Source organism: Hyaena hyaena, unplaced genomic scaffold (genome assembly GCF_003009895.1).
Source record: "Hyaena hyaena isolate Hyena2069 unplaced genomic scaffold, ASM300989v1 scaffold_180, whole genome shotgun sequence".
Taxonomy (NCBI): Eukaryota; Metazoa; Chordata; class Mammalia; order Carnivora; family Hyaenidae; genus Hyaena; species Hyaena hyaena.
This window is the reverse complement of record NW_024080811.1, coordinates 1,084,463-1,145,410: the sequence shown is the minus strand read 5'-3', so window position 1 is coordinate 1,145,410 and position 60,948 is coordinate 1,084,463. Positions and strand designations below refer to the sequence as shown.

Genomic DNA, 60,948 nt, shown 5'->3' with positions numbered 1-60,948 from the left:
TGACATATCCAACCACAGAAGGACATGGTCCTTTTTTTTTAATGTTAGAGGGAACAGTCAATTCACTGTTATGTAAAGCAGTGCAACTAAATTTGAGGTGTTTGGCGTGTCTTATTCCTCCTTCCACAGAGGAAAGGAGTCTGGAGTGATTCCTCATCCCTGTCAGAGAATGGGATCCCAGGAATCCTCTCTGGATCCCCCCTGGACTGGCCACCTTCTTCCGTTTTACGAATGCAGTATGTTTTCTGTGACAGTGCTGCCACCACCACTGATGACAAAGCTTTGTGAACTGGACATTACAAGTGCTGGGGACATCTCTTCTGGGTCCTCCACCTCTGGTCGGATGTCACCATCTACAGGCCCTTGAAGGCCTGTCTCCTGGGCAGTCAGTTCTGAATCTGTTTCCCCGCACTGTAGCGGGAGTATTGCCTGGTGTCTGGTCAGGGTCTCGTTGCTTTTCTGGGCCTCCAGGGAGTTCTGGTGCATGGAATTCCTGTGACCCATGGCACTCTTCTGAGGCTCATCAAAGCTCAGTGAGAAGGTGACGGTGCCACTGCCGAAGATGACCTTCGGCTTGCATCTGGGCTGTGGCTGCGGCTGTGGCTGCGGCTGTAGGGACGAGGGCTGCTGTGGCTGTGGCTGCTGCTCTTGTTGGGTCAGGGCCAGTGGCTGCTGCTGCTTTTGCCTCTCGGGCTGTGGGAAGGGGTCTTCACTGTTACGCTTGCTGCTGATGGAGGAGGAGGGTGTGGATCCTGTGGAGCCCCCAAGGCTGTTGGACCGCTTGCGGGAGACATTGCTGCGGCGCAGTGTGGCCCGAGCTGCCACTTTGAAAGCATGAGCAGCAGTGCTGCAGCGCACCTCCTCGATGGTGTTCCGTGATGGCTTGAAGAGGATGATGTAGACCTTGTTAAAGAAGATGCAGGCCAGCAAGCCAAAGCTGGCTGCCAGGATAGCGATCACTTCCACGGCAGAGACAAACTTGCCGTAGGTGCTGGCATAGGCTGGAATGAAGGATATCCAGACGATGAAGAAGATGAGCATGCTGAAGGTGATGAACTTGGCTTCATTGAAGTTCTCTGGCAGCTTCCGGGACTTGAAGGCAAAGAAGAAGCAGATGGCAGCCAGTAGGCAGGTGTAGCCTATTAAGAAGCCCAGTGCCATTAGTGAGCCCTCATGGCATGTGATAAAGATGATCTCATCCTCTAGCTCATGGTTGCGGTAGCTTGAGGGTGGTGCAGTGTAGAGCCAGATCACACAGATGACAATCTGCATGAAGGTGCAGAGGAAGACCAGCAGGAACTGCAGGTTGAGCCCCCACCACTTGCGGTGGAAGCTCGTGGGGATCTTGGCCTCAAACACCAGTAGGACACGGTTGGTTTTCACTAGGATGCATGATATGCAGAGCACGAAGCTGATGCCAAAGGCTGGCTGGCGCAGGCGGCACGTCCAGTCCTGGGGCTCGCCAATGAAGAACAGGGAGCTGGAGAAGCAGCAGAGCAAGGAGAAGAGGAGGAGGTAGGAGAGTTCTCGATTGGTGGCCTTGACAATGGGTGTGTTACGGAACTTGATGAAGACACCCAGCACAAAGGCTGTCAGGAAGATGCCCAGCACAGCAAAGAGGGTGAGCGCAATCCCGAAGGGCTCCGTCCAGGACAGAAACTCAATCTCCTTGGCAATGCAGGAAGTGTGGTTTTCATTGGACCAGAAGTCATCAGGGCACTTGTCACAGGCACTTGCATCTGTAAAACGTTTCAGGGAAGAGTTAGTTACTGTGTGGCGTAGACTAAAATTTGTGAGTGTAAATGTGTTGGTAAGGATACACAGATTATTGGATGTGGTCACTTTAAATTTTCTTTGTTGGTGAAATGATTGAACCCTGACTTATGTTTAATAATATACTTTTATTTAATTTTATGTCTTTTTAATAGTTCTGTTAATTTTTTTTCCTCTGTACATGGTTGGGGGTGGTGCTACGTTTCCTTTAGCACTACTTGCTGATGGTTTTTAGCAGAAAATGATCAATCTTGCTGGATAGGTGGCTAGCTGCCTACATGTAAGGGGTCTAGCATAGTTTATCAACTTTTCACAATATTCACACTCCGACTGACTCATTTTGGAAAAATGGATGGACTTTGTGGACATGTCAGAGCAGACTTCCTCTTACATCAAGGCAGAATATCCCACACAAATGACCTGTGCCTTCCTCGCTCCACATCCATGGCTTTCCAGTGAGGGAGGCTGCAGACTCATTCAGTCAGTGGACATTTATTAAGTCTCTGCTATGTCCCAAATACCATGTAGTTTTGAGGAGTGAAAGGAGCTTGGGCTTTCAGTCAGAGATATGGATGGGAATCCTGGCTCTTCTGTTTACTAGCTGTGTGACTTTGGTCAGGCTCCTTATCCTCTCTGAGCCTCAGTTTCAATCATCTGTGTAAAGGAAGCAATAATTTCATTATCATGGTAAGGATTAAATAATATAATAACAACAATAATAACAATTATAGTTAATATTTATAGAGTGTCTCCAAAATGCCAGTTAAGGTTTTTATTTAGCATTTATCTAGGCTTAACATGTGCTATAACAATATTAACTCATTTGACTCCCCAAACTCTATAAAATAGGTTTCTTATTATTCCCACTTTATAGATGAAGAAACTGAGGTAGAGGAAAAGCATAAGTAAGACAGCAAATAAATGCCAGGTACCCAGCAGGCAATATATCATGGCCTATTAGCTGCAGTGTGGAATAGACAGAACTTTGTCTATTCAGGCCTACTGAGCCACGAAAAGGAATACAATAGTGGAGAGTGGTGTCAAAATAAAACGAAATATGTGTAAGCTTTTATGGTATTACAGGGCATCCAATATTTCTTTCTGTCCCCCTCAGTGCCCAGCCCAGCATGACCCTCAGACATACCTTATTAAATGAGAAATTGTGTTAAGTACTTTCTCATCCTACCCCTTCCAGGGACTTCACTGACCCCGCTTCTCCAAAGTGGACCGAGCACTGCATGAGGGCATGTTCCTTTACCTGTTTCATCACTGTACTCCCCATCGGGACATTCCACACACTCAAAGCAGCAGGTGGGCTCCCCCTCAATGATTCCTTTCCTGGTCCCTGCCAGGCAGTCTCGACTGCAGTTGGAGAAAGGTACCTAGGGAACCGAGAGCACAAAAGTGAAGGGCTGCAGCTGTGGGATCAGTCTTACAGCTCCTTTGACACAAGCACTGGGGAGGGGTTTATGCACAAGGACCAGTACAATAGACTTCAGACCCATTCCAGACAGAAGAAGCACCAGAAATCCTTGTTCCTATTATCAGTGAAAGGGAGGCGAGGGGGAAAAAAGAAAGGGAGAGGTGTCCTTGGGCATGTGCCTGCAATGTGTGCACACACCCCCATTCATGGGATTCGGGGAAGGTTCATTGTTGCAACTCTACACAGTGACCAGAATCCTCCCTAAATAACCCCCCATTCCATTCCCTCCAAGTCCCAGAATGGGACACCTGTTGACTTTCCATGGAAACAAGATTTTAAGACAAGCTATAAGATATAGGGACACAGAAATACATACAGAGGAATAATCACAAGGGGAGATGGTGAGATGAGGGGAAATTTGTTTGGAAAATGAGACTCTGAACTTTGCAGTGAATTGCAGTTCCTGCAATTTTATTTTAGGCTTTATAGGGTAACTTCTAAGATCCTTGAACCATTCATCAAGGTAGGCAGAACAGGCAGAGAGGAGCCTAAAGTAAATGGATCAGAAAAATATGTCAAGCAATTACTATCCAAAAGAAATCTTCAATACTGATATTAATTTCAGATAACATAGATTTATTTATTTCCTTAGTGGACTTAAGGTACATGGAATCTGATTAATCACAATCCTTGGTCCCCCCCCCCCCATTATTTCTTCATATTTCAATCACTTTTAGCCAGTCATTTTTAATGACTACCACCCAAAACAAAAGCTAGGACTAGAACAGTAACCTGCACCTAACTGAATGCTTTCCTCTAACCCCTTGCTGCCTCCCCCACCATACAGTCATACCTGAGATGACCACCATTCTCTGTTTATCACAGGCAAATAACATTAAATGTTTTTTCTTTTAAACAAAAAACATTAAGCTTTCAAGGGACAGATGAATTTAATCTTATGTGAACTCTACCAGAGATTAGGAGAAAAAAAAAAAAGGAACATCTTCTAACTCACTCTTATATAAAAGCAAGTATAACCCTGATTCCAAAACCAGACGAGAACAGTATGAAAAAGAAAAAAATTACAGGCCCATCTTACTTACTACTTTAAGTTGCCTTCAGAAGCAGACCTGAGTTGTGGATTTGTGTACGAGTAATTTATAAGTAAAGTTCTCCCAAGAAACCAAGAAGAGAATGGAGTAAGTCAGACACAGAAGGGAAGAAGACAGTGAGGGTATGATCTTGAGCAAAGTCCCTCAGAGGGTAGCTTCTGCCTGATCCCATAGGGGAACTCTGGACTGTAGGTTATTCCTCAGAGCTTTTCTGACCTGAGGAAAAGGGAGCCAGGGTTTTCATACTTCCATACCACTCATCATTAAGGATCCTTTTAGGGAAATGTAAATTCATAGACTCTCTGCCTTTCTGAGCCCTGTAGGCAAAGTGGGTTCCATTAGCCTGCTGAAAAAGAGTGGTGAGTTCTGTTGGAAGTAAAAATTTACAGAAGTCCTGGAGGTATATGCAAAGTGAAAGGAATCTGAAAGGACCTGAAAAGAGTACACCTATTTTTTTTATCACTTGAAAATAGATGAAAAAAACTAAAACAATTAACAAACTCAAAGGACATAAGAAAGAATATATAGCATGATCATGTTGGGCTTATGCTAAGCAAGATCTATAAATATCATCCACTGTATTAATAAATTAATGGAGAAAATCATATGATTATCAGTAGAGGAAGAAAAAGCATTTGATGAGATTCAACACAAAATCATGATTAAAAACTTAACTCGAGGGTGTTATGCTGAGCGAATTAAATCAGGCAGAGAAAGACAGATACCATATGTTTTCAGTTATAAGTGGATCAGGACAAACTTAACAGAGGACCATGGGGGAGGAGAAGGGGGAAAATAGTTGGGGAGAGGGAAGGAGGCAAACTATGAGAGACTCTTGAATACTGAGAACAAACTGAGCGTCTGATGGGGGTGGGGGAGTGGGGAAGGGGGGTGATGGGCATGGAAGAGGGCACTTGTTGAGATGAGCACTGGGTGTTATATGGAAACCAACTTGACAATAAACTATGAAAGAAAAAAAACTTAACTGAAAAGGGGAGTTAGAAAGAAATATCTTTAACTTAAAAAGGGTAATATAAAAAATTTTTAGGTAAACATCATTCTACATGAGAAAAAAATTTTTTTTAATGTTTTATTTATTTCTAGGAGAGAGAGAGACAGTGTGAGCAGGGGAGGGTCAGAGAGAGAGGGAGTCACAGACTGAAACAGGCTCCAGGCTCTGAGCTGGCAGTCAGCACAGAGCCTGATGCGGGGCCCGAACCCACGAACCGCGAGATCATGACCTAAGCGAAAGTCGGACGCTTAACTGACTAAGCCACCCAGGCGCCCCATCTACATGAGAAAATATTAAAAGCATTTCTTTTAAAACAAGAATTTCCACTATAACCGCTATTATTAAACATTGCAGAATTCATAACTAGTGGGATAAGACAAGAAAAATAAGGGCATAAATATTGGAAAGAACTCAATAAAACTTGTTATTTGCAGATGATATGATTGTCTGCATGGAAAACTTAAAAGAATCAGCAGCCAAACTATTACAAATAATTGGGGAGCAGCCTCAGACTAAAATGTCACAAACTTTTCTTATCCAAGTTTCATTAGTTTTTCTTAAAAAGGCATTTCAGCTTTTGTTTGCTTTGGTTGATTGCCAGATCCTTAAATAGTTGTTTTTGACAGCTTTGTCCAACTTATTGCTTTCTCATTTCAGAAGTTCTTCTTCAGGACAAATACCACATGTTTGCACGTAGAGGAGGATTAGGAGGAACTTGACGGAGGAACAAGGGGGAGAAGAAGGGGGGAAATGGTGGGGGAAAGGGAGAGAGGCAAACCATGAGAGACTCTTGAATGCTGACAAAAACTGAGGACTGATGGATGTGGGGGGGAGGAGGGATGGGCATGGAGGAGGGCACTTTGGGGATGAGCACTGAGTGTTATGTGGAAACTAATTTGACAATAAACTGTTTGTAAAAAAAAAATTAAAATTAAAAAAAAAAAGAAGCTCTTCTTTTGTCTCATTCCATATGATCATGTCAATTAACATAGAAAGGCTCATACTATTTCCGAAATGTCTCTTTAAAATTTTTTTAAATTTTTATTTATTTTTTTTTGAGAGACAGAGAGAGAGAGAGAGAGAGTGAGCAAGTGGGGGAGGTGCAGAGAGAGAGGGAGACACAGAATCTGAAGCAGGCTCCAGGCCCTGAGCTCTCAGCACAGAGCCTGATGTGGGGCTCAAGCTCACGGACCTCGAGATCATGACCTGAGCTTAAGTCAGACACTTAACCAACTGAGCCACCCAGGAACCCCTCAAAATGACTCTTTAATAAGACTCTTCCCTTCTCTCCCCACCTACCTGCTTGACTTGGAGACATCTTACAAAGCTAACCACATGGAAAGCAATAATTTTTTTAATGTATCAGAAAAATAACTAATCTGACAAGGAGTTTTTAGAAAACTTGAACAGAAGATTATTGGCATTATCTTCTAATGAAAGAGGGATATAAATGACAATATTGGACCTGATGATTGTTAAGATTCTTGGGAGCCTGGGAAGGAAAAGAAAGGAAAAGAGCTAGTGAAGGACATTAGTACATTCAACTATAGTAACTCAGTACCCTCAAAGATTTTATCTTTCCTGAGTTATCAGCCCATCTGATCTTCTAAGAAACTGTCCTTTTGATTTATAGGTCAGCCCTGAGCTATTTGGATAACAAGGAACTACCTCTGTGAGAATTGTCCAGTCCCTGCCTTGAGTGATGTTTCTGTTTGCTTAAATAGTTTGCTGTTTGGAGAAAGTTTTAGCCAAGGAAACTGTTAGCCACTTAGCCAAGGAATCAGACTTGTAAAGAATAAGAATTTTTTGAGGATTCTCCTCTGTATACTAAACACTCATGGATTTCACTGGGAACCTTGGCATTGCAGAGTTAGTGAGTTGAAGGAAGTGGACTTATCATTTTGCAAGTCCAGTAGTGAAGCCTAAGGCCCTTCCAAAGTCTAGCACAGTTTCCTGCCTGTGGTAGAGGAATCTGTGGTTCTGATGGACAGCACATACCTCCCTGGAGAATCCACTCCACAGGATTTTCTCCTCATTGATGAAGAGCCTTTCTCCTTTCTTGGCGTAGACGTTGTAATATCCAACTTCCTTAAACACTATGGAGCCATCCTCTGGGGAGAGGTGCCAGTTGATGATGGAATAGTTCCCCACCAGGTCACCACATTCATCGAAAGTCACCTGCTCCCCCATATTGTTGGTAAAGTTTAGGTGCCGTAGGTGCTTCAGGACCTAAAGAGGAACAGAGATTTTGAGTACAAGCCACAGGGCTACCACATATGGTTACGTATGTTGTGTACTGCACATGGACAGTAAACTATCTTGTTCTAACAAAGTGGAAGGAACATAACCTTAAGAAGAGGCCCCTTTTTCTAATTTACACTAAGGTACTTACATGTGTTAGCAGCAGCCCTGGTAAGCCATGGACTTTACTTGATACTCAAATTTTAACTTGGGTGAAAACACTTTCTTGAAGTCAGGAAAGTAAAATGGTCACATGTCACCATGGTCCCTGACCAAATCAAGTCTTCTGCAGGTACATCATCAACTGGTGGTGCCCTAGGAAGGGCAGGATTTGTAAGCCAGAGCCATTCCTGGTGTCTTCTGAGATGGGTTTTGGGGAAGGAGTGGAGGCATGAAGTGCTCCTAAGATCTGCACCATCTTTCTTTATGCTACTGCCTCTGTGGAAGTGTCTTGCTGCCAAAATTCAGAGCGGGTGGGTGGAAGGAAGAAAGAAATGAGGCTATGGGTCAAACCCTCACCATCACTGTTCTAAAAGTCATGGCCAACCGCTTAATCTTTTCAGGGTTTTATATGTCACATAGCTCTCATATAAAAAAGTAATGATAATAATTATTAACCTTTATTAGTCATATTACTACATTTTAGGCACAAATGATAAATGCTTTATATATATTATCTAATCTTATCCTTACAACAAATAGTACTATTGCCCCCATTTTGCTGATGGGGAAAGTGAGGCATTAACAGAAGTATCTTGTTTAGGGTCACACAGTTAGCAAGTGGTGTAAAGCCTGCACTCTTAATGGCTATGCTCTATTATAGTATCGTTAGGCTCCTGACTTTGCTTCCTGTGTACCCCTGACATGGGTCAGGAGGAGGCAGTGAACACTCAGCCCCTTCATGTGGGATGTGCCAGAGGTCACTGAGGCACCAAGAGAGAATAAGACATGGTCCTGCCTGTGAATGTAGGGGTACTCGCTTCTACTGCACCTCACAAGTCACCCTCCTCCAGCTCGGAGTGTGTTTCCTCACTTTTGTAATGAGAGGGCTGGTCCAGAGAGGCTGCAGGGTCTCTGCGAACTCTGGTATGGACTTCTTTCTGTTCTATGGTTTCATGGTTCCTGAAGTACATCTGGAGGCACCTATCCCTTTTATCATTATTTTTATCATTATCCCTAAAAAAAACAATATCTAATCTGACACTGGAGAAAAGTTTGGGTTGAGTCTATCTAATGGATGGCTTTACTGAGGCTTAGACCTAATATCCATATTAACGTGCATGACAAACTGAGCTGGGCACCTTTAATATTCCACTCCGTTCCAGAGATGACACTGCTTTTTAAAACTATATATATGTATTTGACTTCATTTTCAAATAAACATTTATTGTAAGGAAAATTAAATAGGGAAAATGAGTCACCTGAATTTGCTTACGAACAGCTCTGGGACAGGTTTGGGGACAGAGTCAATGGCAGACCACGTATGCACAGAAACATACCACCTTGGGTGCCTCACCTAACCTTCTGTATGTGATTTACTGCTTTAGTGTCTTCACTGCTACCCTGGCAGACTCTGGCTGCCCTGACTTTTGCCCAGACCTATGGGGGAAGATGGGATTTCCTTCCCTTCCTGCTATCTGTTCTTCTGTTCTGCAGTCAGAACTGCTGAGCTATCCTCCAAAAAGATGGAGAATGCATCCTACTAAGAATTCATGCCACCTGTGTTCTCCTGAGCCTTCTTTGATGGTCATCTATTTTATTTTTTTTTCCTTAATTTTTACTGAGCTTTTAAAACTGTCTGCAGAGTGGTGTCCCAGGTATGTTCCTTTTTTATTCCTCCAGCTCTCCTTCCTTTTCCTCCATGCTCTTGGAATGACATGGCCTCCTCCTATACAGAGTGATGCACTTCCTTTTGTTTGTACCCCAACACATCCCTGTCCTGACACAGCTTTCCTTCCCTGAGAAGAACATACAGTCCATCTGCTCTGTAAAGCTGTGCCTCTCTTGCAGGACTTAGAACCTCATCCTTCCACCCACTCTGGAACATTTCTGACATGGTCAGTCTACCCTTCTCCATTCCATAGTCATGCTTTTCCCATATCCTGCTGGGGATCTATCATGGCTCAGATGAAATATGCTTTAAACTTCTCTAGATAGCTTCCAGAACCTTCCATACTTTGGTTCCATGTACCTACCATTATTTGTCAGTGCAAATGTTTAATCCTAGTCATAAAGTTTCTACTGTCCTTGCTGACTCTGTCTTTGCTCTGATGTGGGTAAAAGGAGATGAGAAGAGTGGAGAGGTAGGGAATTACCTTGTATTTACACTTCCTATGTGCTGGGCATTGTACAAATGGTTTACATGCAATTTCTCATTTAATCCTCACAACCACTCTACTATTATATTCATTTTATAGATGAAGAAACTGAGGCATAGAAGTCAAGAAACTTGCCAATCATAAACTAGAAAGTTCTTCAACTGTGATTTAAACATGAGCTTTTCCTACTGCACTATCCTGCCTCCAATATAAATGATTTAGAGTGTCCATGGCAAATATTTGTCAGTAGCATTTCCTCATTTTATATTTTGAAAAAGCATCATTCTTACTTGAAGAATAATTTTAAAAGCATATATAGCAGTAAGGCTAGAGTATTTAGCAAAAATTTACTTTGTTCTTATTGAGGTTTAATTCCTTGGCTCTCAACATACCAAGCAACAAGCTTCCTCTCTCCTTTTCTCTGTCTTTAAGTTCTCTGCAGTGAATATCTTTAGGCATCGGTGGATGAATAGGGAAGGGAACAGGGATAGTCATTTTATACTTAAATGGTTATCTTCTACATTGGTCAGACTGGACAGAAAAGTGACTCAAATACCACTACTGGCTCTAGTCTCTTTATGTTGTTATTGGCATGGGATGGAGATTTCTACCATAATCCTAACATGAAAGAAGAAGCCAATCAAAAATCATTGTTTTAAAATTTTCCACTTAAAAAGTTATTGTAAACACAAGGTGAGATTTGTATGCTGTTAGAATCAGTCAACAAGTAAATATTTATAGACTATTTACTATGTGTTCTGAACTAGGCTACAGTAGTATAAGACATAATAATATAGTCCTCATGGAGCTAACTTGTGGGGTATCAGCTCTAAATACAGCTAAATTCAGAAGAGATTGAAATTAAAAAGGGCTGAAAAGGTCAATGCAGGCTTGAGGCATGGTAGAAATTTGGATTGACAAAGGATAGAAGGAAGGAAGGTGTTAAAAACAGTGGGAACAGCATGGACAAAGATCAAGTTTGGAATAAGCATGAAGTGTTCTAGGGGCAGAAAAGAAACTAGTGTCTCAAAATTTGTGTACGTGCTAGAGAACAAGGGGAAATAAAGAGGTAAAGAGGAGCCAAGGCAAAGAGGCCAGATTTCATATTAAAAGGCACAGGATCAGATAATAACAGGTTGATGAGAATGTAGAGAAATCTCCATACACTGATGGTGGAGATGCAAAATGGTGCAGAGACTTTGGAAAATAGTCTGACACTTTCTCAAAAAGTTAAACATAAGAGTTACAGTAGGGGCGCCTGGGTGGCTTAGTCGGTTAAGCGTCCGACTTTCGCTTAGGTCATGATCTCGCGTTTCGTGGGTTCGAGACCCGCGTCGGGCTCTGTGCTGACTGCCAGCTCAGAGCTTGGAACCTGTTTCAGAGTCTGTCACTCCCTCTCTCTCTGACCCTCACCTGCTCCCGCTGTCTCTCTCTTTCCTAGAAATAAATAAAAAACAATAAAAAAATTTAAAAAAAAGAGTTACAGTAAAAAGAGTGGCAATTCCACTCTTATCCCAAGAAAAATGAAAACATATATCCACACAAAAACTTGAACACGAATGCTCACAGTAGTATTATTTGTAATAATCAAAAAGTGGAAACAAGTTAAGTATCTATCAACTGAATCAATGGATAAATATAACATGTTATACCCATATAACATAAAGCCATAAAAAGGAATGAAGTACTGATGTGTGGTACAACATGGATGAACCTTGAAAACATACCAAGTGTAAGAAATCAGTCACATAGACCACATATTTTATGATTCCATTTATACGAACTGTTCAGCAATATCCAAATATATAGAGACAGAAAGTAGACTGATGGTATTTAGGAATAGGTGGATGAGAGAGTAGGGTGTGATAGCTAAAGGGTATGAAGTTTCTTTTTGAGGTGGTGGAAAAGTTCTAAATTGGTTGTGGTTATGGTTACACAACTCTGTGAATATACTAAAAAAGCACTGTAATCAGTGAACTATATGATATTTGAATTATGTATCAGTAAAGCTGTTACAAAAACAGGAGGTATGGAAAGGGATTTCAAATGTTCAAATATGAATTCACTGGTGGAGCTGATATTTAACCTTGATAGCAAGGTAACCTTGAGGACACTTGGCATCAATAGTTTACTAATGAGACATAGCAATTCTAGCCTCAAATGGGACAGGGAGATAAGGACAGGCACAAGGTAAAAGCAGTGTAAACATCTTATCCAGAAAGGAAGCACCCAGGATCTTTGTGGCTAGAAATTTTATACCCAAGATATATTAGACAAATCTTCTCTAAAGTTAAAGACACTATCTTATTCCTTTATGTATCCCTAGGGATTTGTAGAGGGCCTGAATTTGAATGGATACTCAAACTATGTCTTTTGAATGTTTGGTTAATAGTCTAGGCATTAAACTAACACTGTTGAATTTGTCAAGTGATGCCCATGATAAGGTTTTCACCAGTCTGAGGGTAAATAAAAAATAAAGTCAATATGGTTTCTATAGCAGTTAAATGAGCAAGTAGTTAGAAAATCAGTAAAGATGTAAAACACTTGAACAATATTTGATCAAAAGACTTGACCTAACTGATATTTATAGAACACTCAACCCAATAGCAGTAGAATACAAATTCTTTTCAAAGGCACAGAGAATATTTACCCAGATAAACTGGTATTCTGGATCATAAAACCAAGTTTCTATAAATTTGAACATATTCAAACAAAGTATGTTTTTTGACTCCCGAAAATTTAAATTAGAAATCAGTAACAGAAAGATATTTGGAAAATCTCCAGATACTTGGAAACCAAATAACATACTTCTAAATAATGTATGGGTTAAAGAAGACATGAAAAGGAAAGTTAGAATGTATTTTGAATTAAATGAAAATGAAAACATAGCATACAAAAATTGGGGGGATGCAGCTAAAACAACATTTAGAGGGAGATTTTTAACAGTAAAATTACTATATTATAAAAGAAGAAAGGTCTCACATTAATGACCCCACTTTCCAACTTAAGAAACTAGAAAAAGAAGAGCAAATTAAATTCAAATAAATCAGGAAAAAGGCAATAATAAAACTCAGAGCAAAAAAAAAAAAATCAATGGAATAGTAAACAGAAACATAGAAAATCACTAAACTGAAAGCTGGTTCTTCAGGAAGATCAATAAAATTGATGGCTCTCTTCACAGACTGATCAGAAAAAAATGGTGAAGATGCATATTTCCAAGTTAAGAATAAGAGAAGTGACATCACTAGGGATCTTGCAGACATTATCAGGATTATCTGAGAATATTATAAATAATTTAATAAGCAAAATTAGAAGCAAATCTATGCCAATAAATTCAACAACTTAGACATGGTCTTTGTAAGACACAATCAAAGCTGTCTTCAAAACTGCCTTCAAAGGAATAGATCTATAAGTATTAGAGGAATTGAATTTGCAGTTCAGAATTTCCCACAAAGAAAATTGACCCAATTCACTGATAAATTCTGCCATATATTTAAGGAAGAAAGTAATACCAATTCCACACAAATTCTTTCAGAGCATTGAAAAGGAGGCAATACTTCCTAATTTATTCTTCAAAGGCAGTATTACTCAGATACCAAAACCAGACAAAGATATTACTAGAAAATAAAACTATTGACCAATCTTTCATGAACATAGAAGCAAAATTTCTTAACCAAAATTTAGATGTCTACAAAAATGAAAATATGCTGTGATCAAGTAGAGTTTATCATAGGAATGCAAGGTTGGTTGAACACTCAACTACTTAACGTATGATCATCTTGATAAATACAGAAAAAGTAGTTGGTAACATCCAATCTCCATTCTTGATAAAAACTCTCTAGGGGCACCTGGGTGGTTCAGTTGGTTAAGTGGCTGACCTCAGCTCAAGTCATGATCTTACAGTTTTTGAGTTCGAGCCCTGCACTGGGCTCTGTGCTGACAGCTCAGAGCTTGGAGCTTGCTTCCAATTCTGTGTCTCCTTCTCTCTCTGCACCTCCCCTTCTCACACTCTGTTTCTCAAAAGTAAATAAACATTTTTTTAAAAATCTTTAAAAAAAAATAGAAATACTCTATGATCCAGCAATAGCATTACTAGGAATTTATCTAAGGTTACAGAAATGCTGATTCATAGGGGCACATGTACCCCAATGTTTATAGCAGTGCTATCAACAATAGCCCAATTATGGCAAGAGCCCAAATGTCCATCACCTGATGAATGGATAAAGAAGATGTGGTTTATATATACAATGGAATACTACTTGGCAATGAAAAAGAATGAAATTTGCCATTTGCAATAATGTGGATGGAACTGGAGGGTGTTATGCTAAGTATAATTAGTCAGGCAGAAAAAGACAGATATCATATGTTTTTACTCATATGTGGAATTTTAGAAACTTAACAGAAGACCACGGGGGAAAGGAAGGGGAAAAAATAGTTTCAAACAGAGAGGGAGGCAAACCATAAGAGACTCTTAAATACAGAGAACAAACTGAGGGTTGCTGGGGGAGGGAGCAGGGAGAGGGGGAAATGGGTGATGGGCATTGAGGAGGGCACTTGTTGGGATAAGCACTGTGTGTTCTGTGTAAGTGATGAATCATAGGAATCTACCTCCGAAACCGAGAGTACACTATATGTTAGCTAACTTGACAAGTTATATTTAAAAAATAAGAATAAAATTTAATGGTTTCTGTATCTTCATATCTCAATAATCCTGTTTATACTCTTAAAATCTTCATTGAAGTGGTATTTTTCCTCTGTCATTTACCTCTTTAACAAAGAGGTAAGGTTCAGCACAAAGTATGAAGTCAGAATTATTGTGGGCTTTTTTTTTTGCGTGGGCATTTTCTACTGACTTTTTTCAGACCACTTTGCTTTTATCTGTGCCTATGTCTCTCCTGTTTTGTTATCCTCTTAACATTTGTCTATTTAACTCTGTTATTTACCATCGTCTCATTCTTGTTATTTGTTCATTTAAAAAGTATTTATTAAGCACCTAATATAGGCCAAACAGGCACTTTTTTAGTGACAAGACATACAATTATATTCAATATGGGCAGAGATGTTTGATATACTCTAATTTGGTTAGTTGTGCCCACTCTTACTTATCTGCACATTGTATTTTGTCTTTGTGTCTATATATGGATCAGAGTTTCATATTATCAGTCGGTTTCATGAATCAGTTGTTTTCCTCTGGTGATCCCCCAGTTTAAAGTTATGGACCAGTGTCTTTACTGTGAAACCACGGACTGAGCAGCCTCTTAGGAGTTAGGAAGCATGTGCCTAAAGGGTCAATTTAGCACCTAGTTCTTTTAACAGTAAACTTGGTTACTGCCTGGGGGCATATGTGGGCTTTCTTACTGGGGCTAGGTACATGATTTTGGGCAAATTATTTTGGCTTCTCTGCATCTTATTTTCCTTACCTACAAAAGAATAATACTCAAGACTAGTGTTTGCTGAACACTTATGTATAGTCAGTATCCTAAGCACTGTATACATATTAACTAATGTCGTCCTTATAATGAACTTATATGTCTCCATTTTTCAGGTGAGGAAAGTGAGGCACAGGCACATTAAGTGACTGCCCAGGTCATACAGTTGTTAGGTAGCAATTGGGATTTAGATCTAGTTAATTGGGCTCTAGAGTCCAAACTGTCAACCATTACATTATATATTATCTATTCAGGTATAGGAGTCCAATTGGGTAGCCTACTACATTGTCTATTGCAAGTTATAAAGGTTAACTAGTGTGAAATTTAGGTTGAGAAGATGGGCTTATTTTTAAAGTGGGGTCATGGAGATATGTATAATGCTTGTGGCAACACAGGCAGCCTTAACTGGAAAAGTGGTCCATACTAAACAACATCCAGATCTCCATGCATAGCCTGTACTTTCCCACTCCAGGGACTTTTCATTGTTTTATATTTTTAATCAACTTTATTGCAGTATAGTTCACATAGGATAACATATGTCTATTTTATGAGCATAGTTCTGAGTTTTGGCAAATGCATATACCTGTGTAACCACCACTACTATCACCCCAAAAAGTTTCCAGATGTCCCTTCCAAGTTAATCTTCACTCCCACTTGTAGCCCTAGGGAACTGTGGGTCTCTTTTCTTTCTGTCATTAGAGAAAGGGTATCATATAAATGTAATACAGTATTTACTCTTTTTTTTAGTCTGGATTTTTTTCACTCAGTATGATGTTTTTAGGATTTACCTATGTTACCTTTGCATTTGACATTTTCTCCAAGGAACAGACACTTTCCAAAAAATCTGTTCATCCTTCAAAGCCCATCCCAGCTGATATATTTTGTTTTCTTCCTTACTTCAAATTCTAACCTTTAAAGTACTGTAGCGTTTCATCCTTACAGCAGATGTATAAATCAAATCATGAGTATTGAGTTTTCTAGTCAAAATTTCTACCTTGTCTGTTAATAATCGTTTGTTTTCTAAGTCATATCTCTAAACCATCTCTTCAGATATCTTAGTGCTTCTTTTGGCATGTTGACTTTCAGTTTTGCACTTGAGCACTTAATTTTCTATATAATACCTTGTATATCAGTGAAGGTGGAGATGGAAACCATTACACCCTTAAAAGCAATGACAGAGAATCTTTAAATTGATAATCATTGATCCACAAAAAAGCAACATACATTATAAAATAATTTAGATACTTTCCCAGAGACAACACTCTTCTTTTGCAGATTTAAAAGAGGGACTAGTAGTTCCACTAAAAAAGAAAATATAAAATTTATTTGAGATTAATAATCCAGCATAATATGCTTCTAAATTATTTTATTTGGAGAGAAATATGAGGAAAATAAGAATAAATAAAGGGAAGAGATAGCAAAAGAGCTAAAGGAAAGACTGAAACATAGAAGATAATATAAAGACAGAGAAACTGACAGGTTCTTAAAGAAAAGTAAACACTAAGAAAGACACACGAAGAGAGAGACTCTTACTTTACAACGTGCACATACAGAGATGGTCACATATTATCTTTTATGTGGTAATATTTCCATCTTGTGGCCTTTTAGGGTATTCCCTCTAAAGAATTTTAAAGTCAAACTGTTGCTCATTATAAGCATAAATGGGAATCGCCTCTTGGCACATACTCTAATGGTTAATTGAGATAAACCAAAGACTAGAAATTAAAAACTCTACACTATTGTTTAGGATTTCTAGGTCTTACACATGGCATCACTTAGCACAGAGGGAACAAGGGATGGGGTGTACAAAGCACTCTGTTCACACAGAGGTGAATGAGGGATGGTTTACACAGATAAGGAGTCTTACTGTTTCTTGCCCACTTCCCACACTAAGAGTTTTAGGAAGATCCAGACTGATCCTTATCTCCCCTCCATTTCTTCTGGTGTTCACCCCAATTTACCCCCCACCCCATCTCTAAATCCCAACAGTACTAGCAGTTTCTGGAAAGATCAATTCCATTTGACTTCTGTTATCACCATGGTGTTGTTATCATGCATACTTATTTTTTGACTACTGAGTAGTTGGTGTAAGGTGGGGAAAAGTAGGAAGCATGCCTTGTGCACAGTCATCCTGAGAGAAGGAAGAAGGTGGGTCCATATTTACTTACGTGATTTTCCATACAAATTTGACTGTTGGGCGTATGACGCAGGCTTATCTAATCAAAACCTAGAATTCCTAAACCAGAGTGATTGATATAATGGTGGATTGTTGGATTGAACAGTTCTCTGCAAAGGGCTCTAGGTAGTGTTGTCAGGCCAAATCAACTAGATTACTAATCTTTATTTCATTTATTCTACACATACTCAAGTGTCAGGCATTCTGGACACAGTGCTCAACAGTCCAGTGGAGGAGTCAGAGTGAAGAGAGAGCTGAGGAGCAGTGGAGAAGGACTTGGGGTCTCCGTGGAGGTCAGGAGGGAATTGTGTGCTGTGTGCTTATAAGTGATCTATTAGTGTTACTTTTAAGGCATATGAATTGATTGATAAATTTTAGTAGGAAAAAAGATCAACAAAAGAAAGAACTTGTGATTGACCTAATTTAACCAGAAGTCTATTTAATAAAAATTTATTTCAGTCAAATGAAGAGTTGTGGAAGCTTAAGCTGAGTATATAAATGGCAAAAATGAGGAAGAAAGAGTGGTTGTAAAGTGTGTATGTGGGAGTATGACTTGAGAAGACTTCTAGGAGAAAGTGAGTTTTGAAAAAAAGTTAAAATTTTGTGGTGGACAGTGTTACAGGAGACAAAAATGGATGGCCCTTTAGGTGTGGGATATAATCTAAACAAAAATGCTGTGCCAGAAATTCATAAGTGCTTTGTGGGGAGGTGCCAGTCAGGTTGTCTTACAAGAGAATCAAGAGAAGGTAGTGGAAATCTAGGGTGAGATACTTAGATTAGATTGTATAGATTGCAGGGGTGATAGGTTTCCATATATGTCTTAATAATGAGAGTGAATAGGGGTACCTGGGTGGCTGTTAAGTGTCTGACTTCAGCTCAGGTCATGATCTCATGGTTTGTGGGTTTGAGCTCTGGGTCAGGCTCTGTGCTGACAGCTTGGAGCCTGGAGCCTGCTTCAGATTCTGTGTCTCCGTCTCTCTCTGTCTCTCTCTCTCTGTCTCTCTGTCTCTCTCTCTTTCTCTCTCTGTCTCTCAAAATATGAATAAACATTTTAAAAATGGAAAAAAATGAGAGTGAATAATTGCTGGTCTATCTCCTGATACAAAAGACATGGCCAACATCTTAAATTCCAGATTTCCCACCCAACTGCCTGGGTTCCTGAGGCTTAAAGGAGACTTTTACAGAAAGCACACAGGACATTTTGGCCAATGACCATATGTTATTCCTCCCTAGAGCTGTGACATATTTTTCTGTCTCCTCTCCTGGATGAATTGTGCCAGACCATGTATGAGCCAGGAAGGCACATCTTAACTTGTAAGTAGGGTCAACTGAGGTGTCTGTGTGGTGGATATTTTTTTATTTTGCCTGTTTTGCTTCTCTTTTTCCCTCCTTTTGGTAACATCCTGATTTCCCTTTGGGGGTCCACCACACTTTACTCTCAGTTTATATAGTTTGAAAGGACTCCACTCCTAGCTTCAGTGATGGATATGTGATCTTGGACTGGTCAGTCAGTGTGGTTTCTGGGACTTTTACAGGAGATCCTGGGAAATAAGAGCCTAGCAGTAAAGATTTTATGAGCCTGAAGCTATCTAACCCCAAGGAATAAGGAACAGAGATAGAGATGAAAGCATTTACTTGTATCTGGAGTACTTCTGAGATTTTCAGTATTATGAGCTACTAATAATATGAGTTTCTTCTTTTTAAGCCAATTTGGTTTGGGTTTTCTACTGTATGAAACTAAAAGTCCCAGTCTTGACTGTAGCCTCATTCTTAGAGCTTTTTTTTTCATATATGCCCAAGCTTTGGTCTTGACCATCTAGATCTTACTTCCTTGTTTGGAGAGGAGCCATTGAAGAAGGCTACCCACTGGAAGCCTCTTTTCCCTTCAATCCCACCTTGGTCTTATAGGCCTTTCAAGAGCTGGAGTCTTCCTTTCCATGGGGACATGGAAGAGAAGGGAAGACAACAGTATTTACTAAAACATTGTCCCTTTATTCCTCCATCTTAAAACTCCACTCCTTACCATAATGGCTTTGAAGTCTTTTCGGTCTTTGACTGTCATTAAAGCACCTCTTTGCTAGGGTGCAGGAAGGAGGGTGATGCAGTGCAAGGAAGGCAACTTTAAGTACCTCATACAGATGAGAAATTTTAGCCAACAATGATGTCTGAGTGCAGTTTTTCCCACACGAGAAGGGCTGAAAAGCACTTGCAGATCCTGGCTCACTCTGCCAGCCTCAACATCACTCCTTAACCTATGATAGTCTCTAAAATGACTGACATAGGTTGTACATTCTTTGTTTCTTTATACCTTTTCCCAAGGGTCTGTGGTAGTTGGGTTCTACCTACACAGCTGTTGTAGTTATCATTTTTAACCTGACTGCTTAATTAGAAGCATATTGAAATGCTACTATAATAATCACCATCTGTTTAGAGCTTGAAAATTTATAAATTGCTTTCACATATATCATCACATTTCATCTTTAAAAGAAACTTGGGCAGAAAGTAGGCTAAATATTAGGGCTATTTTACAGATGAAAAGACTGACGTAGAACAGTGGCTTGCCAGGGATGATGCAGCTAGTTTACAGGAGAGCTGAAGCTGGAGACTGGGTCATTCATTCAATTCATGTTCAGGAATGTCTCCTCTCCCCTCCCACTAATAATCATCCACTCTCTGATAGGTCAGTCTGGAACTGAGGAAAAAATAAAAGGAGTATAAAACAAGGTTTGGTTGAAAAATCAAGGTAACTTTCAAGATATGAACAATTATGTAAGATCTAAGTCAGGCCAGACTTTTATCTGCAGAAACTATATGAAATGAAAAAAATTATGATGTCTCTTCTATGTGTAATTCAAAAATACAAAACAAGACTAAAGTTTAAAATGAGTGTAGGAATTCCACCTAAGTTCTAATTATTTTCTATGATAACTATTTCAGTGTTTATTTTTGAAATATCCAATATCAAATCTTTTTAAAGAGAGTTTTTTATTCCTGTGCTCTTGATTCGCTTGTGTCCTAAGCTTAGTTGGCATGTTGGGTGGTCCAGCACATTATATTATGAATAATATTTTGGTAAAAGAGTGGCTAAATGCAGTAACACTAGCATATGGAATATAATAGGTACTAAACTAATACTTGTTATAAGGAGACAATATCTGTAATTTAGGCATTGTAAAAATACTCCATGTACTCCACTTAATACATAGTATTAAATCTGTTCCAGGATATTTAAAAGCTTTTGGGGCCATACTCTAAGTATTCTGAAACCCTGGACTAAAGAACAGTTGAGTCAAGGCTTTAAACAGATAATCAAATTAAATTACTATCAACTTTGCAGAAGTTAGTTACTCAGAATGTTTGAAACGGCGATTTGAATCCAAAGGTACATATAGCAACATCATTTAGATACTGCCTTTTTGAGGAGACCACTTTATCTGTCTTGCCTGCATCAGCCCAACTCTGCTATGTAGTGACCTGTTATCTAAGTGAAGGATGTACCTGCCAAGCCTCAACCTTCTTGATATCTGCACAGGAACCATTGGTGAAGAGCCCTCTTCCAGGTAAGCATGTATATATATCTTGCAGGGCATGAGCAATGGAATAGACCGCTAAGTAGACATTGTAGGATATCCGTAAATGTGTATAATCCATGTAAGGGGTCTCCACACTGCTGATGTTCTCATCCCCTGTACAGAGAGGTCGGAAGGCAGTGGAGCTATTGCTTATTCGGCCACCACCTTCTTCATGACCTCTCAGGAAAGTGTCCACAGATAAAGGTCCTTTAGCACCTTCTTGGAGGTGGCAGTTAAAGGTTTCTTCCCAAAACTCCTTGGCAAAACCGTTGTGGACAGACTTTCTGGGATGGACTTTCTGCAGGAATTCCCGGAAACCTGGGATCTGTCCAGCCTTCAGAGCGAATCCAATGGTGCCTCCAACCACATGGAAATACTCGGGCATGGCGATCAAGGAAGAGCTGGCCCAGGCCTCGCTGGCCAGCCAGATCCTTCCTGTGATATTACGCCGAACAATCTCCTTGATGAGGGGTTCAAGGTCTGGGCCACTGGAGAAAACAACAATGACTTTGGCTGTGGAATTCTGGATCACCTCTACCACTTGCTGGATCTCTTCCTCATCAGAATACTGGGAGATGAGTTCACTGAAGTCGATGCAGATGTCCCTCTCCTCAGCTTCCTCTCGAAACTTCTCAATCCCTGGCCGGCCATAGTCATCATCAGCTGCAATTGTACCCACCCAGTTCCAGCGGAAATACTCAATAATGTCTGCCATGGCAGTGGCCTGGTGTTCATCGTTGGGGATGGTACGGAGGAAGGACTTGAACTGATTTTTGTTGCTGAGGAGTCTGCTGGAGGAGGCATAGCTGACCTGGAAAGAACATAGGATGAATGAGTGAGTGAGGCGCCAGATGAACCTCAAGGCTGTGTGGGGTTGGCTTTTTTAGCATTCATTAATTTATCAAACATACTTTTTATTGCAGATGGGATGAAAAGGTGAAGACAACCAGAATCTGTTCCTCTCCAGTCTGAACACTCAAGCATCTGTCAGTCTTTGGGTGGGCATTCTAATTCCCAGTGGGTGACCCTTCATAATCCTACTTTCAGAAATGGGTCTGAACATAAAGCCAACCCAACAATAGTAGAATCTACTTATCCTTTCAAGGAGAGTCTGTATATACTGTTCCATAGTTGTTCCTAAGTTCTTTTGTGATGCCTCATTGTTTATCATATATCCATGTACACATCTTCTTCCTGTTATGTCCAGGTTCTGATCTAAACATTTTAGCTTCCTCTTTACTATGATGAACACTGTATCAATGACTCACTTCTGGAAGGAATGCAATTCCCTATGGGTGATAAACCTAACGCTCTTCAGAGGAGCCCCAACGGGTTCCTCTTTCCTATTCTGCATAGTTTCTCTCCTCCCGTCTCTCCTCCCCTCTTGTTCAAGAAGGAGTGTTTAATATCTCTTTTCTCTAGTTTTCTAGAGAGATTTTAAAGGAAACAAAGTTAAAAAATTGGGGGAATGTCTTTTTAATATTTCTAACCCATTGAAACAATTAGTTTTCTATGTTCAGTATTTTTAAATGAATTTTCCAAATAGTTCCTACATCAAAAACAGGAAAGACATTGGTGCATGAAACACCACCACCAACTTTGCTATAGAGCATGATTTTTCTGACAAGATCTTTGGTTTGGGAAGTTATAATATGAAATTAATAGTTTTTTTCTTTTATCAGAATAAGCCCCTTCTTGCTCTGTGATGAGAGCTCATGAGGTATAGGTAGTTAGATTAAATAATTTATTGAGATATTATTGTTCACAGTAACATCTTGCAGATCCAAACAACAGGCTTCTGAATCAGATTTTTGCAAATGAAAAACCTACTCAGGCATTTTGTAAATTCATCCATTACTCTTTAATTCTTCTTTTGAAAAATGGGCTGAAAGGGTTTTAAAAGTGTTAAAATTACAAATATACCTACTACTATGAGTACGTTTCTCTTAAAGAATGCATGTATAATATTTGCCTCGTTTTAAAAAAGAAACTAGGAAAGTAGGGGTAAATACTACTTCATTACCTGTTCTCCCCACCAAAAAAAAAAAAAAAAAAAAAAAAAAAAGCCTTAAAAATACACAAAACTTTTTTTTATTGTAAGAGGGGAGAATTTCATGAATGAGTCAGAAAACTTCTGTCCAGAGCTATTCCAGCTGGTCTGCTTGCTCCATCCACTTGGTGGCATGAACAGCAGAAGAAATACCCTAGGCCTCTGCCACCCCCCCGACCCCCACCCCCACAGAGCAGCGGCTCCCAGTTCTGCTGCACATTAGGGTCACCTTGGGAGATTTCAAAAACTCCTGATGCACAGGCTACATCTCATATCACTTAAACCAGGATCTCCAGGGTGTAAGAACCCGGTACCAGCATTTATAAAGCTCCCCATGTGGTTATAACATGTATTCATGGCAGAGAACTACTGCTGTAGATATGCTTACATTGCTTTGACTGAGAAGTATAGTCCTCATGACACTTTAATAATTCAAATTTAGCTTAACCTTGTCTTTCATCCAAACCACAATGAATTAAAACCTTTACCTCTGCATTCTTCATTTACTTCGTGGCAATTATATTTTGTGCTTTTTGGCCACAACAACTTACTTTAACTGTGTATTTAAAAAAAAATACTGTACAATATGCCAAATTTATAAGATGCATATTTGCATCTTACCCAACACATTTACCGACGGGGGCATTATTAGATCATTTTGCACAAAAGTTACAAAGCCAGGGCTTCCCCATGGGAAACACCTTTAATTCCCTGAAGTAAGGATTCGGGAAATGGTAAGTCTTTTTCAGTTGCCACATGAATATAAAAGGATAATGTCTATCACCAAAGAAATGGGGACCTCCCAACATAAAAATGTGAATTTATTAAAGGTACTTTTACAAATTTTAAATATTAGACATTGAAAAAAATTAATTTAAAGCGTGATCTATAATTTAAAAATTATAGATATAATACATATAAAGGATGTATTACAATTGAGTTGATTCTCTCATCCACGGACATTTAGGTTGTTTCCAACTTTTCACTATTATAAAATGATGTCATAGATCTATAAATATTAACATGAAAAAAGGTTGCTCCATAGGGGAAAAATATATAACTTTGGACAAATGTTTATTAAAGCACTTGTTTCAGTGAATTGTTAGCGTTTGAAAATACAGACATCTCCTCATTTATGGTGAGTTCCTGCAGGGTGGACACTAACTATTTCTTCATATATTCTCTATACATACTTGTTGAATGAAATAGAATATTTTCCCTTTCTAGAATATGCAGGACAATGATTAAGTTCTTGTTCTGTGAGAAAATATACTCTGGCTTTCCCCTGAGCTAAACTTTCAACCAGAAGGTAGAGAGGTAGAGTTTTAAAGGAATAGGATTAAGGACAGATTTGGAGTTTGGAAGGTGGGTTTTACATCAGATGGCCTCATTCCTTTTAGTAAAGGCAGAAGAATGGTCATTTACTAAAGGAATGGAATGGAAAATAAATAGCTGACAAAAAAGACAAAGTTTTATACAAGGTATGTTTAAAAGAATTTTGGAAGAGTTGTGAAGGCTTAGTTGGTATTGTTGATGCTGGGGTCTTAGAAATCCCAAATGGTCATGATACAGTGCCCCGACTAATTAGAAGGTCTTTTGTGCCGATGTAAAGCCAGAGAAAGGAAAATAGCAAGCTGTATGGACACTGGGCATGGCAGTCACTTGAGACCTGACCCCTGCTTACATTGTCCCATCTAAGAAGGCCTGTGTACCTGGGGAATGTAGAAGAGGCCCAGCAGGTTTGCTACCGCCGTGGAGATGCCCGAGCCAGTTGCTCCCACCACAGCGATAGTAGAGGGGATATGCTCCGAGCAGTTGCAGAACTCATCGAGGTTCAGAGAATCAATTTTATTTTGTGCCACAAAACTCAGAGTGGCCTCCAAGGCTTTAGAAACTGTGTTGCAAGTGTCAAATATCCTGTATCCCAGTGTCATGTTGGGAAGAAGGACTGGGCTGCTGTTTATTTCCTCGATGGCAAATATCATTGCTTGTAACCAGCGAAATCCACGGAAGTTATACCTGGAAGAAGAAATGGAAGAAAATAGGAGGCTTTCTGGCCAACCACCTGAGAGTAGGTACTGGGCAAAGCTGGGTTTGAATCATGGCTCTGTTACTCGTTTGTTTTCATGATGTGTTCTTTGAGACTCAGAGTCCTCTCTGCAAAATGGGAACAATGCCTGCCTCATATGATAGCTATGAACATGAGATAGTTATGTAAAATTCTCAGCTTGGTGCCTTACACAGAGTGAGCAATGATAGCAAAGATTGTTATTAGTAATAGAGTGAATAATTTGTATCGCTTCATTCAGCAAAGAGTTTGAAGTTGCTGATCTGAAGTATTAAAATAATACAGGTATTTTTTTAAAAAGGACTAGGGAAAATATAAATAAGATTAGGATTTTAATATGTAGGAGCCTAAAAATAACCTCAGATTTGCAGAGTCACAAATTTAGATTATGACATTACTGGAGGTCAAAGGGGAAAGGGAGATGATAGAGCTCATCTTTGTAAACAAACAAATATATGTAGGAAGGCTGTTTACAAACAGTGATTATTTTTGGGTGGTGGAGCAATGGCTTTTAAAATCACAGGCTTTTGGTTTATTTATACATTCTGTTTTAAAAAATGAGTATGCATTGCTTTTCAAAGAACTTTATTCTAAATAAAAATCAAGCAAATTAAACAAAGAGAGGTAGGGTCAGTTACATAGTTTTCACTCTCTCAAGATTTGTGTCAGAGTGAAGGCTACAGATAAGTGTGCTAAATCAGTATATCAATGTCCAAGGAGGAAATATAACAGCCCCACAGGTTCTCTCTTATATGGTAGGTTATACTACTTGAACTCAATGACAGAAGTTAAGAAATACTTGCTGTACTGCGTTGTGTGTTTAGGTTCTTAACTTTTATTTTTATTGTTTATTTTTTTAAATGTTTATTTATTTTTGAGAGAGAGAGAATGCATGCAGAGAGGGGCAAAGAGAGGCAGAGAGATAGGGAGACAGAGGATCCAAAGTGGGCTTACAGCAGAGAGCCCAATGTGGGGCTCGAATTCATGAACTGTGAGATCAAGACCTGAGCCAAAGTCAGACACTTAACAAACTGAGTGAGTCACCCAGGCGCCCCAAGGCTCCTAACTTATTTTTTCCCCAAGTTTTCTAACTTTTAATGTGACATTTTCTCTTAGTCATTTTCTTTATGTTTCTATCATATTTTATTCATTTTAAATCTTCAGTTAAAAGTTAAGAGAGATTATAGAATTTTTCTTTACATAAAACATTTATATTGCCAAACTGATTTTACTATCTGTCTTTAATATAATTTAAAAAATTTAATATTTCAGGGCTTTTTGCTTGATCTTAGGTATATACATGGCATACATATATACATCTGTCCAGCAGGGTACGACAAAGAGGATATTTGTCCAAATGGGTTATGTGAAGAATATAATCAGCACTGTTGAAATTCTGTAGTTTTTCTGTATTTATGAGAAAAATGTGAAAATGTTATCTAATTTTAAAGCTCTCATTAGAACATGAACAGAAATCCATTTTGTTGGAGCAATTCTAGTTTTCATTTTCATTTTCCAGCAATCAGGAAGACCAGGAGAAAGTGCTGGATCCCTTCTGAATGTTGCAAGTCTTAGAGAGAAAGTGTTATTTTCTCTTAGAAGTTGGGTAAAGACTTGGGGATATCAGCAGTCATGGTCTCTGATATCCATGTGAAGGGAGGTGATATACAGTCCTTTCTACTCTGCAGAAGTCAGATTTTTGTTTGAAGGAATTGTGCCTAATTCTAGGTGCCGTATTCTACTAGTCATGATACATTCGGGAGCATGAGATTGAGGGTAGTGAGAATGGTGAGGAGTCTGGAAATCATGTTGTGAAGTAATTGTTCATAAAACTGAGTTTCAGGCCTGGAAAAGAAGTGATTCAATGGGACAAGTTAGCTGTCTTCAAATGGCTGAAGAGAGAGTTCAGTGAGAGACTTAGATTCCATGGTTTCTCCCATCAGTGTTAGGTATATTCTGTGTTAAGCAAGAGGATTTCAGCCTTCTATAAGAAGGACTTCCAAAATACCGTAGACTGCGTTTTGAAGATGCCTGCATTTTGAAGTGCCTGGTCATACCAGTCACTGAGGTTTCTTTCAACTTTAACCCCCCCACCCCTCCAAAATGAAAATAAGGCAGCTAACACCCAAATACTACTGACCATTGGGGCACTTAAGGTAAATGGGAGATTTTACTACTCACGCTTGCAAGACCTATAATAAATTTCCTTCTAGGTACTTAGTCTTCCATTAAGCAACACTGCCACCAGATATGAACAATGACAACTCAGTTATCGAGTAACTGGGCACATACTCCCAACAGGCCATGGATTTTTCTATTCAGTATTTATGACATTTTACTTTTTGAAAAATTTCTTTTAAAAAGGGTTCATGGAATAATTTCAGCATGACTACTGGTCACCATTTTTTGAAAAAAGAAAACCAAGTTTGAAAAAAATTCCTTTGGGTTTGATACAGCTTTTCTCCAGCCACCAGAAGAGAAGAGACTCTCCGACTTGGCTCCTTTCCTTACCTGATACATTCCACAGACTCTGGCCTTGACTTTAGATCTTGATCTTTGGCTGCTACTCCAAAATGAATAGGAAAGAGCCCCCCGAGGATAATGTCCCCTTTCTTCTGGGCTCGTTGGTCAGGCCCATAGGCAGAAGTGCACCAGGTAATTGCCAAGAGGATCAAGCAGCAGCTATAAAATGCCATAGTTCTGCTTTCTCTCCAGGGGGAGAAATAAGAGTGCTTGTGGTTCGGGGGCCCCTGGAGCTTTTCCCCCTTGGTGCAGTTCACTCCCTGTAGTGGGGGCACATGTCTACAGAGTGATTAATAACAGAATGGAAGCTGTGGTGTTTGAATATCCATTTCTGCCTTTGCCATTGCAGACTGGTAAGGTGGGTGGTCCTTGAGTCTTTAGAAGCCACATCATGTAAAGACTGTCTGTGATGCTTTCTAAAAGAAAAGAGAGACAAAATGAATTCAGCTAAGCCTAAATGCCATCTTGTTATGATGACCGCAACTGAGGTAGCTTAGAATTTCCATTTAGAGAGGCTGAGGGGTAGCAGCAGGGGAAGGCATGATTTAGAGTCTTAAACTTTAAAAAAAATTTTTTTTAACATTTATTTATTTTTGAGACAGGGGCAGAGAGAGAGGGATACACAGAATCCAAAGCAGGCTCCAGGCTCTGAGCTGTCAGCATAGAGCCCGACATGGGGCTTGAACTCAAGGACCCCAAGATCATGACCTGAGCCAAAGTCGACCGCGTTACTGGCTGAGCCACTGAGGCACCCCTAGTCTTAGACTATATTTTTATAGTACTTCATGTAAGATACGGAAAACTTCAGTTGCCCATATTGGAGAAGGACTATGTTTAGTTGGGATGCCACATTTTAAACAGGTCATTGATAAGCTAAGGACCCCACTGATGTTATTGCTGGATTTTAATCTGTTCATTCTTCTGCATGAATAATGCATAGCATTTTCCTAGTAGAAGCAGTTCCTTGCATTATTATAATATAAATGACACTTTATTCAGCACCTATTTTCTCATATAAAATATAGAATGAGTCATATTCAAGTTTAAATCTGGCTTTAAATCAAACAAAAATGTCAGAAAAGGCCATTTATTCTTTATGCTTTTTTTTATTATGGTGGCAAGTCCTGTAGATTCTTCTTCCTAAACCTCTGGAATCCATCTACTCCTTTCCATTTCCAAGGCCATCTTAAGCCTGCCAGCATTTCATATCTGGATTTCTGCAACTATTCCCTAAGAGGCATTCCTGCCTCCAGTTTTATCCCTTTGCAGTCCACCTTTGCAAATCTTTGGATGCCATGGAACACATGGTTTGGAGCACAGGCTCTGAAGTTAAAACTGGCTTTGAATCATAGTTTCACCATTTTCTAACATATGGCTTTGGTAAAGTCATTTTCTGTGATCTCAATAAAATAATGCATGTAGAGCCATTAACATAGTGTAACTAGTGAACTCATAGAAAATGCTAGCTGTAATGAATACCTTTCCAGCCTCACTCTTGGTAGTCTTCTCTTTGAACTCTATACTCCAGCTGTACTAAAATTCTTTCAGTTCTTCAAGTACACCAGACCCTTTGTAAAATCCCCAGACCTCACACATGCTGTTCCTCCTCATTGGTCCCTTTGGCCTAAACTTTGCCTAGAAAACATCTAATCTTTTAGCTTTCAGGTGCTTATAACCGTGGGTGTAGCTTGGCAAACTGTGGGGTCTTTGTGTGAATGGAGAAAAAAACAACTCCTGTAGGTTAGCACAGCCTTGTACTAAGGCATCCAGCTTGGGAGTGGAGCACAGGCTGGATTTCCACTCATACTAACCCTTCTTTTGTACAGTGAGCAACTTACAGTACTCTTTAAGGAGGTCTTCTCTGGACCCTCAGACTGGGCAGGTCTAACCTGTTGCAATCTTTTACATCTTGGATCTTGGAGTTCTCCTCTTGGGAGATTTTTCACACTTTTCTGTAATTACATGCATAAATGTCTGATTCCAGAGCCCAAACCCGTAATCATTGTCATATGCTATCTCTTACCCTTTAGCTCCTCCTCCATCAGCTATTGTAGCCGAGGGTACTGGGCACCATATGGAAGGAGCACCCCAGAAGACACTCATCATTCATGGAATTGTCTCCAACAATGCATGAACACCCATGACCATCCTAGTTTTCTGACTTTAGTCCTGCATTTAGATTTTGGGCTTCATTTCTTGGACCTTGGTCAAGTATTCATAAGAACATGTGCTAAGGACTGAGAATGCAAAGATAACCAATATGTGCAGTTCCCTGGCCTCAGAAAACCCCAGTCCAGGGGGCAAGTACACTAGTGTAGAGGATCAGAATTTACCTCAACATTCGGAAGTGAAAAAGAATATTCAATGACTAAATTCAGCTGTGCTTCTCAGCACTTAGCCCAGTGTCTTGAAATAGGAAATGCTAAGTAAATGTCTGTTGAGTCAATGCATAAAAAAGAAAGCACTTTGGAAGAAGACAGAAACTAGCATTTATTGAACCTGGCATTGTATCAGGTCCTTTAAAACATCCAATGTATTTTAAATCACAACTGTAAACAAGGCAGTACCAACTCCACTTTCTAGATAGGGGCATAGATTCCCCATATGTTCAGCTTACTCAAGTGAGAAATTCTGGCACTCAAATTAAGAATGCCTCAAGAACTCAGAATTTTAAGGAGTCCCAAGCAGTGTACTGAATTAGGAGAGAGAACATTATGAGTGGTTAAGGTAGGTCACTAAGACCTGTTAAATTTTTCCTGTGAAAGATTAACTACTTGGAGAAGTTTATTAACTTCATTAGTCCATTCAAAAGAAAATTCATGGCAAGAAGTAATAGATCAAGGGGAGATTTCAGGTCAATTTGCAGCAGTAAACTCTACCAGTCGAATGCAGTCTCCAAATCACCCAATTACTAGGGTCTAATTTACTTTAAAGCTGAATCATGCTAGATCCTCATTCTCTCTTTCCTCCAATATCCAATCACTTTGCCTGTTGATTCTACCATCTCTCTCCACACTGCCATCCCCTTTTCATTGCTGTTGCCACTGCCTTAGCCAGACTCCCCTTGCCGCCACCACCCCAATTTCCTTATTGCAAAAGCTTTCTTTTCCTTCTACCTCACTCCTTCTGTCATTGATAGTGACAATCAGAGCAGTACCAAGTGCGATCATAGCATGTTGGATTAACAATTGGAGTTCATCAATGTGACTTCAGCGTGCAGTAATTAGGATACAAAAGTTCTTGAATAATCACTAACACTTCAGTTTCAGGATCTGCGGTAGAGACATCTAATTGTATCGCTTGTATCTGTACTCCTTTTATGACACGCTAAAATAGTTTTTAGATGGACAAATGGTTATCTAAAATAAAAACCACTTTCCCCAACTTCCTTTATAACTGTGTTGTCATATGACTAAGTTTTGGCCAATGGGATGTAAGCTGATATGCTCTGTGGTAGCCTCCAAGAAACTGCCTAAGAAAGAGTTAGTGCCTGTCCTTTGTCCCTTCATCCCTCTCCCTTCATTCTGATGCATGGAGGTATATGTGACAGCTGCAGCGCATCTTAAACCATGACCCATATCTTAGGAAATGACGGTGCCATGAACTGACAATTTCATGGAGCAGAACCTTTGTATCAGACTGTTTCTGGACTTCTACATGACATAAAAAAGCTTCTTGCTTTTTTTAAGCCATTGTTATTATATTTCTTCTAACTGTAGCTTTATTAACAACATCTATCCAAGAGTCACAAGTAAACTCATTTGCTTTCCTTACTATAAGTTCATTTCATTTAAATCAGGTAATCGTGTTTGCCTTCTTGCAAAAAAATATTGTAAACACAAGCTGAAGCTAGTATTTGTTCTTTATCTCAATGGCAAATATATTTGGAAGAAGAAATGACCCATGTACCAGCTGGTTTTATGTTTAGAAGGTCCTTGGAATCATGAGGAGTGTTTCAGTACTAACAGATGATTGATCGCTGACTTCCTCATCCAAGAGACGTGGGATGGTAGGTCAGGGCAGACTACTCTATGGCTCCATAGGTTCATTAATTTGTAAATTCATGCAATTATTTATTCATTCAAAAATATTTATCGGGCTGTCTTATGTGTTAGATACAAGGGAGTGCAAGGCACCCAGGAGAGAAAGTTGAGATTACTGCCTCTAAGGTGCTTGTAGTTTAAAAGGAGACAAAGATATCTATTATAAGTTCCATGATGCAAATGCTAGGAAGCTGCATGAACTAGGTGCTGAGGAGGTGCAGAGGGAGGAGATACTGCCAGGAGAATTAATTCAAAGTGGGAACTAGAAGTTTCCTGAGGTAGGGCCTGTCTTTTTTCCTCATCGCTGTAACTTGGCACCCAGCACAATACCTAGAACTTAATAGGTGCTTCACAGATATTTGCTGAATGAATGAACAAAGAAAGCATGACCAGTAAAAACTGGGGACTGGTTGGGCAATTCTAGGACAGAACAGAGAAGGGGTCACCCCACAAGAACAAAGGTTCCTGAGGGCAGGGTCTTTGTCATGATCACAATTGCATTACCAGCACTGAACATGGAACCTGGTACTGAAACAATGTTCAAAAACTCTCTGTTTAACTTGCATTTGTCCCAAAAGTTCCAGAGTCAAGGACAAATTAACAGAGGATAGAAGGGCAAGGTTAAAAGGCAGCATTGCAACATTTCAATTTTCATCAAGTTAAAACCACCTTGGCTCTTGCCCCTTGGCTTTAACATTTCCAGAAATTGTGTAACTCTACAGAAGAATGATTTCACCTACGTTTCAACTAGAGAAAACCGAAGCACAGACCTCCTGAACATAAAAGACACTCAGTAAATTAGAGGCACGGTAAGCTCAAAAACTACAACTTCTTCCTAGGATGTAGGAATAAAAATTCTAGGTTCCCTAGAAAAAAGGTGGTTATGAAACAAAAACTGATTTCCAATAGAAATCATTTATCTACAGAGGGTGAGGACATTGATTTGTCTGTAATTTGTTGTACTACAATCTTTGCCCTCTTTTGTCATGCTGATCATAAAAATATACTAACAGTAAAGTGTGAAGCCACCATTGCAGAGAGGTGAAACTTGTATGTTTTTATGAGGGTGAACAGGGAAAAACCTGAGAAAGTTCAACCCATAATCACAAAACCCGTGTACCCGGCTCCGGTTACAGCTTTTTTTACCTCTTGCTGAGGACATCTCCACAGTGTGGGTTTTCAAATGCACGTGGTGTGCATTTGCTAAAGAATTAGGGACATCTTATCTGTCATTATGAATGTGACCATCCTCAGTTCTGTGTTAGACTTCATTCCTTCTGTATTAAAGCAAGGGGCATCTTGTTTTGGAATGAGGGCCCTCTTTCAGCACTGAGGGAACACACACTGTAGAGTCACACTTGGCTGCCTCCCTCCAGCCCTGCTTGCTGTCCGCACGCCAGCTGCACAGGTTCTTACCTTCCATCTCCCTGACAACAGGTGTGACTTTTGGAGAGTCCATGCCTCATTTAGCTCTGGTAATGACTTAATTGAGTTGGAAAAATGCAAGGACAGGAGCGTGATAAAAACCAGCTAAGCTGGGTTCCTGTTAGTCATTGGAAAAAGCTATCAAGGAAGGGAAGAGAAGGATGAACAAGAGTGGGGAGGAGCAGCATGGTGTGTTGAGCAAAATGGGGAGAAAGAGCCAAGACAAAGCAAATAAAGGAGATAAGTAGGAGAGGAAATGAACATTCATTAATGTTGTACTATGAGCTCCTTGACAACATGGCCTGGTTTGTCCTGTTTGTGGCCTGGAACCAAGAGGAACCCCACAGATGATTATATGTGTGGAGAGCCCACAACACAATAGGGCATCTTAGGAGTTCACAAAGCTATCTCAAGAAGAAAGAAAAAGACAGAAAAAGAAAAAAGAAATAGAATAGGAGTTGAGGGAAGGTGAAAAATTCAAGGTTAAAAAATGACGAGAAATGCTCATTCTCTATAGAATCTTATAAACCGAAATGTATGCTGGCTTTGGGCTTTGACATTGCCAATGCCTAGTTTCCATGATAGGACTGAGTGAGTTCCTGGGGACACAGGCCACGAGGTAAGAGATTTCTTGTCCTTAAATGATTCTCTGCCTGCCTTAAGTAAGCTCTGCTGATGGATGTGTGGACACTCATGAAACAGTTCAGGTGAAAAGCAAAGACACTCAAGTCATGTTTTTACAAAGAAAAATGCCAGAGTTTCAAGTCCTACATGAGAAAAATATTTCTGTGGAATATGTCCTCGTATCACCTTTCAGAACAGCAAGGGACCCTGATTAGCCAGGGTGGTATCTTTCAGTCTGATGTCCGAACATGTGCTACCACAGTGTCCTTGGGTAAAATAAGTTTGGGAATTGATGTACATCTGTGTCACAAGGACACATTTGCCTCCCAAACGCTCTGAGTAGTTCTGCAGTAAAGATAACTTCAATCTACTCATTTCCAAATTTATTTCAGCTTAGGAATCTTGTTAACAATGCTGTGAAGCACTGGCTTGGGAAGTGTTAACCTCGTGGAAAGCATAAAATCCTCCATTGGAGCCTCCCTAGTCCGTCTGGATGCCTTTTTGAATGGGGAGGTACGTTCACCCCCTACTGAGCGTAGCATTTCTTGTAATCCCAGGAGTGAAACTCTAAAGGGTAGTATTGGAAAGAATAAAAGAGTGAGGGGTAGGAGTAGCTGATGCTGATGCATACTCCAGTCATCCTGTGGTCTTCTGCAGGATGTTTCTGCAGCACTCAGCACACTTCTACACCAAGCCTTTCTCCTCTCACTTGCAGCAACTCTGGCCTTGAATGGTGTTCTCCTACAAGGACCTTTGGAACATGCAGTGGTGTGCTGGTGAACCGCCTCTCTGGAGGCAAAATAAAATAGAGAGAGAAAAGGAAAAACATGAAAGAAAAAAATGACCTGATTTGTAGTGTTTGCTGAATATTCCCACCATGGCAGAGTTCAAGCTACTAATAGTTTAACAACCAACTTGCAAAAATCCTTGATATTTACCCATTGGCCCTCATCGGCCAGTAGAAGAAGCCTCTTGCAACATAACACTGGGACATACCTCAAAGTAAATGGAAATACTGGTCTTTGGAAAAACTAGCCCCAATTATTTTATGGGAACTATGAGTCTTCTATTTCCTTCTATTTCCCTCTCTGCTCCAACTGCTAGGAAACTGCAAGCCAAACCTGAAGCCCAGCTCTAGATAATACAGAAACCAAAGAGTACATTTTTGTGTCCTGACATTACTTAAGGTATTACTTCTTCTTCCTGCTCTTATTTTGCCCCCATTTCCTCACCATGTTAAATCTTTCAGTTTTATAAGCAATGGGAGGTATATAGACACAAAAGCAAACGCGTATGTCTGGAGTTTTGCTGTGGGCACTAAGAAGTGTCCCCAGGTAAAACTTCCTGCGCAGTTTGGAGGAGGAAGGGGTCTGGGAAGGCCATTCTTGTCTCAGGAGCTGAGTGGGTAGATTTAAGCAGGCTGTTTTGGGACACCAGGTCATTAATCTAAAATATAGAATTTTAGAGGTAGAAGGGACCTGGGAAGCATAACTGGTTCACACTGAAATCATCTGACACATGAGTGTTTAGATCATGGTGGCCATTCTTAGCAAGTATAGGATTTGGAATTCAGAATCCAAGAAAACACTGTGAGGTGCAGCAATGAAGAGAAGGATAGTCGATTTCTTTCCCCCTGATTTGTCAGTGCACCCCAGTATGTCACAATAATAGCATTTTAGGTCTTCAGAAGACTAAACCTACTTTCATCCTCAGCATAAAATCAATTATGGGAATTTCTGGAGTTTTAACCGGCCCTTAGGTGTACAGAGTTGGATTAATCATCATCCTTGGTTTGGTGACACCTCCTCATCATTGGTCTGTGTCTGGTCCATTTTTATTTCCTTTTTTATTTTTTAAAATTTTTAATGTTTATTTATTTTTGAGAGAGAGAGAGAGAGAGAGAGAGAGAGAGATCCTGAGCAGGGGAGGGAGAGAGAGACACACACACACACACAGAGTCTGAAGCAGGCTCCAGGCTCTAAACCCAGAGCCTGATGTGGGGCTCAGACCCATGAACTGTGAGATCATGACCTGAGCCAAAGTTGGACGCTTAACCAACTGAGCCACATAGGCACCTCAATTTTTATTTCTTTATTAAGTTATTTTTATTTATTAGAAATGTTTTTCATATATCTTTCTCATTATTCTATCAGAGTTTTGGTCTTTTTCCCCCCCTCAATTTTTAGGAGTTCTTTATACATTATGGATATTAGCCCTTAACCTGTGATATATACTACAAATATTTGCATCTAAGTTGGCACTTATTTATGTTACCATGCAACTTTAAAAACATTTTTATGTAGTCAAAATTATGAATTATTTCCTTTATTGCCCCTGGATTTTGAATTAACATCAGAAAACTTTTCCCTACACTGAGTTTATAGAGGAATTCACCATATTTTTCCAGTGTAATTTATTTAACTTATTTTCTATCTAATTTTTCTTTTATACATTTAGTTCCTTGATCAGTGTGAAGTTTATTTATGTGTATGGTATGAGGTATGGATCTAATGTTATCTTTTCCAAGTAGCTGCCTAGTTGTGCCAGCAACATTTATCAAAAAGTCCATCTTTGCTTCTGTGATTTAAGATGCCACCTTTATCTATTCTATTCTTGTCTGTATGGCCATTCTTATGGCAGTGGCAGTCGCACCTTGTTTTAATTATGGGAACTTACAGTTTAATACCTGGTAGGACTAGTCCATCTTTGTAGTTTTTATTTCTTAGTGTGTTCTATGTTATTCTTGCATGCTTGTTTTTCCTTATGAACTTTAGCATCAACGTGTCCAGCTCCATTTTTTTTTTTGGATTCTGTTACATTGACATCTTTATGGTGTTAACTTTCCTATTCAGGAACAAGGATGCATGTCCTTTTGTTTCAAGTCTAATTTCGTGTCTTTTAAGAGTATCTCCTCTCATTAGTTTTGTACATTTTTGTCAAGTTTTATTCCTAAGTATTATCTTTGTTACTATTATAAATGGGGCTTTCTTTACCATTATGTCCTTTGGATGGCTATTGTTTGTGTTTATGAACTTTATTGATTTCTGTATGTTTAATTACATATGCTGATACTTTTCTGAGTTCTTTTATTTAAAAATTTTTTTAATATTTTTATTTATTTCTAGGAGAGAGAGAGAGACAGCGTGAGCAGGGGAGGGTCAGAGAGAGAGGGAGTCACAGACTCTGAAACAGGCTCCAGGCTCTGAGCTGGCAGTCAGCACAAAGCCCAACACGGGGCTCGAACCCACGAACCGCGAGATCATGACCTAAGCGAAAGTCGGACGCTTAACCGACTAAGCCACCCAGGCGCCCCCTGAGTTCTTTTATTTAAATTACTTCCATTGTTCACTGATTCTCCAGTATGGGCTAGAGATATTTTTACTTCTATTTTTTATTGAGATAGAATAGACTTATAACTGGAGGTTTGTGCCTTTTGACCACCTTCACCTACTTTTATTTCTCCACTTCTAAGTTGTTTTAAATAACAAATAAGCATCCCAAACAAAGAACATCAGTAGTACCCTACCCAAATGTTCCCCTCTTGCATCCCATGCTCCTGGTTCTCTCCCGCCAAGGGAATCATCATTATGAACCACACGTTTATCATTTCTTTGCTTTCCTCTCCACCCTCCAACCTCTGCTTTAAAAATACTTTTTTTAGGGGCTCGTGGGTGGTTCAGTTGGTTAAGCATTGGGTTCTTGATTTCAGCTCAGGTCATGATCTCACAGTTCGTGAGTTCAAGCCCTACGTTGGGCTCTGTTCTTACAGTGTAGAGCTTGCTTAGGATCCTCTATCTGCCTCTTTCTCTGCCCCTACCTCACTCGCGCTCCCTCTCGCTCAAAACAAACAAACAAACTTTAAAAAGGTATCAACTCAATATTATAAAAAATGAAATAAAATATTTTTTAATTTTTTATTTTAGAGAGGGAGAAAGAGAGAGCATGCACAGGAGCATGCGTGAGCAGGGGAAAGGGGCAGAGGTGGGAGAGAGAGAAAATCCCAAGCAAGTTCCCTGCTCAGTGCAGAGCCCAGTATAGGGCTCTATCTCACAACCCTGGGATCATAGCCTGAGCCAAAATCAAGAGATGGACACTCTCCTGACTGAACCATCCTGGTACCCCCTAACCCCAATTTAAAAAAATCATAGTAAAGTCTGGGAGGATACACATCAAAATGTTGAGTGATTATATCTGTGATGAAATTGTGTATGTCTTCCTTATTTTGGTTTTTGTTTTTGAAATTTAAAAAACGTATAATTTAAAAAAAAATTTTTTTTAAATCAGAAAAGATGCTATTGTAAAATGTTATTTAAAAGGTGGCTTTCACTTTCACTGCAGCGAAAGACCAGAGGCACCTGGGTGGCTCAGTCATTTGAGTATCTGACTCTTGATTTTGGCTTAGGTCGTGATCCCAGGGTCATTGGATTGAGCCCCGTGTCAGGCTCTGTGTTGGGTATGGAGGCTGCTTGAGATCTTTTCTCTCTCTCCCTTCCTTTGCCCCTCTCCCCCGCTTGCACACTCATTCATTCTCTCTCTCTCTCAAATAAATAAAACGTTGGCTATATAAATAGACATAAACATTAAACATGAAGGAGAAACATTGCAAAAATGATTTTACTATCTAGTCATACTATATATACTTCAAAATATATTTTGAAAAATATGCTTATGGATACTTTTCATTATCTTCCATTCTTTTTCAATAAAAATTTTACCTCCCTTTTCTCTCTTCTCTCTTAAACTTTTAATTGTATTACAAGACATCAGACATATACACAAATCATAAGTCAACTTTCACAATGAAAACACATCCATGAAACCAGCATCAAGAAAGTAGATTAAGATATAGAACCAGTACCCCAGAAGCCCTACTCACGTCTCTTCCCACTCATTATCCTCAACCAGGGTAACTCGTAGCCTGACCTTTACCAACACAAATCAGACATTTTCCATGTTTTCGAACTTTATATATATGGAATTATGTAGTATATACTCTTTTGTGTCTGGTTTATTTATTCCAACATTATGTTTGCAAGATTCATCTATATTGTTTTGTGTAACCACAGTTTGTTTTTTCTCACTGTTGTGTAGTTTTTGTGTGACTATATCACATATTATGTATCCATTTTCCTGTTGATTTTTTGTAATGCTTATTTACTTTTGAGAGAGAGAGAGAGTATGAGTGGGGAGGGGCAGAGAGAGGGGGAGACACAGAATCTGAAGCAGGCTCCAGGCTCTGAGCTGTCTGCACAGAGCCCGACGCGGGCCTTGAACTCGTGAATCACGAGATCATGACCTAAGCTGAAGTCAGATGCCCAACTAACTGAGTCACCCAGGTGCCGCTATCCATTTCCCGTTAATGAAGAGTTTGAGGTTTTAATAAATAGTGCTGCTGTGAACATTCTTGAACACATCTTTTGGCAAAATATGTTGAGTAATGCCTGAAGTGGAATTGCTGGGTCAGTTTGTGTATGTTTAGCTTAGTAGGTAATTACCAAAAAGTTTTTCTAATGGTTGTAATCAATTTATCTTTCCATCAGCAGTATATGAGAATTTCCACTGATCCATATCCTTGCCCACCCGTGATATCGCCAGTCTTTTTCACTGTAATCATCTCTTGCTTTCTTTTTATATGATTATTTTCTATTTACCTGTATTCCCAAGAAGCATTAAAATTTTTTAGTTGTTTTAAACTTCATAAAAGGACATCATACTATATGTAATCTTCTGAGACTTACTTATTCATAATTATATTAATAAGATTCATCTATAATATGTGTTACTGTAGTCATCATTTTGACTGCAGTGTAATAGCCCACTGTGTGCACATATCAATTTATTCACACACTTTCCCCATTTATGGGCATTTGGGCTCTTTCAGTGATATGGCAGTTCTTTCCTTCAAGTTTGCTCCAGGTCTGTGCAGGAATCATGGAAGAGTTCTATGAAATTCCCAACTGCTACTAACTTCTTGCAAAATCCAAGGCCAAAAATGACTACCCCCAGTGTTTTATCATTCTATTTTAAAGAAGTTTTTTTCTTAATGTTAACTAAAATCACATGGATTTTAAAAATTAGGGCTATTTCATTTTGCTTACTTTATCACTGCAGTAAAAGACCAGAGGCAGAAAACTCTAATTCCTGTAAAGGTACAAGAGAGTTGCCTTCATTTTCCCAGGCTTAACAACCCAAATTTCTATCAAACCTTTTTTGCTTAGGGCTATTTCATATTTTTCTAGAGATATATGTTACTGTCTTGTGAGCATTTTCTAACTTCTTCATGCCATTTTTTAGTGTATACTAACAAAAATGGGACCATGCTTGAGACTGACTTGAGGTTGAGAGGCATTGGTGTCCCAGCCTTTTGTGACAGATCTCAGGACATATTTGTTAGCTTTTATCCATACACCATAATTTTGCTTACTCATATTAATATTCTGCTCATCTAGGTTCTGCTTGTTTTTCTAATATACATCTGCTTTCACAGTCCTTTCAGAATGTGTATTTGTATTTTTTAAAAAATCTCCAGGTATATCACATTGCAGTTGTTCAAGATGAATTTTATTTCTGAAGAATTATGGACCCCTGTTAAATTCATTTTGAATTTTGTTCTCATGTTTGGAGGACCATGTCCCCCTGGCAAGAAATGTCAGGAAATAGCTGGCCTCTCCAACTTTGCACTTGTTGGAGAATCATGAATTATAATTTAAAATATAAATGCTGGAAGTTCCCTATGAGAAGACTCCCCATTGGACACCTGCAGCTGTTCTGGAGGAGGATCATCTCAAAGTAAGCAAACCTTCCCCAAATAAAGCCATGTATGTTTCCATAAACTTGACTTTGAAGCTGGATTATAAACATACCCTCCTCTTACATGCTGGAAACCCATCTAATTGATTTCCTGCAATGTAATGTTATTAAGTAGAGAATCTTCTATCTGTCAGGCACTAGGCTGGGTGTAGGGCGGTGGTCTCAAAATGAGGTCCCTGGACCACCACTAGCAGCAGGAGTAACATCACCTGCGAACCTGTTAGAAATACAAATTTTTGCATCCCACCCTGACCTACTGAGTTAGATACTTGGGGGGGGGGTGGGCCCAGCAATCTGTGGTATACATTAAATACAAGTCCTGTATACTCAAGTTTGAGAACCACTGCTAGACTATCATAACAACTCTTGTTTATCTGCATTGGCATAGGTTAGTAGAGTCTGTTCCTGGCTCTTAAAAAAATCTATTTCCTAAGAATAATTGTAAAATGAATCTTTTTTCCCAACACTGTAACTTTTTTTCCCCAATAATAACTCAGCAAATAAGAAAGGAATTGGAATACATACACAATAGTTTCCTGTAAATGTCAATTTATTTTTCAGTTTCTCTGAAATCTTTCTCATGCAATAATTGCTAACATCTGATGACACCAGTATACCAGGAAACATAGCTCAGAAATCATTGCTCTGTAGCTAGGGTAACTTTCAGAATCTGTAATCAGTATGCATGATTTGTAGAATCAGGGAAAATAGCCATTAACCACAGATTGGCCACTTCTTGCCTTCTCTCCCAGCCAGATGGAGGGGATTTACCTATCTGGTGATCATTCTCTTCTACCTTTCTCTGGCAGAATCTTGGGAGCTCTAATTTTAACCTTATATTTTTCATTATTAAATTTCCCCTTCATATTTGCCAAATGGATATATATTCCTCACAACCAGTGGATTAGCTCCAGATAGGAAGGTCCAGGATCCTATTTACATGTGACCCTTAGAAGTCATTTTCACAAAGCTCCTCTGTCCAGTACGCCCTGTTCTCTTTCTCTGACAGGTCTTCAGGTGGCTCATAAGGGTCTCTCCTTCAGGAGATGGAATAACCCTGAACATTCTGCAATCTGTGGCTATTTAGTGCGCTCTCAGATCTCTCTGCCTGTTCCTGAGCCTGTGAATGGCTTCTGAAGATGTGCTCTGGATAAGAGGAGGCCACAGAGGAATAATAATCAAAGGCCACTTTGATTCCTCCATTCCTCTTCTTTAAAACAATTTTTTTTGTTTAATTTTGAGAGAGAGACAGAAGACAATAGTGTGAGTGGGGGTGGGGCATAGAGAGAAAGGGAGACTCAGAATCTGAAGCAGGCTCCAGAGCTGTTAGCACAGAGCCCGATGTGGGGCTCGAACTCATGAACCATGACTGAGCCATGCAGGTGCCACCCTCCATTCCTCTTCTGAAATGAAATCCTATTTTCTTATTTTGATTTTTTCTCTTCCTCTTTTCTTTCTCTCTTGTGTGTGTGTGTGTGTGTTTCAGAAGTTTCCAAGCTGGTTTTTAAGGCTACTCTGAATTTCTCTGATGAGAAATAAACTCTTTTAAAAGCTATGGTAAAGGTTACTATTCCTGTTACTATTTAGCTATGCCCATGCGCTGACTACAGTAGACCAGGGGGCACACTAGGGCCAGATTTGGTCCACCTATTTTTGTAGGCACTCTATTGAAATAATAGGCATGCCTATTAGCTTGAATATTATCTGTGGTTGGTTTTGTGCTACAAGGGCAGATTTGAGTAGTTACAATAGAATTGGCCCACAAAGCCTAAAATATTTACTATTTGATCCTTTACACAGAAAGCTTGTTGACCCCTGAATTAAACTGAACACAGAGAAAACTCTGTGTTTATTACGACTGTATGCTGACAGCTTTGGAAATAACTATGTGCCTGGTGTGCACAATGGTTTCTGCAGATTAAAGAAGCTGATTCCATTAGCCTTTTCAATTAGAAGGATGGGTCCAACAGCCTGTTTTGTGGCCAGAGAAACAGGTCACTTCTTCCCCTTGGTCGCCATCTGACTCAGGAGGCATCAGGGGTCTCGTTTGTTTACCATTTTCTCCCATGAAGAGAATGGAGTGGGTTGTGTGGTGGGGACTGCCCCCAGTGAAAAAACTTTAAAGATGGGAAGTCCAAGCTGAGAAGCTGAATCACCAGCAGCAACAATTTCTACCCACTTTGATACTGACAAATGAGTCAGTTCCCTGGGAACCGGTTACCTTCCTGTGAAGATGACCTTAAGAGAGAGTATGATTGGTGTGGTTTGGCTGGGAACAGAAACACCGCTACCTCCCATCTAGCCCATGCATGATCTGGGTGGGGTGCAGGCCTGAAAGGAGGAAGCCCAGCACTTCAAGTGAGGAAGAAATGTTTGCTCCGGAGATCATTTTAATTCTGCTCCCTTATCATTGGATGGATGCAAATTCCCTTGTGAACATGTCCTCTTTTATTTATCTCACTTTCTTCTCCTCCACTTCATGGCTCCACTTCCTACCACTGAGGCTCAGCTAAGGGCTTCTGACATGAGATCAGAGAGCATCAGAAGAGGAGGAGGCTTATGTCAATGCCCTTCAGCCAAGCACCACCAGGACAGGGGAAAGGGAAGCACCCACGGTACAGACAGAATGTGAGAGGCACTGCTGGTTATGGCCGGCCCTAGTTCTGGCCCTTCTGGAGGAACAGCCTTGTGGTTGGGCAAGTTAGGTTTGTTACTTATTGCAGAGAAGCAGAACTGTGGGTCATCTCAGAAAAGGTGGTAGAAAGGACTACGCGGCTGAGGGGATTTTGTGGAGGGTTTAAGGAAGCAGGGCTTTGGATGCTGCCAGAAAGCAGGGGTCATTCTATGATTGGGTATCTTGGTGATTCTTGTCTAAGAGGAAGGAAGACTAGAGTGAGGCTGAAGCTGTAATTGGCAAAGAAACAGTAGTAATCTGAGCCAGGATAAGGAGATGTTTGGTCATTTTTGTGGTTTGGATAATGTTCATGTTTTGTTTTGTTTTTATCTGTGCTCAGACATGATTGTGGAGTGCTCCTTTCTGTCTTTTTCCATCACAGTCACAGAGGGGTCTTGTTTGATGGTGATGTTCTATGAAATTGCATATGTTCAGCATGAAAACGCCCACCCAGCTGCCAGGTATCAGGAACCATTTTTCTCTTTCTCGCCCATCAGTTACTCATTGACTCACTCTTTTTCACTTTCCTTAAAGTCACAGGATCACAGGATAGTGGAGCCAGAAAGGACTTTAGAAACCATCTAGTTCAAACCTCAAATGTTTAAATTAAGGAAATGGAAGATCATAGATGTTGCCTGCCTTGCCAATGTCACACAGACAGTTAGTACTGTGTCTCACACACAGCATCACACAGCTGGTACTGGGACCTAGGTTTCTTGACTCCAGGACCCTGAATACACTAACCCTAACTCCTTCAGCAGCCTCACCCGCAGGGAGAATTTGTATCACTCTCCCTCTTCCCGTGCTCCATCCAGTCTGCCTTCACTGCCTCCAACAGGCCAGATTCTTTATCGTCTCAGGCCCTTCCCACAAGCTGTTTCCTCTGCTTGGAATGCTCTTCAACCCTCTGACCTGCACCTCTTGCTTCATTCATTCCTACTCATCCTTCAGAGATGGCTCAAATCCCATCACCTCTCAAGGAAGCCCCTTCTGACTTTCTAGGCCTTGCTCTTCCTAGTACCCTCTGCATCTTCCTAGCATTACCCTGCCAGTCCCTCTGAGTGTCCAGGCAGGCAGGGATCTGGCCTGTCTCCTTCACTGAAGTCTGCTCTGGACATAGCAGGTGCTCAAAAATGAACTGGCACTTTATCCAAGCCTGGTGGAGGTTCCACCACTAGAATTCTTTTTATAGAACAATAGAAAAAAGGATTCTGGAATCTTTTCTTTGTGGCTTTATATAAACTTAAAGTGTGATTGCAGGTAAAAGATACAACAAGCTAAAGCAAAAATGCTGAGGTGTTGCAAGTAGGTGGAGGATGAATTTGATAATTCCATCCCAATGTCGTCCTTCCTGTGATCACTATCTGGACATGCGGGTGTGCTGGAAAGGCCAGCATGCAGCCAGGAGCCCTTCACATCCCTGAACCAGAGACGGGTCCCAGAGTCTGAAGCTGCTATTGCATCATTATTTAAAATGTTAGAAGACAATGTGGAGTAGGCTGTTTGTCATGAAAGAGTTTATAAAGTTGAGATGGTCCAGACAGCTTATGTATATGGATCTCTCTGACATGCTGATGAAAACTATGGCTGCTCTTCCCAGAAAAATGCACATCTGCACATTATTCTATTTGTTGCAGGTGTTTCATTTACCTGAAAAGCAAGGTTATGTGATGTGAGGTTTTTCTCTCTGTGGAGAAGTACGTCTCTGTTACCTCTGTGGAGAGGCAGAGCAAAAATGGAAGCTAAATTTCCTTATTCCCCATCTACTATCCTTTCCCTTAACATCAAAATATTTATTCCATCATGAGAAGCAACAGGGCACAACAGTTGAAGGCACAGGCTCCGGAAGAACCCAGGGTTCAAATCTCTGCTTTGACTAGTTGGGGCAAGTTGTAATTTCTGTGCTTTTGTTTCCTCATCTATAACACAGGAATATAACAATGGTGGGGGTGCTGTAAGGATTACATTAAAATAATTTTGTAAGAACGTATCATAAAGCCTAGCACACAGAGCCTAGCTCGATAAACATTAGTCCTTAACATGGTGATAGAGATGCCCTCCCCCACTTTCCTTGAGCAGAAAGTTCACTTTACTGTTTTTCTTTGGTCCCAGAATATACCTGGTTTAGCTCACCCACAGCATGGCCATCTTTAAACAGCAAGTGTTTGATGATGAGACAGCACTGGGGCAGAAAGCCAGGCAAGCCACCCAACCAGCTAGATTAGAGATGCAGTTAGCATCCCGTCCACAGGGTGGATATTAGCTGTATGGCACACTGCTACAGTGGGATCATGATCGGGGACGTTTTCTGATGTCTCCAAGGTGACCCCAGGGTAGATGATGACACTGAGAGAGCTGCAAAAAGTCTGAGCCCTTGGCACCGAGAACAAGCAAGGAAGGTCTGCTAAAGATTCCACAGGGAGAGATGGGTTTCAGATTTCAAACGTGGAAATCTCTGATCCTTTATGTACGAGTCTGATAGGTCAATGCAGTAACTTGGAAGCATGTTTGTGAAGAAACCAAGAAGAAAGCCCTTTAGCTGAAAAAAACAAAAACAAAAACAAACTGTTGGAGACAGACGACTAGAAGCGATCAGGAGACCATAGTTCTAATCTCGGCTCTGCCACTCGCCCTCGGGACCAGCTGTTGCTCTTCTCTGGGCTTTGGTCTCTTAATCTGTAAAAGGATTTGAGTGGGGCAGCCCTGCAGGCGGAGCCTCAGTAGAGGGCTGGGCTTAGAAGCGGCCACTGTGCTTGTCCCCGCCCCTCGCCTTCTACAGGTAAGCGACTGTCTTGGGGGAGAGGCCGGCCTCTCCTGCCACCCCCTAGCCAAAAGCGGGCCCCTTTCTCCGCCGTCAGCAGCCCCCGCCGGCCGCTCCCGAGCAGCCCACCGTCATTCCGCCCGCGCGCCCACGCGCCCGCATCGGCCAGGGTGCCCGGCTGTGCTGGAGCAGAAAGATCACAGATCGATTTCCAGCCTACCCTGGCCGTGGCGTCAGCAGGGAAGAGAGGTTGTTTTGACTTGTAAAGCGTGGAGCCAAGGGAGAGGCCCTCTAATGGCCTTGGGCGCCGGCCCAGGCGAGGGGTCACAGCCTTTGCACTGTTCTGCTCCACGAAGGCGACTCATGCGCGCCTCGGCTGTTTTGGGGGGATCGCGTCCCAAGGTCCTAGGCTCTTCTAGGGGATATTGATACCTTAAGACCAGAGAAACACTCTGAGCAAGATAAATACATAATCGGAATTCAGTAAAAGCCAGGCGGCATCTCGGAATATGTTGAGTCTAAATCTTCCATTTACAAAGGAGTCAACTGAGGCCCAGGGAGAGGGCACGTGGCCAGATTTTAGCAGTGCTGGGAGTAGAATGTGAATGTTCATTCTCTCACTTCATAGAACTTAAATAAGGAATGGAAGCCTTCTTATTTTAATTTTTAGTGTGCAAACTTTACACAAAAGTAAACCACAAAGGAAAGATCCATCCCACTGGAACGTTGTTATGTCCAAATGATACAGAATTCTGAATTTGTAAAAGATAGTAGAGGTCTTTTAGCTCACTCCCTTGTTTTAGTTATCAACTGCTTAGTGGTAGAGAAGAGTGTAGATACCTGTGGGCTCTCTCCACACTGCCACAGGTGTTATTAAATACACAAGCTCACGTTGCAGAAATGCAAATAAACTCCATAAGCACACTCCAGTAGGAAAGTTTGCTTCTAGTACGTGTCTCGAGTTTGAGGGTGGGATGGAGCTGGGAGAGAGAAGTAGAGAGACTGGAAAAAAAGTGTTTAGCAGACTTTAAGTGTATACTTTAAATTTAAGACTACTTACAATAAAATATTTAGCATCGATTATCTTTGTAGTGTTGTGGGATTATTAAATTTTAACAATATTTCATAAAAACCAGAGGTTTTTTTACCTTGTAGACACTTTATTGCACATAGGCAATACACTATGATTACACTATGTAAATCAACTGTGGTAAACCGAAGAATCTGAGAGTTAGATCAGTTACAACAAAATGCTAAATATGTGATTGAGAATTCCAGATAGGATAAATCAGTGGGTATCTGAGGGATGTATCTAGGAGGAGTAGGGTGTTGGGGGATGGAACATATAGATGGGGGAGGGAAGGGAAGACACCTGCTGAGAAGTGGAGTGGGTGAAGGCACAGGAGCAGGTGGCACAGTGATAGTTCTGGTCCCTTTTTAGTCAGTTTCCCCTCTCAACCTGATGGCTTTGAGTGCAGATTCAGTTCACCCTTGCTAGAGCAAGTATAATGGGGACAACCCTATCTCACAGAGTTGGTCTAGCAGAGTAAGTGTCTGGTACGTCAACTCCCAATAAACAGATGCATACAGCTCCTGTCCTGTTCCCCTGAGCCTCTTCCTCTCTTCTAAGTGACCAGTCCTTTAGTCCTCCCTGTCTTCAGGGTCTCAGTTCCAGCCAGAGATAGATGAGTCTGTGTAAGTAGCACACAAGAGGTGAGATCTCAATTTGAGAAGCCCAGATTCTTTCCTTTTCTCTGCACCTGGCAACACTACTTCTAATAATAAAAATGGAACTCCCAACAAGTGAAAATTGGCATGCAAAGATGGTAAATCTCAGAAGAATGTGCAGTCCTTAAAAACATGTAATAAGGGGCACCTGGGTGGCTTAGTCGGTTGGGCGTCCGACTTTCGCTTAGATCATGATCTCGCGGTTCGTGGGTTCGAGCCCCGTGTCGGGCTCTGTGCTGACTGCCAGCTCAGAGCCTGGAGCCTGTTTCAGTCTGTGACTCCCTCTCTCTCTGACCCTCCCCTGCTCACGCTGTCTCTCTCTCTCTCCTAGAAATAAATAAAACATTAAAAAAAAACATGTAATAAAACCAACTAAAGACATAGGACAATACTCATAATATGCTGTTAAATAAATTTAAAAAACAAATTTACCGAACAGTATGTACAGTGGAACCAAGTGGTTTTAAAAATATGACTAGACATGGGGCATCTGGGTGGCTCAGTGGTTAAACATCCAACTCTTGATTTTAGCTCAGGTCATGGTCTCACAATCATGAGATTGAGCCCCTCATCAGTCTCTGTGCTGGGTGTGGAGCTTTAGATTCTCTCCCCACCTCTCCCTGACCCTTCCCCTCTCTCAAAAATAAATAAACTTAAAAAGAAAAAATATTCTCTTTCTCCATCTGCCCTTCCCCTGCACAAGTGTGTGCTCTCCCTCTCTGTCTTTCTCTCTCTCTTTCTCTCTCAAAAAATGAATAGACCCAGAAAAGATGGAGCATTATTAACATCTCCGTGAACTAGACTGGGAAGGGATTACTAGTGTTAGGCCCATAATGTTGAAAACAAACAACCACAGCAACAAGATTACCTGAGACCCAGGGGGATTAAGTGACTTGCCCAGTATCACACAGCTACTAACTGCCAAAGCCTCAGCTGGAATCAGATTTCAGATTCCTGACTCAGTTTTCTTCTACTCGACCATTCTAATCCACTCTTTCCTCAGACTGCTGTGTCCCTCATAGGTATATACATTTCAGGAAGGACTTGTTACTTCAAACTAGCCATATTGACCTGGCCAGAAAGTTATTTAAATGCCATTAGAAAAAAGTTTTGCTTTTGTTTTTGTTTGCTTTAAGAAATGATGTAATAAATTTCTCAAAAGACATCCTCTCTGCTTCCTGAATCCCTCATGGGCAAGTGGTTTGGGCAAGCTGCTGGGAACTTTATGCACACACCCTGTGAAAATGGGCTGTTAGAGTTGGTGGGGACTTTGGGAATTACTTAGCCAATGAGGAAGCCAAAGGTCAAGACAGTGAATTGTCTTCATCCCCAGCTGGGCATGGATCTTCCCAAGGACCTCTTTCAGTCTCTATTACCTCACTCTGTAGAATCTATTCTGAAATAATGACATTGTCTTTTAGAGGCTGTCTCAGAAAAAGACCAACCCTACTTCAGTCCTAGTAGAAAGTGGCCAGTCCAGTTCTCTCTTTCTCTAGAATTCTCAGTTAACGTGCCTGTGGCAGGAAGGAGGAACAGCTACGGATTCAGGTGTTTGTGTGGAAAATGTGCTAGCTTAATGGATCTAAAGGGAAGTGGGAGGGGCATCTGGGTGGCTCAGTTGGTTAAGTATCCGACTCCTGATTTGGGTTCAGGTCATGATCTTAGGGTCCTGAGATGGAGCCCATAGTCCAGCTCTGCACTGAGCATGGAGCCTGCTTAAGATTCTCTCTCTCCCCTTTTTGCACTGTCTCTCTCAAATAAACAAATAAATAAATAAAATTAATTTTTAAGATGAAGTAGGAGAAGATAGGAGTTAAATGACAAATAAGAGAGATGTGGCTATTTTATATTTGCCATAGTTGTTAAGATTCATTTGAGTTCAGGGTTCAGTTCTCAAGGTGGCTTAATAAAACTGCAGGACTACAGCCTCTTCCATACCACCAGGTTCATTCTTCATATTCAGTGAATGAAAGATTAGCGAATTCAGAGTTCTCTCTGAACCCCCGTTAGATCCCCATTCTGACCCATGTGAACCATCTAGGTGAAAATTTGCTATGGATAGAGATGTCCTAAAGCTCAGGTAGGGAGAGGCTGGGCTGGATCTAAGACCAGAGAGACTTTAGCACCAAGATGGTAGCTGGAACAGTGAGGCTTGATGATTCTCCAAGAAAGGGAATGAGGGGGAAAAACATGAATGATAGCTTTAGGGTACAGTTTCCTAGAGTGTTCTTGGTCAAATATGTAAACATTGTGTGAAATAAAAGTAAACATGTTTGTTAACTGTAGGGCTAATCAGTGCCTTTAATAGCCTAATTTGCATGGTAGAATCTCCAAGAAAAGGACATAGTAAATAAAGTTGAAAAGTAAGACAAATATAATTTCATTCTGTTAATTTTATTTTTTAAAATGTATTTTGAGTGGGGAGGGAGAGAATGCACAACGTTGCGTGTGAATGGGGGAGGGACAGAGAGGGAGAGAGAGAATCCTAAGCAGGGACCATGCATGAGCGTGGAGTCTGATGCGGAGCTCAAATTCATGAACCCTGAGATCGTGACCTGAGCCGAAATCAAGAGTCGAATTCTTAACTTACTGAGCCGCCCAGGTGCCCCCATTATGTTAATTTTCTTATTCTTATTTTTTTCTCCTGGATCTCAAGTTCATGGTACTGTAAATTCTTGATGTTCTGTGATTTATTTATTTGTATTTAGCTGTGATCATCAGGGATACTAATGATGACTAACAGGGATGCTCCTCTGTATTTCCCTTGAAATTTTCAGACTTTGTCACACTGGATTCCCAATAGTTGAAAATAATCAGTACCATCTTACACTTCCCTGGGTCAGGCTTATTGTCATAAATTGCCACCCTTTCTACATGTTGCTGGGTAGCATTAGCATTGGCTGGTGATTGAGACTGGAAGCAGAGCAAAAAGGAGTAGTCAGGTGCAAACAAGCTCTGGGAGGAGGCACATTGCTGCTCCTTGTGAATGATACCAGAATGGACTATCCTTCTTTTGTCTTGTCTGCCTTAAGATCAAGTATCTCTTCTATTTCTCATTTTAATAAAAACATTTTCATTGAGGCATAACTTACATATAATAAAGTTCACAAATCATAAAACTACAACCTGATGAATTCTTACAAATGTTCAACGTCCATATAAACATCACCCAGATCAAGACATAGAATATTTCCAGCACACCAGGAGATTCTCTCATGCCTTCTCCAAATTACACCCCCAAATCTGATTCTGATTCCTATCACTCTAGATTAGTTTTGCTTATTCTTTTTAACTTTAGAGCAAGCATGGAGACGCTTGTTGCCCTGACGGTTAATGCACCATGATGCAGCCGTTACTCAGTTGCCCCAGCTGTTATACATGTGTATATACATATGTACATGCAGATATAGCGGTATGGCAGCACTGAGCTGAAACTTGTCACAGAATTCTGAATATCTTACCTTATGTGCATCTTATGTTGTTGAGATGGCAGAGAAACAGAGAATGGATCAGGAAGACAAGCATGCCAAAAGCCTCACACTCTAGATCAAACCAAGTCTGTAAGGCAGGAACTCCTCTTGTCTAAATCACAAGAAGCTAAACAACATGGAGACTGTAGTATTTGGTATTCTACATTAGATCTCAGATGTCTGAATTATCCACTAAATGTGTCATCAAACTGGTGTCATAGGGAGTACATCTTCATTCCTCTAACCTTTAACTGGTGGCTTTGCCACTCTAACTTTCATGAGCCCAACTCGAACCCAGGTTTTGAACTAGTTCCCACTTTTGGCTCCAGGAAGGCATTGCTTATACAGACCTAGCTCAGCAGATGCCCCCTTCATTTTGGTCTGCTATGACTTTGGTGAACCTTAGTCTTGATGATCCCTGATCCCAGTTCCCCTGGTGTCAATTTTGGTCTCTGATCCCTGATCCAGGATGGGTGTCCCTAATACCAACAACCTGCTCTTCTGGAGCTTGTACAACTGCAGCCCTATGCTTGTCTGGACTCAGGAGATGAATTGTAGGTCCTGTTTCTATTGGTGGGTTATATCATGCTGACAAATTCTGCAGCTTAATCAAGCCACCACCACTTTTGGGCCATTTAGATCTTAAATGAAACTAGCTGGATTTATCTATAAAATGCATCTGTCTACTTCATATCTGTCTACTTCTCCTTGGTTCATACCCCCAGTCCAAGCCTTCATTTTCTTTTTTTCTAAGTGTATTTATTTATTTTGAGGGGAGAGGGGCAGAGAGAGAAGGAGAGAGATCATCCCAGGCAGGCTCCACATTGTCAGCACAGAGCCCAGCATTGGGTTTGATCCCACAAACCATGGGATCATGACCTGAGCTGAAATCTAGAGTTGGATGCTTAACTGACTGAGCTACCCAGATGCACCCTCCTCTCCCCCACCCCGCCCCCCGCCATCATTTTCTATGCCTGAATGACAGTCTCCTATCTGGTCTCTCTGTTTTCACTCTTACTCTAAAATAATCAGTTTTTCCCCATTTTTCATATAGCAGTTAATCTTTTAAACACTGAAAGTTATCTTCATCCCCATTTTGTATGGCTTCCCCTTTATTATTTTTAATCACCCAATTTCTTACCTGTTCCTGCAACACACCAAGTTCTTTGGCCTTGGTGTTAACTCTACTTGGAATCCTTTTCTCCTGGATGCCTCCTTCTCATCCTCTGGTCTGACCTTAAATGTCACTTCCATAGTAAGTCTTTGCTGACTACCCTATCAAAAGTTGCCCTCACACCATTTGTCTAGTATCCCTGTGTGTTTTTTCCTCATAGCGCTTTTATCTATAATCACACACTCTGCAACATGTAATTGTAATTTGCAAGTGCAAACATGTGATTGTTTATGTTTGCTTCTTATGAACTCTCTAGCTCCAAAGCTAGATTGTAACTCCTTGAAGGTAAGGACCCTTCTCTCTTTTTCACAGCTGAATCTTCATTAATTAGCAGTGTCTAAAATTTAGTAGGGGCTCAGTAAATATTTATGATGAATGAATGAGTAGATTTTTTATACCCCCCTTTCCTAGTTCCTACATCCAGTTCATCATGAGATTCTGTAGATTTTGCTCTGAATTAACTCTTGATTTTTTCCACTTCTTTCCAAATCCACCACTACCACCTTGGCTCAAGCTACCATCAACCCCCATGTGTCCTGCTGTAATGGCTTCTCACATTGCACCTATGCCTTCAGTTGTGCTCTCCTCCAATCCATTCTTCTCCTTCCAGTGGGAGTGATCTTTGAATACAGAAACCTAGTCATTTCATGTTCTTGCTTGAATCACTTCATTGGCTTCCTTTGCTGTGAAGGTCTAGCTTGGTTTAGTTCTGCAAGGAATGAGGGTTATACCTGTTTGGTTCACTGTTATATCTCCAGTGAATGGCACAATGCCTTATATATAGTAAATACTCAATAAATATATGTTGAATGAATGAATATAAGTTAAAAAACAGAATTCCAAATGGTGAAAATATATCTATCAATTATATATGAATAACATTACTCATTATTGATAAGGCACTCTTTCATGTGCCAGAAGTTGCTGATAGTATATACACTGACATCTTTGTAACTTACAGAGTCTATAAATTTCAATCTTTGTATTAATAGTAACACCAAAAATACTAGCTAACATGTATTGAGCACTCTTTATGTGCCAGGCTCTACTAGTGCCTGAAACGTAATCCTCCCAACCACCTATTAGGATGGTACAGTTACTATTCCCATTTTTATGGATAAGGTAACTATAGTTTTTAATTTTTCTGGCTATTTTTAATCCATCATGGGACCTCTTAACTGCTCACAGATTCCCTTAGTTTGTGAAAGACAATGTCAAAAAAACTTCCAGGTAAATAATAAATTGACCAGATCCTTTTAAAATTCCAAAACAGACACCCCAAACTGAGGTCATTTACTACCCTCTTCCTCTAGGCTACTAGAAAGGAGAAATGCCAATGGTGGTGATTCAAACCATGCCCCACCCGTTCCCTTGCCCACACTCAGGTATTGGAAAAATCAGGTAAAGTGATCATGAGGTCAAGGGCAAGGCATCCTTGAAGGGATAAACCTACAGCCCAAAGAAACTAGAAGGGGAGAGAATAGTCCTACCCACTTATGCTTTGATGACGTGGCTGTCCATGGAGTGACTATGTCTATAGAAGGTGTGCCCATCAATAAACAAGATTAATTTGACAAACATACTTAAATAATAGTGCCTTACATTTGTATAGGGCTTGACAGTTTGCAAAAGTGCTTTCATGTCCATGACCTAGTTTGATTCTCATAATAGCTCATGAGAAGTGGACATTATGAACATCCCATTAAGATGAGCAAACAGAGGATCCTCAAGGGTAAGGATCTGATGGAGGCCCACAGCTCTCAAGGGATACAGTCCTGGCTCAGTTCCATAGGTTAATGGTTCCCAAGGCTTCTGCCATCCCATGCACACGTTTTTCAGAGACAGCCCCTCGAGGGCAGCTCTTGTTGGAGTTCAGAGCACTTCTAACATGGGTGCCTCTCACAGAGCCAATTTCTGTGCTGTCCAAGAAAACCAATTACACCTGACTTGGCACCAAAATCTTGTCACTCAGCTTAATCATTACCTTATTTACCAGACTTAGGTGGCTCTTAGCAACTTTGACCTATTTACAAAAATCAAATCCTTCCTCAATGGTGGAAACTTTGTCAAAACTGATGATATTCAAAAGAATAGCATATATAGAGAAAGGCCTGGATTATCCACCAACTATTAATGATGGACTTTTAGGTGCTTAAAAACCTTTTAATTTTTGTTCTTTTCTGCATTACTTGAAATCTCTATAATAAGCCATGTTTTGCTTTATTTATTTTTAATGTTTATTTGTTTTTGAGAGAAAGAGAGAGAGGCAGCATACATGTGTGAGTGGAGAAGGGGCAGAGAGAGAGAGAGGGATACAGAGCATCCCAAGCAGGCTTTGTACTGTCAGTATAAGCCTGATGCCGGGCTCGAACTCACGAACTGTGAGATCATGACTTAAGCCAAAATCAAGAGTCGGACGTTCAAATGACTGAGCCCCTCAGGTCCCCCAGAAATGTTTTGCTTTAATTAGAAAAAACAGAACAGATTTCTTAAAGAAAATGTTGGAAGCAAATATTGCAGGATATTAACAGTAGGTAATTTTGACTTGTAAATTTCAATGATTGTCACTTGTGTGGGTGTGTGTTTTCCCGCACCCAACTCCCCAACAATCTTTTGGGCAACAAAAGTGTCATGCAATAAGTGGAAAGCCTTTAAGGGGCCTTACTTAAAACGAGACAACACTTATTTAGCTGTGTACACACCAGAGTGTTGATTTAAAATAATTCAGTAAGACATTGTATGCCTCATCTATAGCCCATCTGTCCAATTGTGCCCTTGGTTTACTCCTGGAGGCAGAAGGCTGCAATCATAGCATGGCTCAGCTTTCTCTTATGTGTGGGCAAAGACTCTTTATTCATCTGTTATTCAGGGTAGTGAGGTAGCCATATTTTGGAGAATAGCCAAGGCAAGGATAAAACTGCTGCTTCTGTTCTTCTACCCTCCCCCTTAATGGTCCAGAAAACTCTGGTTTATGTTCTTCCAGTGGCACAGATTAGTCTCTTGGTAATGCATTCCACTCTCCTGAGGTTAATAAATGACTCTAAAGAAAAGCAAGTCATTTATCATGGGCTTTTGTGTGACCCTTCGTCCAGTCAATGAAAAAATACTATGCTATGGGTGCTTTCAAACAAGGCGTTGGTCACACTGCCCCAATGCCACGTGTCCAGTTAGGGGACATGTTTTTTTCCTTGTTACTTTCATTCCAAGGGCTCCTTAGCAGCCAAGAGAGGTTTTATTTGGCTAATCTCTCACCTTTAGAATCTAGATTGTAAAGCATTTCTGTATAATCTCAGTACAAAGTGAATGAAAACTGAATTTATCTGAATAGTATTATATCTTTCTCTGTGGGGCTAGAGTTGGGACTCAGATGTGTTCTGCATGTGTCATTAGACAATCTTGATGTTCCCAGTCCACTCCCATCCCTCTTGCCTAGTCCACTATCTCTTTGGGGTTTTTGAACATTCTGAACTAAGAGAGAACAGCAAAATTGTGTCTGTATCTTCTTGTCTGAGCCATATAAGTGAGAGATTGGAGAACCTGGTTCTCTTCCAGCTCTGAAATTGCCTGTCCACACCCCCTTCTAAGATACCATAAAGCTACTGCAGATATTCTGAAGAAAGAAAGCTTTTTTTTTTCTAGAGGCCAGCATAAAGTACAAACTTTAATGAACAAAATGGATATTCTCCATTAAAGATTCTCTAAAGAATCTTCAAGTGGATACTGTAGGTAGAAAAAAAGAGCAGAATCATAAAGTAGAACCAACAAACCTAAAAGAACAAATGAAAGAATCTGGCAAATGAAAGATCAGAAGGACAAAGGGATAAGAAAATAGTATACAACAACAACAAAAATGCAGGTACTTCCAAAGGTCACCTTGGAGTTTTCAAAAAGAGAGGATAACATAGGGTCAAGTGTTGAGGAGCTAAATGTGGGTAGACAGTGCTCTGATATAGGTCCAGTGTAATTGGCAGAATTTGGCTGAGTGAAACAAGCACATGGAAGAAACAAGAAAGATATCTTCGTGTGGCGGGGCTTATACCTCTTAGAAACCACAGCTGAAATAGTCAAGAACCAGTTTGTGCAAGTCATCTTAAATTATCTTTGACCTCTCTTTGCTATGGTTATCAAATTGACAGTAAAAATGAATGTTGATTTGAGTAATTTAGATAGGTGTTTTTGATACTGGCTTAACAACAGTGCCCAAATAGTAAGGATAAAGATAGAAAGATGTCTGTAATGCCTATAGGCAATGTATGAGCCATAGGGTCAGGTGACTACTAAAGCAGTGGTTTGCTAACAAGGACCAGGAGGACCAAGAACCTTATATTCAGCCTTGGCCTAGACTTCTTATGTCACATGATGTCCAGGTATATATATTTCAGTCTTAGAGAAGGGAATCCAGACAAGCTGGCTTATGTCCAGAGAAGGCAGACAGGACAATGAAAGCTTGAAAATGAAGCCATGGGGAGGAAACAATTGTGGGACTTAACTCTGATAGTTTGTCAGGAGAAAAGAACTCTTAGCTGGGACATGATTGGAGTCTTCAGGATGCTGAGAGAGGTCTTAGGTTTTTTTCTCAATGGGACCAAGAATAGGACTGGATGGACAGGGAGAAATTCCAGGGAGGCAGATTTTAATGTGATGTAAGAAAAAAAAATTTCTAACTATCAAAACTGTACAGCAAGGTACTAGGTTTTCAATAGCATGAGAAAAGATTCCTGTTAAAACAATTAAGACTATGCAAGAATGGAAATATAGGCCTCCGAAAGTGAGGGTGTACAAGTATTTAGAAAGAGGCTGGATGACCAGGTGTGAGGGAAGTGGAGGGCCATAGGTGAGTGTGGACAGGGGAAAGGACATACTGTCCCTTTCTTTCTTGGAACTTAAAGTACTTTTACTTCTAGCCTCACAAGAGTGGTGAATCACAGGATAATGAAGCAATTTGCTTAAAAATTGTTTGTAGCTAATTTGGGATCAAAACCCTTCATAGGGATATAATTCTCAATGTTTTCTACACACATATACATATGAAGCTGCTTGAGTTTACCTCGAGGCAACATGATACATATATCTAAGGCTTTTCAGATTTTATCGGGTAAATATAGGGATGCTGATTTATATGTTTTAATATGTCAATAAATTGAATCAAATAGTCCTAATGACAAATACATAAAATAAAATAAATGAATGCAGTTACCTAGGTTGACTTTTGGCTAATCACTGTTGCTGTATGGGCCCAGCAAGTGAGGACAATCTCTGTGGTTCCTTCCAGCTCTGCTGTGTTATACACTAACTATCAAAGCCAGAAACAGCTTTAAGACATGATGTCCCAGAGAGCCAGCTAGCCCTTGACAGGAAGTTGACTGGCAGCAGGTATGAAAGGGGAATGGAGAACTTGCACTCTTATTATTTATCAGTCGCTGATTTACACCATAGATGAGTATCATAGATGAGTACCCAGTATCAGAAGTATCCTATGATTCCAGTACTATGTGCAGAGTTAGTCTTTGGCTCCCCCTGGCACCTCTGGTATTGCTTTCCCTCCAGTGGGGCAATGGATCCAACTTCTTCCTTAACGTGATTCTCCCTGTTCCAACCCTGCCACTTCCACTGGCCATGAGCCCAAGTAAAAGTGTCTCTGGCAGGGACTGCAGCTCCTGAAGTGATGAACATGACTTTAAGGCATGTCCACTTGCAGTACCTTCCCTTTTCTTATCTACTTTAAGAATAAATCCAGTTTATCTACTTAATAGGAAACTTGCATTAAGTCTGTTACTTCCTGGGGTGTGGGTTTCTGATTTACCCAGCACTTACTGTCTTACTTGGCAGAGGTCCATATCTACGTGGAGCAGATATCAGCAAAGAATTGTTGCTTAAATGGCCATCCTGTCACTGCCCCTCCTAAAAACTATGCAGGTCTCACTGTCATCCTTCCCCTCCATGTCATTTGTTGGATGCAAATTGAATACTCAACCCCACCTGACTTATTTCTTGTTTGTGGTCTCCCTTCATACTTTCCCATGAGTTCCTTTCATTGTTCTGTTCCAAGTCTCCCGTTTCCTCCTCTGTTTCCCTCTTCTTCCATTTCTCCCATGTTTGGAGTGGCCATCTGTCATCCTCCAGGGGTGGTACTCACGGTTACAGTCTCCCTCCTTCCTTCTCAGGCACTTTTCTTTAAAATGTTTATTTATTTTTTGAGAGAGAGACAGAGCACGAGCGGGGCAGAGAGCAGAGAGAGACACACACACAGAATCTGAACCAGGCTCCAGGCTCTGAGCTGTCAGCACAGAGCCCGACATGGAGCTCGAACTCACGAACCATGAGATCATGACCTGAGCTAAAGTCAGATGCTCAACCAACTGAGCCACGCAGGTGCCCCTCAGGCACTTTAATAATTTTGTATGACTTGTCTCTGGGTTGTCACTGTTGGGATGTTTTAAGGAGCTGGTTTTGGGGCAGTGCTTTTCTTTTTTCTTTCTTTCTTTCCTTTTCTTTCTTTTCTTTCTTTCTTTCTTTTTTCTTCCTTCCTTTCTTCCTTTCTTTCTTAAAACAGAACATTTATCTTGTAGCTAATCATTGAAATCCTTCAGATGAACTGGATGCTGCAACAGCTGCCCTCTTGGATTTAGGTGTTGTTCCTTCACAGAATCCATGCTTGAATCTGTGGTACACAATTTTTAGGTGCCTCATTTGACCAGTCCCAGTGGTATTTTGTCTTTTAGCTTTGGCACTCCAGTTATATTTTCTCTTCTGCTTGGCAAGATAGCCACATTTGCCACAGGTCAACTTCTGAAGGTGGTAGAGCCACAGCGGCGGCACAATGTGTGCATCTTATTGCAACACTTTTTAAATGATAACATCCTCTTCGTCATCTTGTTTCCATGGTGGAGACCAAAAAGAAGACTGTTTTTCAAAGTGTGGTTCTGGGACTTGCAGTATCAGCATCACCTGGGAACTTCCTAGAAATGTAAATATTCTCAGGGTGCTGGGTGGCTCAGTGGGTTAAGTGTCTGACTTCAGCTCAGGTCATGATCTCACAGTTCATGAGTTTGAGCCCCACATTGGGCTCTGCTGTCAACTCAGAGTCTGGAGCCTGCTTTGGATTCTGTGTCTCCCTCTCCTTCTGTCCCTCTCCTGCTCGCAGTCTGTCTGTCTCTCTCTCTCTCAAAAATAAACAAACAAACAAACAAAAAAAATGCAATTATCAGTCTCCACCCCAGGGATGCTGAGCTGGGTTAGGACCCATTAATGTGTGATTCTGATACCCACTCACTGCATTAGGAGGTGGTTTTGGCTGGGACTCAAAACTACTCAAATCCTGCCTTCAAAATTTCAGAGGAAAGTGTATGTACAGAGAATATTAGCTGGGGCTTTGGCCCTAAACCATAATGTCAAATTCTACTGGGCTGCATAGAAAATCCTTCTTCTCTACTACATTAGCCTAAGGAATCTAGACCTAAGGCATATGATTTTGCCTTTTGCTCCAGGGCTAAACTTGAGTTGAACTCTTCCCAATCAAGCATGATAAAAGTGTATTCCAAAACATAAGGCAACTCAGTGTTAGAGATGCCAAACACTACATGTAATGATGAAATGTTAAAAGTCCTCCTTTCAAAATCAGGAACAAGACAAGGATGCCCCATAATCCTTTCTCTTCACATGTTCCCAGAGGTTTTAGACAATTTAGTAATATAATAGGAAGGTATCAAAAGTATAAGGTTTAGAAAAGAAAAATAAAATTATCATTAATAATAGACATGATAATTTTAGAATCTACATACAAATAATTAAAATTAATAAGAGAATTTAGCAAAGTTGCCAGATATATAGCAGGTAAAAGTCAATTGCATTTCTATTAATTGCCAATTAATTGCCAAGATTTCTTTTTGTAGAAAATTTCACATTACTGAAAGACACTGAAGAAAATCTAAATTAATTGAGATCTCTGTTCACAGATGACTCAATATTGTTATCATGTCAATTCTTCCCAAACTGATCTATAGAAACACTACAATTCTAATAAAAATCTCAACAGATAAGTGTATGTATACACTTGCCATCAGGTGTGTATATGTGTGTGTGTGTGTGTGTGTGTGTGTGTGTGCTGTATGCACACACCTTGACAAATTGCTTCTATAACTTATATGGATGAACAAGGGCCTAGAATATTCAGTATTTCTGAAGATGAAGAAAATGGAAGGGAGGCTTACCCTATCAGCTGCCAAAACAATATTATGCTGGAATAATCAAGACAGTTGATAATGGCAAGGAAGACAAATAGCATAGAGCAGAGAACACAGAAAGAGACTCATGAATACACAGAACTTTGATAATTGAGATGATGCTGTATTGGTGGGAGAAAGAGTGGACTGTGACTAAACATTAGTGAGACAACTGGTTAACCATGTGGGGAAAGTCAATTTAGATATCTACTCAGATCATAAACAAAAATCAATTGCAATGGCTTGAAGATTTAAAGGTGATAGGCAAAGGACCGGGGGCAGCAGAGTCCTACACCCCCACCTCTGTCCCCACCCCTACC

General features: G+C 40.4%; 1 protein-coding gene and 1 pseudogene across 1 annotated transcript; both read right to left on the bottom strand.

Annotated features, from left to right (window-relative positions):
• Nucleotides 1-225: 225 nt before the first annotated feature.
• On the bottom strand, nt 226-27,870 carry CASR (calcium sensing receptor). Its single transcript, XM_039240674.1, has 6 exons — nt 27,686-27,870; nt 24,819-25,125; nt 20,983-21,867; nt 7,319-7,549; nt 3,032-3,155; nt 226-1,739 (listed from the first exon to the last, which is right to left on the bottom strand). Exons 1-6 carry the CDS (start codon nt 27,868-27,870, stop codon nt 226-228), a joined length of 3,246 nt encoding a protein of 1,081 aa, XP_039096605.1.
• Nucleotides 27,871-58,979: 31,109 nt separating this feature from the next.
• Nucleotides 58,980-59,279, bottom strand: LOC120237389 (annotated as a pseudogene).
• Between the last annotated feature and the right edge of the window lie 1,669 nt (nt 59,280-60,948).

Coding starts and splice junctions, on each gene's coding strand:
- CASR (XM_039240674.1), bottom strand. CDS start 27,870: ATGGCATTTTATAGCTGCTGCTTGATCCTCTTGGCAATTACCTGGTGC. Junction 7,550..20,982: donor AGAAGGTTGAGGCTTGGCAG/GTACATCCTTCA, acceptor GTTCCTCTTTAG/GTCCTGAAGCACCTACGGCA. Junction 1,740..3,031: donor GGAGTACAGTGATGAAACAG/GTAAAGGAACAT, acceptor AACGTTTTACAG/ATGCAAGTGCCTGTGACAAG.